General features: G+C 43.5%; 1 protein-coding gene and 1 long non-coding RNA gene across 26 annotated transcripts; both read right to left on the bottom strand.

Moving 5' to 3' along the window:
* Positions 11647-18157, bottom strand: LOC110261074. The gene is made up of 3 exons (XR_002344831.1): positions 17233-18157; positions 16919-17072; positions 11647-11806 (listed from the first exon to the last, which is right to left on the bottom strand). It is a non-coding gene; the product is annotated as an uncharacterized LOC110261074 (long non-coding RNA).
* On the bottom strand, positions 19193-45606 carry ZNF667 (zinc finger protein 667). 25 transcript variants are annotated; one of them, XR_002344829.1, is made up of 9 exons: positions 45349-45606; positions 40825-40908; positions 40017-40192; positions 34930-35048; positions 34554-34645; positions 32943-33069; positions 31336-31428; positions 30170-30344; positions 19193-22036 (listed from the first exon to the last, which is right to left on the bottom strand). XR_002344829.1 is itself a non-coding variant. In XM_021095077.1 (8 exons), the coding sequence occupies exons 5-8, from the start codon at positions 33020-33022 to the stop codon at positions 20457-20459; spliced, it is 1869 nt and encodes a 622-aa protein (XP_020950736.1). In that variant the 5' UTR covers positions 33023-33069; positions 34554-34645; positions 40017-40195; positions 40825-40908; positions 45349-45599; the 3' UTR covers positions 19193-20456. The 25 variants fall into 25 exon arrangements, 18 of the variants coding, with proteins under 18 accessions (XP_020950736.1, XP_020950739.1, XP_013854280.1 ...); XR_002344824.1 differs by lacking the exons at positions 34930-35048; positions 45349-45606 and adding an exon at positions 44728-44816 and having other exon boundaries at positions 30170-31060; positions 40017-40195; XR_002344825.1 differs by lacking the exons at positions 34930-35048; positions 45349-45606 and adding an exon at positions 44728-44816 and having other exon boundaries at positions 30170-31060.

Genomic DNA, 72089 nt, shown 5'->3' with positions numbered 1-72089 from the left:
TTGGTGTTGGACATATCTTCCTAAATCAGACAAAAATGAAAGCCATAAAGGGAAGATTAATGAACTTGGTTATATCAAAAGTTAGTGTGCTTTTAAAAAGTTAATAGATAAGCAACAGAAAGGGAAAAAATGACAAAGGGAAAGCTGTAAGAATATCTACAAATAGGGAGATATTCCTAGTTGTGGCTCAGCAGAAACAAATCTGACTAGCATCCATAAGGGTGCAGGTTCGATCCCTGGCCTCCACCCAGCACTGCTGTGAGCTGTGGTGTAGGACACAGACGCGGCTCGGATCTGATGTGGCTGTGGTATAGGCCAGTGGCTACAGCTCCGATTTGACCCCTAGCCTGGGAACCTCCATATGCCATGGGGTGCAGCCCTGAAAAGCAAAACAAAAACAAAATGCTACAGATAGGTAAAGGACAACCAAGCAAGAATGAAAATGAACAAAAGATAAGAATGGGCAAATCATAGAAGAAATGAAGATGACTAATGAATATGAGTCCCTACCTGGCTAGTACTGAGATGCAAATTTAAATAACGTATTATAAAAACTTGGCAACTGTGTGGAGAAATGGGTACTCCTTACTGGCACTCTGGAGGCACTGAAGTTTTTAAAATGTTCACTATAACCTCTGGCGGGCAGATTAGTTAGTATATGAAACTGGAAACAATCTAAATTTCAGTCTAAATCTAAATCAATAGAGGCATACATAGGCTACACGGAAATAGTAGCACCAGTTTAAAAGAAAGGACTGGTAGTAGTGATAGGGATTTGTCAATAAAAAACTGATTAAAAAGTGAAAAATGTGCTTAATAATAGAGTATCAGAGATTTTAAACCTATTTCTAAGACGTTTTCACAAGCATGCAAACATTCAGAAAAAGTCTTGGACACATCCAACGGATAAGTGTTTCTTTTGGAGAGAGAACTGGAAGTTCCTGGGGCTAGAGGTCAAACTGGAGTTGCAGCTGCTGGCCTATGCCGCAGCAGCACCAGATCCAAGCTGCATCTGCGACCCATGCCAGAGCCCATGGCAATGCTGGATCCTTTGTCCACTGAGTGAGGCCAGGGATTGAACCCGCATCCCCTGAATACTAGTCGGGGTAGTTACCACTGAGCCACAAGAGGACCTCCAAGAATGTTATCATTTAAAATTGCAAACCATTTAAAATTTCACACCATGGAAAAATTGAAGTTATGGAGAACTAGGTCAACTAGGGTGAGAGCTGGCAGCCTAAGGTGAAAACTTTTTTGGACTCTGGAGAATCTCACCAACTCACCAGCTCTTCCCTTGACTACAGAGAGTCTAGTAAACCTCATTCAGGTAAAGAGAGCTACAAGAACCTTTGCTATCTACCTAAGATAACTACACCATACCATTCTTAAGTGTGAACAGACAACTAAGGATCATCACAGATGAAGAAACGTATCAGCATAAGGACCAAGAGACAGCCGAAACTCAGAAGAGGAGAAGTTATATAATGAGAAGAAAATTAACATTTATGTTAGTCTGAGATTTATCAGATGATGCATTATTTTGTCTTTTGTCTTCTTAGGGCCTCACTCGCAGCATATGGAGGTTCCCAGGCTAGGGGTCTAATCAGAGCTACAGCTGCTGGCCTATGCCACAGCCACGTCAATGCCAGATCTGAGCCACATCTGAATCCTTAACCCACTGAGCAAGGCCAGGGATCGAACCCACAACCTCGTGGTTCCTAGTTGGATTCATTTTCCACTGCGCCACGATGGGAATTCCAGATGATGCATTTTTAAAGCAAGTATGAGAAGCTACCAAAAAGAATTAAGTAAGAACTCTTAAGAATGAAAAAGCATTCTTGGAGTTCCCTCTCTGGTGCAATGGGATCAGAGGCATCTCTGGAGTGCTGGAATAGAGGTTTGATCCCCAGGCCGGCAAAGTGGATTAAGGATCCAGCACTGCTGCAGCAACAACATAGGGTGCAACTGTGGCCCAGCTCTGATCCCTGGCCAGGAATTCCCTATGCCGTAGGGTGGAAGAAAAAAGAATGCATTACTACTGTAATAATAGAAGGTTTGAAAGAAAATTATGGAAACTCTTTTAAGTTCATGAATCTAAAAGAAAATGAGAGACAAAAGGGACTTGGAAGTTTACAAGGTCCAATGTCTAACTAATGCACGTTTCAGAGAAAAAAATTAATAGAGAAAATCTAAGAGCACTGTATTAAATAAGTGGTTAAGAATCTTTCTAAACTGAAAAAAGTTATGACTGTTCAATGTGGATTAATTCACTGAATGGTGAGCAAGCTGAAGTGCTCAACCATACTTATACAATCACAATTATATTATAAAAACAATTACAATAGGAAAAAAGGCACCAGAATTATGCTTGTGGAATTTCATAATACTACAGATGAGACTATCCTAAAAGTTTTCCAAAAAATGTTAATTCCTCCTAAAAGATAATAATAATCAAGACAGCATTAGCCTTCCCTCCCATGAGCAATATTATTTATTTACTTATTTGCTTTTTAGGGCCACACCTGGGGCATATGAAAGTTCCCAGGCTAGGGGTTGAATCAGAGCTGCAGCTGCCGGCCTACACCACAGCCACAGCAACGCAGATCTCAGCCGCATCTGTGTCCTATGTCACAGCTCACGGATCCTTAACCCACCAAGCAAGGCCCAGGTATCGAACCTGCAACCTCATGTTCCTAGTCAGATTCATTTCTGCTGCACCACAATGGGGACTCCATGAGCAATATTAGATTGTAGAATACAAAATAGCACTTGTCAACTCAAGAGGTAAAATTTCATGGAATCTAGAGGTCTATATCCAAACAGTAAAAAAAAAAAACATGAGGCTAAAATAAAATAAAACATGAGGTTGGGCCACAGATTGAATCATGCCACAGGAGCGGCAATGTCTGATCCTAAACCTGCCGAGCCACAAGGGAACTCCCAAATACTGGTATTTTGCATGTGTGGTTTACTTCAGTTTACTCCCCCTGTCCTTTATATAGGAGATTAAATGATTAGCAACATTTGGATGGAAAAGGAAAGAAACAAGAATGGCTTTATGCAGTGGACCTACCCTGGCACAGTAGGGTTGAGGATAACTAGCATGGTCATCCTGCAGCAATCAGACCAAATTACTGGTAGGCTAGAAATCCAGGGAGACAGGGAAGAAAAACTTGAGGAAGACTGGAAAGGGTTACATTACATAGAATTAACACGAAGCATGAGGATTTGTTTGTTCTTTTTGGCTGCATCCACAGCGTATGAAGTTCTGGGCCAGGGAAAGAACCTGCACCACAGCCGTGACGATGCCAGATCCGTAACCCGGTGTGCCCCAAAGGAACTCTTCAAGTTTGGGGATTCTAGTAATATAGTGAAGACAAAAGTTTGTTACAAGAAGAGAAAGGCAATTATTGGCTCTTGAAAAAAAAACAAAGGCAAAGCCATACCAAACAGCATGGTCCTATTAGAAGCCAAGCCCTCATAAAGTGTGTCAATTTTGGAAAATAGCTAAAATTTTAAAAAGAATCTGTATGACGGATATTAGAAATAGACTCCTTTGAGTGGGAACTGGGGTCACAATATTGGACTTAATAGGAGGAAATATCTTCGCATACTGCTTGGTTCTGGCCCTTCGGGGAATAACATTTACATGGTGATAAGGATCTAATGCTATTTTGTTTCCCACTTCAAAACAGAAAAATCCCTTAAGTCTTGTACGTGTATATATTGATCTACCTACTTAATAACGGAAAGGCAAAATACAGCTGATAGACGGACGGCGGAGTTTGCCAGGGAAATAAGAGACTGAAGCGAGGGGGCGATATGCTTCGGGTATGTAAAGGGCCATTTCTAAAACCGACATCTCCTCTATATATCTCGAGTAAGAAGTACAGGTCAGCTATATTTCAAGTTAAAAATACATCAGAGAGGCTCATTTAACTTACCTGATGGGATGAGTTAAGTCCTTGTTCTCTGATAAGAAAGACTCGTAAATGAGTGCATGAAGTTGATGAATTTACAAATAAGACTATAGCAGCTATAATCAGGATTCTGACAGAAACTCAATCCGAATTCATTTAGGGAAAAGGTTATTTATCAGCTCCTTAAGCTGAAAGATGCCGAGCGTGTATGGTCCAGCCTCAGGCAGGCGGGACCTAGGTGCTCCGATTCATCCGAGATGAGTAGCTCATCGTTCTTTCAGTTGTTTCATTCTCGGGCAGGCTGTCATTTGGTAGGAATAAAATGGTGCATGATATTAGACTTTAAAATCCTTAGAGTTTTTATGGAGTTCCCGTCGTGGCGCAGTGGTTAACGAATCCGACTAGGAACCATGAGGTTGCGGGTTTGATCCCTGCCCTTGCTCAGTGGGTTATGGATCCGGCGTTGCCGTGAGCTGTGGTGTAGGCTGCAAACACAGCTCCGATCCCACGTTGCTGTGGCCCTGGTGTAGGCCGGCGGCTACAGCTCCGATTTGACCCCTAGCTTGGGAACCTCCATATGCCACAGGAGTGGCCCAAGAAATGGCAAAAGACAAAAAAATAAAAATAAAAAATAAAATCCTTAGAGTTTTTAATCTCAAAAGCATGGTGATCTTCTCTCTCTCAGCCTTTCTGTCAGTCCCTGGGAGGAAAAACTAATTCATTTCAGTTCATGCTGTATGCACACTGTAGACCAGTCCCCTAATCCATGATATGGGTTATTTGGCCAGTCTGGGTCAAGTCCGTATGTGAGGGGACTGGATCACTGGATTGGCCAGAAAACAAAATGTCCCATGGAATGGGGGCGGGGTAGAGGGCAGTTGAGAATCGGTTCCCGTAAAGAAAATGCAGACGTGAACTGACAGGAGGGATCTACTGATTCACTAAGTGAGTAAATACTCATGTCTCTTGCTGCAGAAATACTGTGTTTAACGACAGGGCTCTGCCTGAGCCTCAAGAGCATATGGGTAAGTTGAATTTCCACGGGTCAAGTGACTCAGGATGCAGCAGCTTGTTATTACGCTACCTGGCTAGACTTCTTAGACAGCTATGTGGTGGACAAGGTAACTCCAACAGCAAGGGACTAGAGTGGGTGACAGGTGGTTGAAACTCACCTGGACCATTCGTGCCGGAGGTTTCAGGGGAGTTCCTTTTAAAGCACTTCGAAGAAGGCTTCCTGCACAGATGTCCGAGAGCGCTAACGGAGTGAAGCTGTTTCCATGAAGGGAAGCAGCTCTGCTCGACAAAGAGGACTGCCTTTAAAAAAGAAAACCTCATTTCCCCCTCGCTCTTCCTGGTCTCTAGAAAAGAGGGGGAGACTGGTACACTTCCTTAAGGAGGAAATTCGAAGGTATGGATGAGGAGGCTTCCAAAATAGTTACTAAATTCTGAACTTAAAGTGTGGAATCAAGACATCTATCCACTTCTCCTTTCTGAAAGCAAGTTAAAGCAACAGGAAGAAGCAGCAGCAGACATAGAAGCTCCGTCTTTGATGAAGTAAAGAAACAGCTATAATCCAAGTCTCAAAATCCACAAGGAAATGCTGCTAAATGTGGGGAGAACCCCGGGAGCAGAAACTGATGACGCACTGAGCACCACATTCCTCCCAAGCAGTGGCGTATCTGGAAGGGCAAAAGACAGGGCCCCCTGACTTTGGCTGGATGTGAAAGGGCTGGCTTCGGAAGTCTCCCTAGGAAAGCAGTGCCCCTGGGGCACAGCAGGTGAAAGAACCAGCATTGTCACTGCAGTGGTTTGGGTTGCTGCAGTGGCATGAGTTGGATCCCTGGCCTGGTACCTTCCTCATGCCATGGGCATGGCCAAAAAGAGAAAAGCTGTCTCCCTAAACTCTGTTTATAACAGGAAAAGCGAGGTAGGGGAGGAGCTGGAGTGTTCAAGGAGGAAACACAGGGGTTTTGAAAAGGTAATTTGTCACGTGACAGAGGAGCGGGAAGCTGCAAATGACATGCAGGACTGCAAGATAAATGCTAAGTCCTTGCTACTCAGCGAGTGGGCCATAGCCTAGCAGCATCAGCGTCACCTGAGAATCTGCCAGGATTCCAGAATCTTGGACCTTAATCCAGACCTAGTCATTCAGAATCTGTAGCTGTACAAAATGCCCAGGTGATCTGAATACACGGTAATATTTGAGACTCACTGGCGTTTGATAAATAGCTAGATCAGGAAGAGCTCTATTCATTCAAAAATGTAAACTCTAGGAGGTGCTGCTGTGGCACAACAGGACTGGTGGTACCTCTGCAGCGCCACAACACAAGTCCAATCCCCGGCTCGGCACAGTGGGTTAAAGGATCCAGTGTTGGCACAGCTGCGGCACAGGCTGCAATAGGAGCTTGGATCTGATCCCTGGTTGGGGCACTCCATATGCCATGGGGCAGCCAAGGAAGGAAAGGAAGGGAGGGAGGAGAAAAGGGAAAAAAAAGTTAACTCTAGACCCTGTGGAAAAATAGTAGACTCAGACTTAGAAAATGCTCTTGGAGTTCCCATCGTGGGGCAGTGGTTAACAAATCCGACTAGGAACCATGAGGTTGCGGGTTCGATCCCTGGCCTTGCTCAATGGGTTAAGGATCTGGCATTGCCGTAAGCTGTGGTGTAGGTCGCAGAGGCGGCTCGGATCTGGCATTGCTGTGGCTGTGGTGTAGGCTGGTGGCTACAATTAGACTAGGCTTCAATTAGACCCCTAGCCTGGGAACCTCCATATGCCACGGGAGCGGCTCTAGAAAAGGCAAAAAGGCAAAAGCAAAAAGGCAAAAAAAAAAAAGAAAGGAAGAAATTGCTCTTAACAAAACTGAACAACAACAAAATATGTCAGCATCACTGAAAGAGGAAAGTGATACCACCTTATATCACACACTATAAAAAGTATAATACAGAAACAACCGTCAGGGCCAAATTAAAAGAACATGCCAGTATGTTTGGCACTCTCTGCCCTCTAGCTAAAGTAGCACAGTGGAGAAAAAGTAGACAGAAGAAATTCTGAAAAACTTCACTAATATATCTCAAGGTGGGCAAGATGTAGGCAGTTTGAGACAAAGGTACATAAAATTCACCTAAGAACTCATCATGGCAAATGTTCCTGTTGTGAACAGGAAAGGCATGTTGCCAATATTTATTAAAATATGACTCTCGGGGTTCCATCGTGGCTCAGCGGTTAAAGAACCCGACTAGCATCCATGAGGACGTAGGTTCAATCCCTGGCCTTGCTCAGTGGGTGAAGGATCTGGCATTGCTGTGAGCTGTGATGTAGGTTGCAGACGCAGCTCAGATCTCAAGTTGCTGAGGCTCTGGTGTAGGCTGGAGGCTACAGCTCAGATTTGACCCCTAGCCTGAGAACTTCCATATGCTGTGGGTGTGGCCCTAAATAAATAAATAAAAATGTGACTCTCTTTTGATACAGCAATTTAATCCTCTAAAAATATTAGTAAAAAATTTCAAAAGCCTATGTAAAAGAATGTTAATTGCAAAGCTTTTTAAAAATAAAAATCCTAGATCTGTAGTGATTCCTACCCTCACTAAATGCTTATTTTGGATCTGCACTGCTGGGGAAGGTGGAAGTACAGGGAATTGTTTACCCTCCCATATGAAACAGTGGACAAAAATATATGAAACCTTGGAATTTAAGACACTGGATAGCAGGCAAAGAAACAGGGATCCTTGATAAATGGGAGATTAATGAGGTGAGGCCTCTGATTTCCCCAGAAACTGAAAGAAGTCTTTCCAGGCTGTGGTTTCCCTAAGCTGAGGAAATGCAGCTGGGAGTCAAGGAGACTGAGGTGGCTGGAATTCACCAGATGAAGTTTCTGAAAGTTCTTAAGAGGAAAAAATCCCTAGACATCTGCAGAATTTTTATCTGAGTTGACTCTGAATACTAATCAGAACATGCATGTGAAGAGATTACTTGAAGCTGGAGTTCCCATTGTGGTGCAGTGGAAATAATCTCACTAGGAACCATGAGGTTGCGGGTTCGATCCCTGGCCCTGCTCAGTGGGTTAAGGATCCGGCGTTGCCAGGAGCTGTGGTGTAGGTCGCAGATGCAGCTTGGATCCTGCATGGCTGTGGCTGTGGTGTAGGCCGGCAGCTGCAGCTCCGATTTGACCCCTAGCCTGGGAACCTCCATATGCCATGGGTGTGGCCCTAAAAAGAAAAGAAAAATTACTTGAATACGGGGAAAAACTGATAGAACTATGAAAAGAAACAGACAAATCCAAATCTTTAAAATAAAAACTGTCACCAGAAATAAAAAAGGACACTACATATTGATCAAGGGATCAGTACAAGAAGATAAAGCACCTGTAAATATATAAGCACCCAACAGAGGTCCACCTTGATATATACAGCAAATATTAACAGACATAAAAGGAGAAACTGACAGTAACACAGTAACAGCAGGGGGCAGTAACACTCACATCAATGGACAGACCGTGTAGATAGAAAACCAGCAAGGAAGCAGAGGGCTTAAATGGCACATTAGACAAAATGGACTTAATTGATGTTTACAGAGGATTCCACCTGAAAGCAGCAAAATATACATTCTTGTCACGTGCACATGGAACATACTACAGAGTACATACTAGGCCATAAAACATGCCTTGATAAATATAAGAAAACTGAAATCATGTTGAGTATCTTTTCTGACCACATTATCATGAGGCTAGAAATCAACTACAGAGAAAACTTCAAAACAAACACACATGTGGAGGATAAGCAGTATGCTACTAAACAACCAATGGATCACTGAAGAAATCCAAAAATACCTACAGACAGGAGTTCCCGTCGTGGCGCAGTGGTTAACGAATCCGACTAGGAACCATGAGGGTGCGGGTTCGGTCCCTGCCCTTGCTCAGTGAGTTAACGATCTGGCGTTGCCGTGAGCTGTGGTGTAGGTTGCAGACGCGGCTTGGATCCTGCATTGCTGTGGCCCTGGTGTAGGCCAGCGGCTACAGCTCCGATTCGACCCCTAGCCTGGGAACCTCCATATGTCGTGGAAGCGGCCCAAAAGAAATAGCAAAAAGACAAAAAAAAAAAAAAAAAAAAAAAAAAAAAAAAAAAAAAACCTATAGACAAATAAAAATGCAAACATGACAATCCAAACCTATCGGACATAGCAAAAGTAGATCTAAGAGGGAAATTTATAGCGACACAAGCATATCTCAGGAAACAAGAAAAATCTCAAATGAACAACTTTACACTTAAAGCAACCAGAGAAAGAAGAACAAACAAAACCCAAGGTTAGTAAAAGGAAAGAATTCATACAGATCAAGAACAGAAATAAATGGAGACTTAAAAAAATAGGAAAGATCAATGGAACTAAAAGCTGATCCCTTGAAAAAATAAAACTGAAAAACCTTTAGCCAGACTCAGCAATAAAAAAAGAGAGGGCCCAAATCAATAAAATCAGAAATGAAAAAGAAGTCACAACCAACACCACAGAAATACAAAGGATCATAAAAGACTATACGCCAAGAAAATGGACAGATTCTTAGAAAAGGAGATTCTCATGACTGAACAAGGAAAAAAATATAAAATATGAACAGATTACCAGTACTGAAACTGAATCAGTAATATAAAAATTCCCAACAAATAAAAGTCCAGGACCAGATAGCTTCACAGGTGAATTCTACCAAACATTCAGAGACAAGTTAATAGCTATCCTTCTAAAACCAAAAGCTTTTCACAAAATTCGACATCCGTTCATGATGAAAACTCTCCAGAAAGTGGGCACAGAGGGAACACAACACAATAAAGCCTATATATGGCAGACCCACGGCTAATGTGATATTCAATGGTGAAAAGGTGAAGCATTCCATCTAAGATCAGGAACAAGACAAGGATGCCCACTCTCACCACTCTTATTCAACATAGTTTTTGGAAGTCCTAGCCATGACAAGACTTTTTTCAGTGAAGAAAAAGAAAAGGAATCCAAATTAAAAAGGAAGTAGTAAAAGTGTCACTGTTTGCAGATGACATGATTCTATACATAGAAAATCCTATCAAAGAACATCAATGAATTTCATAAATTTACTGGATACAAAATCAATACACAGGGAGTTCTTGTTTTGGCACAGCGGAAACAAATCCAACGAGGAACCATGAAGTTGCAGGTTCAATCCCTGGCCTCACTCAGTGGGTTAAGGATCTGATGTTGCCATGAGCTGTGGTGTAGGTTGCAGACACGGCTCGGATCTGGCATTGCTGTGGCTCTGGTGTAGTTCAGCAGCCACAGTTCCGATTAGACCCCTAGCCTGGGAACCTCATATGCCTCAGGTGCAGCCCTAAAAACACACACACACACACATATCAATACACAGAAATCTCTTGTATTCCTATACACTAATGATGAAATATCAGAAAGAGAAATTAAGGAAACAATCCCATTTACTGTCACATCAAAGAGAATAAAATACCTACGCATAAAGCTACCTAAGGAGGCAAAAGACTTCTAAACCAAAAACTATGAGTTGCCAATGAAAGAAACTGAAGGTGACACAAAGAGATAGAAAGACATACTGTGTTCCTGGACTGGAAGAATCAGTACTATCAAAATGACCATACTACCCAAGAAAATCTACAGATTCAATGCAGATCCCTATCAAGTTACCAATAGCATTTTTCTTTTCTTTTTTTGTCTTTTGAGGGCCGCACCTGCAGTGTATGGAGGTTCCCAGGCTAGGGGTCGAATTGGAGCTGTTGCCTCCAGCCCATGCCAGAGCCTCAGCAATGCCACATCTAAGCCGCATCTGTGACCTACATCACAGCTCACAGCAATGCCAGATCCTTAACCCACTGAACGAGGCTAGGGATCAAACCTGCAACCTCATGGTTTCTAGTCAGATTTGTTTCTGCTGTGCCATAATGGGAACTCCCCCAATGGCATTTTTCAAAAAACTAGAACAGGAAACTTTAAAATTTTATGGAAATACAAAACACCCCAAATAGCAAAAGCAATCTGGAAAAAGAATAATGGAGCTGGAGGAATCAGATTGTAAGACTTCAGACTATACTACAAAGCTACAGTAATCAAAACGGTATGGTACTGGCAACCCAAAACCCAGAAATATAGATCAATGGAACAGGACAGACAGTCCCAAAATAAACCCACACACCTATGGTCAATCTAAGACAAAAGAACCAATAATATACAATGGAGAAAAGAAAGTCTCTTCCATAATTGGTGCTGGGAAAACTGGACAGCTACATGAAAAAGAATGAAATTAGAATAATAACACCATACACAAAAATAAATTAAAAATGAAATATAAACCTAAATATAAACTTAAACCTAAATATAAGACACTAAAACTCTTAGAGAAAACATAGCCAGTACACTGTCTGACGTAAATCTCAGCGATATCTTTTTTTTTCAAGCATAAACACATATTTATAAACTCATATTGAACACCAATGGCCATATACTCTGCTGCACCTTGATTTTTTTCCTTTATTACAGCTGAGAGATCATTTCGCATCAGTGAATACAGAATGGTTTCATTTTTTAAACTACTCAATGAATTTTATTACATTTATAGTTGTGCAACAGTCATCACAACCAAATTTTATAGCATTTCCATCCCAAACCCTCAGTGCATCCCCCCACCCCCAACCTGTCTCATTTGGAAACCGTAAGTTTTTCAAAGTCTGTGAGTCAGTATCTGTTCTGCAAAGAAGGTCATCGTGTCCTTTTTTCCGATTCCACATATAAGTGATAGCATTTGATGTTGGTGTCTCACTGTCTGATTGATTTCACTTAGCGTCATAATTTCTAGGTCCATCCATGTTCAGCAATATCTTTTTATTCACCTTTGAGAGTAATGAAACTAAAAGCAAAAATAAACAATGTGACTTAATTAAACCTTCGACTCCTTAGAAAACTAAATATACAACTACCATAACACCCAGTTATCCTACTCTTGGGCATATATCCAGACAAAACTTTTCCATGAAAAAGACAAACGCAGCCGTATGTTCACTGCAGCACTATTCACAATAGTCAAGACATGGAAACAACCTAAATGTGCATGGACAGATAAATGGATTAAGATGTGGTACATGTACACAATGGAATACTACTCAGCCAAAAAAAGAACAAAATAATGCCATTTGCAGCAACGTGGATGGAACTAGAGACTCTCATACTGAGCGAAGTAAGTCAGAAAGAGAAAGACAAATACCATATGATATCACTTATATCTGGAATTTACTATACGGCACAAATGAACCTTTCCACAGGAAAAAAACTCATAGACTTGGAGAAAAGACTTGTGGTTGCCAAGGGAAAGGGAGAGTGAGTGGGATGGACTGGAAATTTGGGGTTAATAAATACAAACTGTTGCCTTTGGAATAGATAAGCAATGAGGTCCTGCTGTATAGCACTGGGAACTATATCTAGTCACTTATGATGGAGCATGATAATGTGCAAAAAAGAATGTATCTATCTGTGACTGGGTCACCTTGTACAGTAGAAAACTAACAGAACACTGTAAACCAGCTATAATGGAAAAAATAAAAATTATTTAAAAAAAACTTAAAAGCTTTTGCACAGCAAAGGAATCCATCCAAAAAAAAAAAAAAAAAGAAAGAAAGAAAAGAAAAGAAAATCCATAGAATGGGAGAAGATATTTGTAAACACAGCAACCAACAAGGGGTTAATCTTCAAAAATATCCCATGCAGCTCAATATCAAAAAAAACGGGCAGAACATCAAAACAGACATTTCTCCAAAGAAGACATACAGATGGCCAAGAAGCACATTAAAAAAATGCTTGACATCACTAATTATTAGAAAAATACAAATCAAAACTACAATGATATATTACCTCAAACCAGTCACAGTGGCTACCATCAAAATATCTATAAACAACTGAAGTTCCCTTGTGGCTCAGCAGGTTAAGAACCCAACTAGCATCCATGAGCATGTGGATTCAATTTCTGGCCTTGCTCAGTGGGTTAAGAATCCAGCCCTTCCGCAAGCTGTGACAGTGGTCACAGGAGAAGCTTGGATCTGGCTTTGCTGTGGCTGTGGCATAGGCTGGCAGCTGCAGCTCCAATTTGACCCCTAGCCTGAGAACTTCCATATGCCCCTAATGTGGCCCTAAAAAGGAGGAAAAAAAAATCTACAAACAATAAATGCTAGAGAGGATGTGGAGAAAAAGGAATCCTCCTATACTGTTTGTGGGAATGTAAATTCATACAACCACTATGGAAAACAGTACGGAGGATCCTTAAAAAACTGAAAATAGAAGCTCTCTGGTGGCTCAGCAGGTTATGGCTCTGGTGTGGTCACAGCTGTAGCTTGGGTCACAGGTGTGGGGCAGGTTCAATCCCTGGCCCAGGAACTATACTGCATGTTTTGGGTTCAGTCAAAAACAAACCAACCAACAACGACTAATAACAGAACTACCATATGATCCAGCAATCCCATTCTTGGTAATATATCCAGAGAAAACCATAATTTGGAAAGATACCAGAACCCCAATGTTTATTGCAGCACCGTCTATAATAGCTAAGATGCTGAATCCAACTGTCCACTGACAGATGAATAAAGATGTGATATATGTATATATGTAAAATGGAATATTACTCAGCCATAAAAAGAATGAAATAATGCCACGTGCAGCAACATGGGTGGACCTGGAGACTATGATAGTAAGAGAAGTCAGACATAGAAATACAAGCATCATATGCTATCACTTCTGTGGAATCTAAAACAATGATACAAATGAACTTATTCACAAAACCGAATCAGACTCAAAGACTTTGAAAACAAACTTATGGTTACCTAAGGGGGAAGGTGGAAGAGGGATAAATTAGGATCTTGGGATTAACAGATACTACTGTAGGAGTTCCCATCATGGCAAAGCGGAAATGAATCCTACTAGGAACCATGAGGTTGAGGGTTCGATCCCTGGCGTTGCTCGGTGGGTTAAGGATCCGGCGTTGCCATGAGCTGTGGCATGGGTCGCAGACGTGGCTCAGATCTGGCGTTTCTGTGGCTGTGGTGTAGGCTGGTAGCTGTAGCTCTCAATGGACCCCTAGCCTGGGAACCTCCCTATGTCATGGGTGCAGCCCTCAAAAGACAAAAAAAAAGGAATAAAGATACTACTATAAACAAAATAAATAATCAACAAGGATCTACAGTATAGTACAGGGAACTCTACTCAATATTCTATAATAACCCATATGGGAAAAGAATCTGAAAAAGAATGGATGTATACATTACTGAATCACTTCACTCTACACCTAAAACTAATACAACGTTGTAAATCAACTGTACTTCAATAAAACAGACAAATCCACAACTATAACTGACTTTGACATCCATCTCTCAAAAGAACAAGTAGACTGGAAATCAGTAAGGATACTGAAGACTTGAACAATGCTATCAGCCTATCTGACCTGACACTTAAAAACACTCTCCACCCAGGAACAGAACACACGTTCTTTTCAAATGCACCCAGAACATTTACCAAGACAGATAACATTCCAGGCCTTAAAACATTAATTAATAAATTTAAAAAGATTCAATCCATATAAAATGTTTTCTGACCAGAATGGTACAAGTTATAAGTAAATAATAGAAGGATAATTGGAAAATCCCCAAATATTTGGGTCTAATAGTTAGTAACCTATGGATAAAAGAGAAAGCAAATGGGAAAACAAAGTATTTTGAACTAAATGAAGCTTGTAACATAGCACATCAAAATATGAGGCATGCAGCTAACTCCATACCTAGAAGGAAACATAACAGCACTAAGTTATAAAATAAAGCTCTCGAATCAATAACTTCAATTTACACCTTAATAAATTAGAAAATTAAGAGCAATGAAACCCAAAGTTAGAATAAGAATGGATAGAAATCAAGAGGAAACAGAAGAGCAAAAGCTGGTGAACTCAGACAATAGGAAGAAAAAGTGAAAATATACAAGTTACCAACATCTGGAATGGCAAAAGTGACATCATTACAAATTCTAGTTATTAGATGGATGATAAGAGAATGCTGTGAACTTTTTGCAAACAAATTTCACCATTTGGATAAAATACAAAAGTTTCTTGAATCAAACTGCCAACTTCACTCAAGAAGAAATGAGATAATCAGAACCGCTCTGAGATCTATTAAAATGGAATTTCTAATTTATACCTTCCAAATATTTTCAGATACCATGCTATTATTGCTCATTTAGTCCTTTATCATCAGGGAATATACTTTACATAATTTTAAAAAATTCATTAAGATTTGTTTTGTGGGAAAAAAAAAAAAAGGAGTTCCCATCTTGGCACAGCAGAAACGAATCCAACTAGGAACCATGAGGTTGCAGGTTTGCTCCCTGGCCTCGCTCAGTGGGTTAAGGGTCCAGCGTTGCTGTGAGCTGTGATGTAGGTCAGACGTGGTTTAGATCTGGCATTGCTCTGGCTGTGGTGTAGGCTGGCAGCTGTAGCTCCGATTCAACCCCTAGCCTGGCAACCTCCACAGCCCGCAGGTGCGGCCTTAAAAAGTGGAGGGGAAAAAAAAAAAAAAAAGATTTGTTTTATGATGTCTCAGTGAAATGTTTCATGTGTACTTGGAAAGCGTATTCTACTCTTGTGGAATGGAATGTTTTATAAATGCCAACTCGTTACACTGGTTGTGCTGTTCAATTCTTCTATAGCCTTACAGATTTTTTACTTGTTTTATCAATAACAAAGAGAGAAGTGGTGAAGTTTCCAATGGAGATCATAAGCTTTATCTCTACATACTCTTTTTTCCTTTATGTTCTTTGTACCCCTCTGATTTCATGCATATATATTTAGGATTGTTATGTTTACCTAGAAAATTTGTTATGTAGTGTTTCTCTTCATCCCTGATTATATTTCTCATTCTGAAATCTACTTCAGTGATTTCAGTTTTATTAGTGTTTGTCTAATCTTACCTCTCCCCGCTATTTAAGTTTTATATATTCCTTTAGAGTGAGTTTCTGCTATACAACATGGAGTTGGGTCCTGCTTTTTCATTCAATCTTACAATCGTTTTTTTTGGTTTTGAGGGCTACACCTGGACATATGGAAGTTCCCAGGCTAGGGGTCGAATCAGAGCTGCAGCTGCTGTCCTATGCCACAGCCACAGCAACTCGGGATCCGAGCTGAATCTGCGACCTACACCACAGCTCGTGGCAATGCCGGATCCCTGACCCCCCGAGCAAGGCCAGGGATTGAACCTGCATCCTCATGTATACTAGCTGGGTTTGTTACCTCTGAGCCATGACAGGAGCTCCTTACAATCTCTTTCATCTGGTATATTTAGACCATTTCCGTTTTTGTTTTTTGGTCTTTTCAGGGCCGCACCTGCTGCACATGTAAGTTTCCAGGCTAGAAGTCTAATCAGAGCTACAGCTGCCAGCCTGCACCACAGCCACAGGATCTGAGCCGTGTCCACGACCTACACCACAGCTCATGGCAACACTAGATCCTCAACCCACTGAGTGGGGCCAGTGATCAAACACACACCGTCAAGGATACCAACCAGGTTCGCTGCCACTGGGCCACAACTCTAGGGACCTCCTAGACCATTTCCTTTGAAGTAATTTTTTATGTATTTTGATTAAAAGCCATCTATCCTCTTAACTATTTTCTAATTGTTCTGCCTATTCTTTGGTTTTTGTTCACTATCTGCCTTCATACTGGGTTCCAGATCATTATTTCATTTTATTCTCTTAATTGCTTATATCTCTTTAAAATGTTTTTGTGGTTACTCTCCGGTTATGATATACCCATTAATCAGAATAGATCTTCAAATAGGCCATTAAAAAGCACAGCTTCTACACAAGATATTCCCACCTTCTCCCTCCCACCCTTTGTGCTTCTGTCACATGTTTACACATACATATGCCGCAACATAAAACATTTTACTGTTTTAGAGAGCTTTTAGATATTTAGATAAAAGAAAAATTAGCTTACCTTCATTTATTCCATTTCCAGATCTGTCCCTCTGTACACATCCAGGGATATGTTGTTTTTCACATCCCTTCTGTTAAAGTATTTCTTTTAATGCGGGGTCTCCTGGCAATGTATCTTCTCAGTTTTTCTTTTCCCTGAGAAAGTCTTCATTTCTCTATCAATTTTGAAAGACACTGTCATTAAACATTTCATAGAGACAGCTTTTTGCTTTCCTTTGTTCCTCTGTATGCAATGACTTTTTTTTTTTCCCGGTAATCTTTCCCGACAGCCTTTGGGCTTTACGTAGGTTTGTGTTCTGATGTCCTTTGACTTACCTTCAGGTTCACGTCGTCTTTCCGTGGCTGTGTCAGGTGTATCTGTGAGGCTGTTGAAGGTATTTTCCGTTTACGGAGTTCTTCATTTCTAGTGTCTCCATTTGATTCTTACAGTTCTCTCTCTGATCAAATGACCCGTCTGATTTGCCTGCTGTGCACTTTTTTCATATGACCTTTTAAAGTAGTCAGTTATTTAAGATTGTGTCAGATAGTCTGAATCTAGTTCTGCACTGCTTTGTCTCTTGGTGGGGGAAGATTTTTCTTGCTTTCTTGTGAAAAAAAAATTTTTTGGGGGGGAGGGCAAAAACTAAGGCAGCTTGTATAGCACAGTACAAACAGGTAAATAGATTTAATTCCTGGAAATGGTCAAGTCATTCCTCTGTTAAGCCTTTAACATAGGTTTCCACTAATACAAGATTTGGACCAGGTTAAGCTTGATTGTTGCAATGATTACCCTAAGTTCAACACAGCCTTCAGGACTCACAGTGATTTCTTAGAGCGAGGGCTTGCTCTCCAAGGGTTGATCTCAATGTCTGGGTGACTTTCAGATTCTGGTGTTCCCTTTGGATTATGCCTCAGAGACAGTCCCGCTAAGCTATTTTCACTCATTCATTCAACATTTGTTGAGTGCTTACCACTTCCTGTGTGCCAGTAACGTACTAAATGCTGGAACTTGTAATTCCTCTAATACTCCACAACCCTAAGCCAGTATTTTGTACATCTGTACTTTCTCTATTGCCTTCAATAGCGTCCCAACTTTTGTGTGCCTAGTACATACCAATTCTCCCTTTAACACTATCCACCATCTCCAGGAATTCCCATTGTGGCTCAGTAGTAATGAGCCCGACTAATACTCATGAGGATTTGGGTTCAACCCTTGGCCCCACTCAGTGGGTTAAGGATCCAGCGCTGCCGTTATGGTGTAGGTCGCAGACATGGCTTGGATCTGGCATGGCTGTGGCATAGGCTGGCAGCTGCAGCTTCAATTTGACCCCTAGCCTGGGAACTTCCATATGCCAAGCACGTGGACCTAAAAAAGAAAAAAGAAAGAAAAAAAAACTACACGTGTATATATACATGTACATCCACTATCACCAGCTCCATAAGTCATCTATCGCCATGGAGTTCATGATCCTCTGTGTTACCTGTGTACTTTATACGCTTCCATGTTTAAGTATCTTGTACTCTAGTAAAATGTAAGTGCCTGCAGGCAAGAACAATGTCTTTTTAGTATACATTATATGTTTTAGGTTTAGGATCATTGATCTGGAACCAACCTCTTGGTAGAAGACTTAAAGCAGAAAGGTGTGTGTATAGAAGGGCAGGGAGAAAACACATACCTACACAGGAGTCTTCTCTGTGTTATCTGCTCATCCGTTTGCTTGAAGTGTAGAATTTTTAGGCTGATTTTGGAGATTGAAAAATTAAATGAAAATTAATGGAAAATTAATTGGAAGTTTAAATGGAATTTTTTTTTTTTTTTTTTGTCTTTTTGCCTTTTCTAGGGCAGCTCCCATAGCATATGGAGGTTCCCAGGCTAGGGGTCTAATCAGAGCTATAGCCGCCGGCCTACACCTGAGCCACAATAACACCAGATCCAAGCCGTGTCTGTGACCTACACCACAGCTCATGGCAACGCCAGATCCTTAACCCACTGAGTGAGGCCAGTGATTGAACCCGCAAGCTCATGGTTCCTAGTCGGATTTGTTAGCCACTGAGCCATGACAGGAACTCCTGGAAAAGGAAATTTAATGGTAAGTTTAAATAGAAAATTAATTGTTCTATTATCCTGCATGCCTGTGCCCTTCACAAATTCAGGTGTTGTTTTCTTAGCTGTGGTCAGAGTTAGAGGAACCTAAACCATGTGGTCAAACATTCCACAAAGGTGTTTGAACAAGGTATGAGTGCTTTCAAAAGTAGTTTTTGCAACAAGAAAACTTACACAGAAGAGTCCAACTTCCTGTAACTCAATTACAAAAGAGAACTCTGACTTTATTTCTTACATATTTTGCACAAACTGGAACGAGGAACTGAAAACGATTATACATATGGTAAAAAACTGACAAGAAAAAAGCCTAGCACACCAAAGCAGGTTTTTTTCTCATGTATGAGTCTTGGGGTTGCCATAACAAAATACCATAGATGGGGTGACTTAAAAGCAATTTCTCACAGTTTTGCAGGCTGAAAGTCTGAGATGAGGAGGCCACAAGGTTGGATACTGGTGAGGGCCTAGTTTCCTGGCTGGTAGATAGCCACCTTCCTGCTGTGTCCTCACATGGCAGAGAGAGAATCAACAAGTTCTCTGATGTCTCTTCCTTTAAAAATATTAATCCTATCATGAGGGCTCCACCCTCATGACCTCATCCAACCCTTATCATCTCTCAAAGGCCTCAAATCCAAATACCATCACATTAGAGCTTAGGGTTTTAAACACACCAATTTTGGAAGGACATATTTGGTCCATGTCGTCCCATTCTCCGCTAATCACTTGTTGCACACCAGTGTTCTTATATGAAAATACCAATGTTTATTCATATAAATATAAATTCATTTCCAAGTAAAACAACAATTTTTCCCTGCTCTGAAGTTCCTCGTTCTTCTTGTTTTTTTCTCCCAATTAGCTTGTCCAGGCTCATTAGATTTTCACACCCTGAAGGTCATATATGTTCATATCCAGAGTATGTTAATGACTCTACTGCTCCACACAACTGAGTCCACACAATCTTTATTCTCATCCACGAGTATCTGTCAGCTCAAAGTAGTACCCTAGTTTGTGGAGGAAATCCATTCTGTGTGGTACTTTTGGTTCTAAGAGACAAACTCAAACTCTTTATGTGATCTTTAATTAGGCTCAAAGCTCCATCCAGAAAAAAACGATTTACAATTCACTTTGTTGTATCTGACCAATGAAATAGTTTAAAATTACACTGGAAATAAAGTGTTGGTGATGTTTATCAAATGAAGAATGCTCTTCATTAAAAATGACTGAGCCAATCATCTGAGCTTGCTACTTTAAAACTAAGACCTATGGTAAAGCCACTGCCTCAGCTGATTCAAATCCTCAGGTTAAAACTATTAATGTCTTTTTTTCTTTGGCTTTCAAACTGGAACACATCATTAAACTGTCCCATTTTTACACAATTTATGTTATGGACAAATGCATTTTTCCATGCTTGTCTCTGCTACTTTGCCAGCATCCCTCTTTGCTTTATTTAAAAATAATTTTATGCCTTTTCTTCAGAATGTGAATTCTGATGTCGAATCAAGGATGAGCTCCGACTATAAGCCTTCCCACATTTACTACATTCATAGGGTTTCTCTGAAGAATGACTTCTCTGATGCCGAATAAGATCTGAGCCACTGCTAAATGCCTTACCACATTCATTACATTCATAGGGTTTCTCTCCAGTATGACTTCTTTCATGTAGAATAAGGGATGTGCGTTGGCTAAAGGCTTTCCCACACGTTTTGCATGTATAAGGTTTCTCTCCAGTGTGAATTCTTTCGTGTTGGGCGAGGTGTGCACTCTGACTGAAGGCCTTCCCACACTGATCACATTCATAGGGTCTATCTTCAGTATGAATTCTCTTATGTCGGGTTAGAGATATTCGGTGACTGAAGGCTTTCCCACATTCTTCACACTGATAGGGTTTTTCTCCAGTATGAATTCTCTGATGTTCAATAAGAAATGACTGGCGGCCAAAAACTTTACTACATTTATTGCATTTGAAAGGTTTCTCTTCAGAATGAATATTCTGATGTATTTTAAGGTTGGCAGTTCCAGAAAACATCTTCCCACATTCCTTACATTCAAACAGTTTCTTTTTCCTTGCGTGAATTTTCTGATGCTGAATAAGGGATGAATGCCGATTGCAGACCTTCTCACATTTACTGCATCTGTACCGTTTCTCTCTATTATGAATTCTTAGATGTAGAATAAGAGTTGAAAGCCGCCTGAAGACCTTCTCACATTTATCACACTTGTAGGCTTTCTTTGATCTGTGAATTCTCTGATGAAGTATAATGGATGAAATCCTACTAAAGGATTTCTTACATTTTCTGCATTTATAAGGATTCCCTAAATGGTGACTTTTCTGCTGCAGACTCATACTTAAGGCCTTCTCATTTTCATGAGTTTTCTCTCCAGTATGAATTCTTTTATGTATAACAAGGACTGATTTCTTCCTGAAGCCTCGACCACATTTATTGCATTTGTGCATTTTCTTCCCATTGTGAATTTTCTTGTGAAGTAAAAAAGATGACATTCGAATGAAGGCTTTCTCACACTTTCTGCACTGGTACACATTTTTGACAAAGTGAATTTTTCGATGTATACTGAGAGGTGGGCATTGACTCAATTCCTTCCCACAGTCAAGGATTTCTTTTTCATCATGACTCTTCCCATGTAGAATAAGGCTCGTTCTTCGAATGAAACTTTCTCCACATTTATCACATTCATAGCTTTTCCTTCCACTGTGAATTTTCTGATGAAGAATGAGAGATGAGATCTGTCTGAAAGCTTTTCTACAATCACTGCATTCATAAGGCTTCTCTCCAGTATGGCAGTTCTGATGAAGTTTAAGAGATAAGCTTTGACTAAAGAATTTCCCACAGTCATTACACTTTAAAGATTTCTTCTTTGAATGAATCTTCTTGGGTTTTATTAGGACTGAATTTTTCTTGCAGCCTCTCTTTCCTGTGGGAACTTTTTGTGGTGCAGAAACTGGTTTCTGAGAGACGCTTTGCCCAGATTTGTTGCACTGATTTGGAGGTAACTTCTTGGTCTCACACTTAGACCCTAAGTCTGAAAGACATCAAGATATTCAATTTGTTTTCCTTTAGTAGAAAAATTAAGCTATGTGCAATCATTATCAATCATAACAACAATGATGACAACCAGAATAATAATTTTTTAGTGTATTATTATAGTTTTAACATGGTAAGGGTTTTACAGAAATATTTAATAACTGCATTTTAGGAAAGCTTGTAATTTGAAATGAATGAAGGTTTTATTTATAGAATAAATGTAAACCATATACATTAAACTCCATAAATTGTTTAATAGAGGAATGTGGTTTTATTATATGAAATGTCCAGAAAAGACAGAAGGCAAATTACAGAGAGTTAGTGGTTACCTAGAGCTGAAGGTGGGAACAAGGATTAACCGTAAATGGGCGTGAGGGATCTTGCTGAGGTAGCAAAAGTGTTCTAGAACTAGTTTGTGGTGATAGTGGTACAATTTGGTAAATCTTCAAAAACTACTGAATATACACTTAAAATGCGTGAATTTTACAATGTGTACTTCAATAAAGTTTTAAATTAAAAAAAAAGTGTTCTTAAAATTAAATTTTAGAAAAACAAAACAACGACAACAAAAAAACTGAGGTTTCTGGCTCTTCTTGTAAAAGTGTGGAAGTCACCATTTTGCCCTAACAAGTAAAAAGCTAAACAAACGGTAAAGCCAACAACTCTTCTTAGATCCATTATAGAGGGGAGAGCTCAGAAAAACCACTTCCTCCAAGGAGAGACAAAGAGAAGAATACAGGGAGTCACAACTTACCAGAGCAGAGACTCACAAGCAAAATCACCATGAGAACCTGTGCTGAAGTAGGAAAACCTGAACTATAATTAATGAATTGTCAGAAGCTCAGTGCCAACAAGCCTAAGAGTTAAAAAAACTCCAGGGGGACCCTGTCATAGGGGGCCCACACAATATTGTGAGATTTACCTTTAGGAGTTTAATCAGATTCTCATCTTAATATAGGAGAAAAATTCTCTCAGGCTGCCAACAGGGGGAGGAGAAAGGATTCATTTTTAAATTTGACCAAGCAGTCTGTTCCTCTTGTAAAGGCCTCCCCTCAAGGGACACTAGCTAACCAAAGCCCACCAGACTCAGGTATTATCAGAGCTTAACTGACATGGGGAAGGAAAATACCCAACTCCAGCTGGCTCTAGCCAGCTTGTCCCACCTAAGAGGTAGGAAAAAACGGAATCACTTGTGATGTTCACAATCCAGAGAAGTAGGCTCACTAAATGATTGAAAACCTAATCATAGGACTAGAGAGTTCTTTCCTCCTAACCTCACCCTCACATTACAGCAGTTCCTTTTAAATGGTACATCAGGGCAGGCTATCAGGAAAAAATTACATCACATATCAGAAGGCAAAAAACACAACCTGAAAAGACAGCAAATATCAAAACCAGATTCAAATACGGCAGAGATGTTTGACTTATTAGGATAAGTTTTAAATTTAAAAATTTTTTTCCTTCTTTTTAGGGCCATATTTGTGGTATATGGAAGTTTCCAGGCTAGACCTTGAAGTGGAGCTGCAGCTGCCAGCCTACACCACAGCTACAGCAACAGCAGATCCAAGCTGCATATGTGACCTACACCGCAGCTTGCAGCAATACCAGATCCTTAACCCATTGAGGTCAGGGATTGAACCCGCATCCTCACAGATGCTACATCAGGTTCTTAACCCATGGAGGCGCAATGGGAACTCCCAAATTTTAAATGAGTATGTTTAATATGCTAAGGACTCTAATGGATGAAATACAATAGCATATTAGAAGAAAAGTGCAATGTAAGCAAAAAGGTGGAAATCATAAGGAAGAACCAATATAAAATGTTAAGAGAGGGGGAGTTCCCATCATGGCGCAGTGGTTAACAAATCCGACTAGGAACCATGAGGTTGCGGGTTCAATCCCTGCCCTTGCTCAGTGGGTTAATGATCCGGCATTGCTGTGAGCTGTGGTGTAGGTTGCAGACGCAGCTTGGATCCCATGTTGCTGTGGCTCTGGCGTAGGCTGGTGGCTACAGCTCCGATTTGACCCCTAGCCTGGGAACCTCCATATGCCGTGGCAGCAGCCCAAGAAATAGCAAAAAAGACAAAAAAAAAAAAAAAAAAAGTTAAGAGAGGGAGTTCCCATTGTGGCACAATGGAAACGAATTGGACTAGTATCCATGAAGATGCAGGTTCAATCCCTGGCCTCACTCAGTGGGGTTGGGATCCATTGTTGCTGTGAGCTGTGGTGCAGGCTGCAGACGCAGCTTGGATCCAACATCCAAGCTGTGGCTGTGGCGTAGGCCTGCAGCTGCAGCTCCAATTCAACCCCTGGCCTGGGAACTCCCATATGCCATAGGTGCGGCCCTAAAAAGCAAAAATAAAAATAAAGATAAAAAAAATGTTAAGAGATCAAAAACACTACCGAAAATGAAGAATGCCCTTGACACACTTTTTGGTAGATTTAACAAAGCTGAGGAAAGATTCCGAAAGCTTAAAAATTTATCAATAAAATCCTCAAAACCTAGAAAGCAAAGAAAACAAAGACTGAAACAGCAGAACAGAACATCCAAAGACACGGACAACTTCAGAAGAAATAACACATGTGTAATGGAAATACCAGGAAGAGAAGAGAAAAAGGAAACATTTGAAATAATGACTGAGAATTTTCACAAATTAATGTCAGGCACCAAATCACAGATCCAAGATGCTCAAAGACCACTGAGCAGGATATACATGTTAGAGAACCTAGTCCTAGACATATCTTTTTTAAACTATAGAAAATCAAAGAAAAAAGTCCTGAAAGAAGCCAGAGGGAAGATCCCACGTGTAAAGGAACAAAGATTTTTTTTAACTTCTCGGAAACCATGCAAGCAACAAGAGAGTGGAATGAAATACTTAGAGTGCTAAGAGGTAAAACTCACTAACCTAGAATTCTATACCCTGTGAAAATTTCCTCCAAAGTAAGCAAATATTATGGGAATTTGTTGCCAGTACACCTGCCTTGCAAGAAATGTTAAAAGAGGTTTTTTGGAGAGGAGGATAATTAAGTCAGAAGCTCGGATCTACATATAGGAAGAACGTTGAAGAAAGAATAAATTGAGGCAAAAAACCAAAAAGAATCCTTTCTTTTCTGCTTTTTAGGGCCGCACTTGCAGCATAAGGAAGTTGCTAGGGCAGGGGTTAAATCAGAGTCACAGCCACAGCAATGCAGGATCTGAGCCGCATCTGAAACCTGTACCACAGCTCACCACAACACTGGATCTCCGACCCACTGAGTGAGGCCAGGGACTGAACCAGCGTCTTTGTAGATGCTAGTCAGATTTTTGCACCACAATGGGAACTCACCTATTATTTTCGTATTCTTTCCCACCCCCCTCTTTTTGGCTGTCCCATGCCATACGGAGTTCCCAGGCTAGGGATCAGGTCTGAGCCACAGTTGCAACCTATGCCACAGCTGCAGCAACACTGGATCCTTTAACCTGCTGTGCAGGGCCAGGGATTGAACATGCATCCTGTGTTGCAGAGATGCTGCTGATCCCATTGCACCACAGCGGGGAATTCCCTATTTTCCTATTCCTAATTGGTCAAATAGATCACAGCTTATTCAAAAATAACAGCAACAATGTATTTGATTATGTGTGCTTATGTATTTATCTTATGTTGTCTATATGTTAATGCATACTTATACATGTAAGTTAAGGAAATTATGGCAATAATACAGGGGACAGGAGGAAGGAGTCATTTTTTTGTTAGAAGGTACTCACACTATCCATGATGTGGTACAGTTTTATTTAAAAGTGGACATGGATTAACTGTAAATGTTTATTGTAGGGAATTCCTGTTGTGGTTCAGCAGGTTAAGAACACAACTCACTAGTATCCAGGAGGATATAGGTTCTATCCTTGCTCTTGCTCAGTGAGTTAAGGATCCGGCGTTGCCACAAGCTGTGGCCTATGTTGCAGATGTGGCCCGGATCTGGCATTGATGTGGCTGTGGTTTAGGCCTGCAGCTGCAGCGCCAATTCAACCCCTAGCCTGGGAACTTCTGTACTTCTATATGCCACAGGTATGCCACTAAAAAGAAAAAAAAAAAAAAATCACAAAAGGCAGGAAAAAAAAAAAAAGAGTAAAAGACAAAAATAGGAATAAAGAATAAAGATAACACATGGAAAACAGTAACAAATACGGTAGATATTAATTCAACTAACTACATCAAAAATCACTTTGGGAGTTCCCGTTGTGGCGCAGTCGTTAACGAATCCGACTAGGAACCATGAGGTTGCGGGTTCGGTCCCTGCCCTTGCTCAGTGGGTTAACGATCCGGCGTTGCCGTGAGCTGTGGTGTAGGTTGCAGACGCGGCTCGGATCCCGCGTTGCTGTGTCTCTGGCGTAGGCTGGCGGCTACAGCTCCGATTCGACCCCTAGCCTGGGAACCTCCACATGCCGCGGGAGCAGCCCTAGAAAAGGCAAAAAGACAAGAAAAAAAAGAAAAAAGAAAAAGGAAAAAAAAAAGAGTGGTATGACACAATGATAAAGCTGTCAACTCTTCAAGAAGACATAACGATTCCCTTTTCTTTCTCATTCATTTTTGGCCACCCTTGTGGCATTCATGAAGGTTCCTAGGCCAGGTATTAAATCTGAGCCAGAGCTAAAGCATAGCTGCAACAATGTCAGATCCTTAACCCACTATGCCAGGCTGGGCATCCAATGGGTGCCTCCACAGAGACAAGCTGGATCATTAACCCACTGTGCCAGAGCAGGAACGTCAAGACTTAGCAATTCTTAATGTGTATGTACTGAACAACAAAGCATCAAACTTCATGAGACAAAAACTGATATAAATGCAAGGAGAAACAGATGAGTCCACTATCATAGCTGGAGACTTCCAACACCCTCTCTCAGAAGTGGACAGAACAAGCAGAGAGAAAATCAGTAAGGACATACGGAACCCAACCACACCATCATCCAAAGGTATATAACTGACACCTACAGATTATTTCATCAAACAGAAGAATTCACATCATCCTCAAGCTCACAAGGAATATTCACCAAGACAGACCATATTCTAGGCCATACAATACACCTAGAACAAATTTAAAAGAACAGAAATCATACAAAGTCTGCTCTCAAACCACAATGAAATTAAAATCACTAACAAAAAGATCATTGGAAAAAATCCCCCAAATACTTGGTGATTAAACCACACACCTCTAAATAACACATGGGTCAAAGAAGACATCTCAAGAGAAATTTTATAATATTTTTAACTAAATGAAAATGAAAACACGCCCTATCAAAATGTGTGAGATGCACTCTAAGTAGTGCTTAGAGGGAAATTTACTGCACTGAATGCATGTATTAGAAAAGAACAAACATCTAAAGTCAGTAATCTAAGTTTCCCCCTTAAGAAACCAGAAAAAGAGGGGCAAATTAAATCCAAAGTAAGTAGAAAAAAAGAAAAAAGAATAAGAACTAGAGCAGATCACTGAACCCAAAAAGAGAAGATCAGTAGAAAAATACAATGAAATCAAAAGCTGGTTCTTTGAAAAATCAATAAAATTGATAAGTCTGTCGCTAGGCTAAAAGAGAGAAGACAAAATTACCACTATCAAAAACCAAAAAAAGGAAATCACTACATAATTCATGGGAATTAAAAGTATAATGAAGGAAAACTGAACTTTTTTTTTTTTTTTTTTTTGCCTTTTGTCCTTTTAGGGCTGCATCCGAGGCATATGGAGGTTCCCAGGCTAGGGGTCTAATCCGACCTGTTGCTGCCAGCCTACGCCAGAGCCACAGCAATGCCAGATCCGAGCTCCGTCTGCAACCTACACCACAGCTCACGGCAATGCCGGATCCCCAACCTACTGAGAGAGGCCAGGGATCGAATCCGCAACCTCATGATTCCCAGTCAGATTTGTTTCCGCTGCACCAGGATGGGAACTCTGAAAACTGAACAAATTCTATGTCCACAAATCTGATAACCTAGATGATTAAAAGACAATTTGCCAAAACTCACACAAGAAAAAGATGATCTGAAGAAGCATACATCTCTTTTAAAAACAGAACTAGGAGTTCTCTGGTGGTCTAGCAGTTAAAGATCCAGCATGTCACTGCTATGGCTCAGGTCTGATCCCTGGCGTGGGAACTTCCATATGTCATGGACGTGGCCAAAAAAAAATCCTGAATCATAATTAGTAATTTTCCAAAACAGAAAGTTCCAGGCCCATATGCGTTTGCTAGTAGATCCTACCAAACATTTACAGAAGAAATCATTCCAGTTCTCCATAATCTCTTTCAGAGAATACAGGCACAAGGAATAATCACTAACTCACTGTATGAGGCCATCATTACCTTAATACCAAAACCAGACACACCAGAAGAAAACTACAGACTAATATTGATACAACAATCCTATACAAAACACTAGCAAACCAATTTCAACAGCACATTAAAAGGATCATATACATGAGCCAGTGGGATTTATACCTGGAATGCAAGGACAGTTAAATATGGGAAAATCAATGTAACATATAACATTGAACAAATTCAAGGACAAAAACCACATGATTATCTCAAACGATGCAGAAAAAGCTTTTGACAAAATTCAATACTCTTTCGTGATAAAAATATTCAACAAACTAGGAACAGAAGGAACTACCTCAATTCCACACCAAAACCTCTTTGAACAAAGAGTAAACAAACTCAGTACAGTGGCAGGATACAAAAATGAACAGTGCTTCTATACACTAACAATGACTACTCCGTAAAGGAAACTAAGAATCCCATTACAGCATCAAAGAGGATAAAATATTTAGGAATAAGTTTAGCCAAAGAGATGAATGACTTGTACATGCAAAACTACAAACACTGCTAAAAGAAATCAAAGACAGAAATAAATGGAAAGACATCCTGTGCTTGGGGACTGGAAGACTTAATATTGGAAAACTGTCCCTACCACTCAAGGTTGTTTACAGATTCGATGCAATCTCTACCAAAATCCCAAGAGCAGTTTTGGCAGAAATAGAAAACAGTCCTAAAATTCATATGGAATCTCAAGGGACATTAAATAGGCAAAACAATCTTGAAAGAGAGGAACGAAATAGGAGGCCACAAACATCCTGATAATTAAGATGAGGGGTAGTGCAGTTCCTGCAGTGGCACAATGGTATCGGTGGTATCTCTGCAGTGCCAGCATGCAGGTCCGGTCTCCGGCCTGGCATAGTGTGTTCAAGGATCCAGTGTTGCCACATCTGTGCTGTAGGTTGTGACCGCAGCTCGGACTTGATCCCCGGCTTAAGAATTCCATATGCCGCAGGGCAGCCAAAAAAGAAAAATGTAAAAACAGTAATAAAAAAAAAGATGGTGGATAAGGGCACAAAGATAGATACATGGAACAATAAAAGAGAATAGAGAGCCCAGAAACGATTTTCAACGAGGCTGCCAAGAAAGGACAGTTTCTCCACGAATGGTGTTGGGAAAATAAGCTATCTACCTGCAAAATAACTTGGAACTTTATGTGATACCATATACAAAAATTAACTCAAAACTGATTCAAGACCTAAATATAAGACCTAAAATTATTAAACTCCTAGAAGAAAACACAGGGGAAAAGCTTCAGGATGCTGGATTTGGCACTTGATTTCTTCAATATGGCACAAAAAGGACAGGCAACAAAATTTTAAAACTAGACAAATGAGACTACATCGAACTTATCTTCTGCATGTCAAAGAAAACAAGTGAAAAGGCAATGTATGCGTATTGCAAATCATATTATCTGATAAGGATTAATATGCAGAATATATAAAGAACTTCTGTAACGTAAAAACAAAAGACAAATAACCTATTAAAAAATTGGCAAAGGACCTGAATAGACATTTCTACAAAGAAGATAGACAAATGGCCAATAAACACATAAAAAGATACTAAACATCACTAATCATTAGGGAAATGCAAATTGAACCCACAATATCACCTCACGCCATAAGGATGGCCACTATTAAAAAACAGAAAATAAGTGCTAGTGAGGATAAGAAGTTGGAACCCCTGTGTACTGTTGGTAGAAATGAAAAAAGGTGCAGCTGCTATGGAAAATGGTATAGAGGTTCCTTAGAAAATTAAAAACAGAACTACCATATGATCCAGCAATCCTACCTCTTGGTACATATCCAAAGGAATTGAAATCAGGATCTCGAAGAGATATCTGTACTCCCATGTTCACTGCAGCATGATTCACGGTAGCCAAGAGGTGGAAGCAACCCAAATGTCCACTGACAGATGAATGGATAAAGAAAATGTGGTATATACATACAATGGAATATTATGTAGCCTTAAAAAAAGAAGAAAATCCTGTCATATACTACAACATGGGTGAACTTTGCGGATATCATGCTTAGCGAAAAAAGCCAGTCACAAAAGGTCAAATACTGCATTTGAAGTATGAAGTATCCATAGTTGTCAAAATCATACAGGGTAGGGTGGAGGTATTGGAAGAATTAGTACTTTGTGGGTATAGTTTCAGGATTGCAATTGTAAAAACTTCTAGACATCTCTTGCTTGACAATATGAATTCTTAACTGCACATTTAAAAATGATTAAGATGGTAAATATGTTACCTGTTTTGTTTTGTTTTTTTACCACAGTTAAAAAAATAAACTCATAAAACTGTGAAAACAAAAAAATTACAAAAAATAAAAAAAACCTGTTAACTTCAGCAACCAAAGAGGACTCTACTAGAAAAGGGAGCAGGTACTTGAAAAGCAGACAAAATAAAAGTTATGGGAAAATACTTTTAATTTTTTTTAAAGGAACGGAGAAAATGATGCAAGTATGACCATTAGAAATGCTATCATGACAGAAGTCAGAATACACTTTCTCTAAAGGGAAGTATGAAAGCTAAGGCAGGAGACTTGATAGGTGGATGAGGCTATCCAAAGCTGAGCTTCTGAGACCAGAAACTGGAGTTCAAACCCAGCTCTGCTGCCACTTCCTAGCTGGATGATCTTAAGCAAGTCACTGAACCTCTCTGGTCTTCAGCTTCCTCATCTATAAAATAGGGATAAAAATACAGAGTACCTTTCAGGGTTGCTGGGAGGAACCTATACTTAAGAGTGTCAGATACCTAGTAAGGGGCTTATTAATCGTTGGTTATCCTCCCCCTGGGGACTCATACTGAAGACTGGAGTTTTCTGCATGAGCCTGGGGCCTTTGAGGTGGAAAAGAGTGGCTCCCACCTATTATGTCAGAGATGGTGCCCCTCACGATGGAGGGCACCCTCACATGCAATGCCAACTTCTAAGCCTTGGTTTTCCGTCACTCACCCAAGCCCCGGCGTCTTTTCACTGGCTCCACCATCCAGGGCGCTTTCCCCTTTTCCAATAAGGTGATCACATTCGGCCTCCGAAAGGAAAGTCCTGCACGGAGGAAAAACACCAGAACTGAGCAGGAGGTGAGAACCACGGCTGTTAGAGCTGAGCTCTGTATCAACAAAAATGGAGGTTTATCAGCACAAAAGGAGAGCAGAGGATGTGAAGGGCAGGTGGAAAGTAAGTTAGACAAAAGTTCAGGCACTGCCAGCAGAGCTATTCATTTCTAACTCTACAAAGCCAACTATTTTCCCGAAAAATTGAACCAAACTCCTGAGGCTGGTAATTTAGCTATCACCTTTCCGTTCCTAAGATCACTGTTGTCTAGTCTTCTGGAATCCACACCTCTATGCCAGTTGCTCCTGGGCAGCATCCACCAAACAGGGTACTGGTGGCTGCAATTTCTGCTTTTCTCTTTTTCTGTGCTCTGTCAGAACTAGCTTCCTCTCGCCTCTCAGGAGGTTACACCCACTTGGCAGTGCGCCCCTCTCCTTCAGAAGTCTGCTTCCCTTTCTCTAAAACCAGGAAACTTCCCTCCATCCTCCCAGCCCTGGGATGGTGGCTGTGTCCTGCAGTTACCATCTCTGTGTTACCTCAGTGTCCAGTACGCACCTTTTAATAGTACCTGCTAAGTAAATTCTCCTAAAACAACCCAGGTGTCCTCAAAAGAATACATATATAGTTATTACATGGCCAGCATATACCACTCCTAGGTATATACCCAAGAGAAAAGAAAATATGCATCCACACAAAAACTTGTATGCGAACATTCACAGCAGCAGATTCCTAATAGTCACAGAGCAAAGAGCCCAAATGCCCATCGACTGACGAACAGATAAACACAATGTGGAATATTATTTGGCCACGAGGTGCTAATACATGCTAAAATGCTGATCAACCTCAAAAATATTACATTAAGTGAAAGAAGCTGGATACAAAGGACAACACATCAGAGTTCCTGTTGTGGAGCAATGGAAATGAATCTGACTAGTAACCATGAGGATGTGGGTTCAATCCCTGGCCTCACTCAGTGGGTTAAGGATCCAGCGTTGCCGTGAGCTGTGGTGCAGGTCACAGATACAGCTCAGATCCCGTGTTGTTGTGGCTGAGGTGTAGGCTGGCAGCTGCAGCTCCAATTCAACCCCTAGCCTGGGAACTTTCATGTGCCACGGGTGCAGCCCTAAAAAAAAGGACAACGTATTTACGATTCCATTTCCATGGTAGGCCAAGAATAGGCAAATTATAGAGACAGAAAAGGTTGGCCTAATCAAGGGGTATTAGTGGGCAGGGCGAAATAAAAAATGATCACTAAGGGGTATGAGGTTGGTGGTCATGAAAATGTTCTAGAAGTGACTATGGCGATGGATGCGTAACACTGTGAATACACTAAGTGCCGCCGAACTGTAAACTCTGTATGGGTGAACTGTGTAATGTGTGAATTTTATCTCAATAAGGCTACTGTAAAAAGTCCACAAAACTGGAGTGGCTTCTATTTTCCTGACTGGCCTGACTCCTGTCCGCCAATGGGCCCGTTGTGAATTGTGGGAGCAGGAAAGCCTTACCAAGAGACACCAGGTTCTGGTAGTTTTCCAACATGACATCTTCGTATAGGTCTTTCTGAATGGGGCTCAGGCACTCCCATTCCTCCTGGGAGAAATAGATGGCCAAATCCCCAAACGTCACTGGTGCCTGAAACGGAAAGTCACACATCCTTTCACAGGGGCTTGTGCTTCCATGTGGCTGGAGAAAATGGGGGGCTTGCCCAAATCTGGGAGATACATGATGCTGGGACTCTACTAAGGAAACATGTGCGGTTCTGGGGCCAAAGGGGGCAGGGATATTGAATAAAGCATAATGCAATCACTGTTATTAAAAGACTGTATTGTATAAAAAAGCGTATCATCGTGAACTTACTGGGCACTGACAGAGACAAGGAAACTTTCTAAGTCCCCTCCTGTACTGCCTCATGTTTGCCAGTAAACTGGGCACTGACGAGAGGATCACAGCAATGTGCAGATGAGGAAATCAAGGCTCAGAGAGCTGAGGTGGCTTACTGAAGGTCTCACAGCTTGTAAATGAAGCTGGGATTCAATCTGGGCAGAGTGGCTTCTAACGCACATGTGAGTGCATTACACATGGAGAAACTTTATTTGCAGATGTAATCAAGATTCCTAAACAGGTGACTGTAACATAGGCCTGGTGGGCCTGATGTCATCACAGGAGCCCCTAAGAGGCAAGAACTTTCTACCAGCAAAGTAAAAGAGGAGAGCGGAAAGGCAAGTCAGGGAGATCTGAAGCTTAAGTGATATTTAACCCATTATTGCTGGTTTCAAGATGGGATGAAGGGAGCCACATGGGAATCAGGAGAACAAACTAAATTGTGCCAATCGCAAACGAGTTCGAAAAGGACCCTGAGCTTCAGATGAGACCACAGCTGGCTGACACCCTGATTTCACCCTGGTGAACCCAAAGCAGAGGACCCAGCTAAGCCAAGCTGTTCTCAACTCCCACCCGTGAACCATGTGGTAACAAATGCATGCTGTTTTGAATGCCAAGTCTGTGGCAACAGAGAATGAATACACATAACTTGGAGGGCAAAAGTGCTCATTATGAGAAAGAACATTCAAGAGGCTTATTGTAGAAAATCACTTGATCATCTAGAGTGATAAATGTGCTTATTACAGGAAGCTGCATCACTGGCCTGGCTGCAGCTACCTCAACTGGAATACAGGGTTATATGAAGAGTCTCTTCAAGTTAGAGAGACTTCCTCCCGGTACATGTGGGCTGCACAAGTAAAAGCAAAGCAACATTAAGAGGTTAACTCTGGAGCATAACATCCTCTGACCCAGCAGGACCACCTGGACACTCATGTCCACCTTGAGAAATCACGGTGGCCCCGGTCTTCTCTCTGGGGAGGGCGTTTCTCCCAAAACAGGCAGAGAGACCCTGGAGATGCTGAATGAGTAGGTGAATGGTCATGTGTACACTGAGAAAAAAGGAGAGGGGGGGTCACTGGAACCCTTCTCTTCCTCCCGCCCTCCGTGGTGAAGGAAGGAAAAACTGGGACCAGGTCCTGGTTGGGTCTCTATGGGGCAGGATATTCCCATGGAAGGAAAGCAAATGGTTTCTTACAAGATGGAACACTCCTGAAGAAAGAGCCATTGTTGCTTACCTTGGACTTGGATTTCCCACGTGCAGCAGGCATCCTTTCCTCCCCCTTGAGGGTTCAAATCTGGAGAGGGGCAGAGTGCTGAGAAGAAGGGGCTAGGAAAAACAAAAGTCATGAGGCTTACTGGACGTCTGGGGGGGGTCTCTAGGATAAGAATTCCAGGGCCCCGCACCATGGTCACACATACATGCACAGACATGCACACAGAGGGGTAGATGTTAGAACATCTTCTGAAGCATTCCCACCGCTTCTCAGAATCAGGGAGGTGCCACAGCACCTAAGAACTGTTCCTAAGATCATAGGAGGCTCTGGATTAGGAGGCAAATGAGACGTGCAAACACCTCTCCTTCCATTTGACAAGTGTTCCCTGAATGCCTACCAGGTGCCAGGCAGTGTCCCAGGTGAGAGTTAGGGCACAGAGGTACTGATTCTCAAGTGCCTTACATTCCAGAAGGGAAGATGAGTCCATATGGAACACAGCGTTAGCTGAGATCATTGCTATGAAGAAAAAAAGGACCAAAGCAGGGGATGGAGTGATGCTGTAGTAGGGAAAGGCCTCTCAGAGGAGGAATCACTGAGCCAAGGTGTGAATGTGGTCTAAGCATGGGCCATCTGGGCACTGGAAGACAGGTATTCTGGGTAAAGGTACCACAGGCGCAAGGGCGCTGCGTCAGGCTCACGCTTGGCGTGTGGCAGGAAGCTAAGAAGGTAGTGTGTGGAGGCAGCGTGAGCGAGGTGTGGAGTAGTGGGCTTCTTAAGACTGAGGTCAGGAGGGACCAGATCATAAAGGGGTGATAAACAGTTTGGAATTGATCCTGACTGAGTCTGATAAGGCATCACGGGAGTGGGGGTGCTGAGCTAGAGTGATGTGAATGATGTGACATTTAACAAAATTTGGGGGGGTGGATATGTGTCAAACTGGGTGTGTGCTAGTTGTGGGGAAAGGGGAAGCTAGAGCTGAAGGGGGGATTCATCAGGTAGCTGTGTGGAAATCTGGAAGGGAAACCTCAGTGGTATGCATCAGGTTAGAAGGAGAGGAAGGGAGGAGATGTCAAGTTTATGTAACTTCAATTCATTTACTATTAAAACTGTAATAAAATGATAAGTATTAAAAGTGCTGAATTAGGAGTTCTCCTGTGGGGCAGCAGATTAAGGATCCAGCATTGTCCCCACAGCAGCTTGGGTCAAGGCTGTAGTGTGTGTGTTCAATTCCTGGCCCAGGAACTTCCACATGCTGCAGATGCAGCCTAATAATAATAATAATAATAATAATGAGTTCCCGTCATGGCACAGTGGAAATGAATCTGACTAGGAACCATGAGGTGGCGGGTTCGATCCCTGACCTCGGTCAGCAGATTAAGGATCTGGCAGCCTGTGGTATAGGTTGCAGATGCAGTTCGGATCCTGTGTTGCTGTGGTATAGGCCAGCAGCTGTAGTTCTGATTCAACCCCTAGCCTGGGAACCTCCATATGCCATGGGTGTGGCCCCAAAAAGCAAAAAAATAAAATAATATAAAATAAAATAAAATCACTGAATTAAAATTTATTATTAATCTTGCTGTGCAGCCCAGGGAACTCTATCCAATCTCTTGAAGTAGAACATGATGGAAGATAGTATGAGAAAAAGAATGCATATATATGTATGACTGGGGAACACAGCTCTACAGCAGAAAAGTTGACAGAACACTGTAAATCAACTATAATAAAAAATTAAATTATTATAAATCTAAAATTAAAAACCAATCCTCAATTCAGTTACTATAAAGTTTTAAGGATGTTTGGCACTTACATCAATGGAAAGATCATCCAGACAGAAAATCAATAAGGAAACGCAGGGCTTAAGTTATACATTAGGGAGTTCCCCATCGGGGCCCAGGAGTTAATGAACTCAACTAGTATCCATGAAGACTCGGGTTCAATCCCTGGTCTCGCTCAGTGGGTTAAAGATCTGGCATTGCTGTGAGCTGTGGTGAGGTCAGAGAACGGCTCAGATCTCACATTGCTGTGGCTGCGGCATAGGCCAGTGGCTATAGCTCTGATTTGACCCCTAGCTTGAGAACCTCCATATGCCTCTGGTGCAGCCCTAAGGAAAAAAAGAAAATTACATACTAGAACAGAGGGACTTAACTGATATTTATAGAACATTCCATCTGAAAGCAGCAGAATATACACTCTTCTCAAGTGCACGTGGAACATTCTCCAGGATAGATCACATCCTGGGCCACAAATCAAGACTCAGTAAATTCAGGAAAAGTGACATTATATGAAGCATCTTTTCCAACCACAATGCTATGAGATTAGAAATCAATTACAAGAAAAGAACTATAAAAAACACAAACATGTGGAGACTAAAAAATGTTACTAAACAACCAATGTATCCCTAAAGAAACCAAAAAGGAAATCAAAAAATACCTAGAGACAAATGACAACAAAAACATGGTGATCCAAAACTATGAGGCATAGCAAAAATAGTTCTCAGAAGGAAGTCTGTAGCAATACAATCTTACCTCAGCAAACAGAACGCAAACAACTCAACCTTACGCCTAAAGCAAAAAAGAGAAAGAACAAAACTCAAAGTTAGCAGAAGGAAAGAAATCAAAGATCAGAACAGAAATAAATGAAATAGAGATGAAGAAAGTAATAGAAAGAATCAATGAAACTAAAATCTGGTTCTTAGAAAAGAGAAACAGAATTGATAAACCTTTAGCCAGACTTGGCAAGAAAAAAAGGCAGAGGAGCTCAAATCAATAATATTAAAAATGAAAAAGGAGACGTTACAACTGATACCACGGAATTAAAAAGGCTCTTAAGAGACTGCTGCAAATAACTATATGCCAATAAAAAGGACAACCTAGAAGAAACCGGAGAAATTCTCAGAAAGGTGCCATCTTCCAAGACAGAACCAAGAAGAAACAGAAAATATGAATAGACCAATCACAAATACCGAAACTGAACAGTGATTAAAAAACTTCTAACAAACAAAAGTCCAGGACAAGACAGCTTCACAGGTGAACTCTCTCAAACATTTAGAGAAGCATTAACACCTACCCTTCTGAAACTATTCCAATCATTGCAGAGGAAAAAACACTTCCAAGCTCATTCTATGACACCATCATTACACTGATACCAAAACCAAACAGTGCCACAAAAAAGAAAATTACAGGCCAATATCACTGATAAACACAGATGCAAAAATCCTCAACAAAATACTAGCAAATGAAATCCAACGGCATATTAAAAAGGTGATACATGCTAAAATGATCAAAGTGGCATTTATCTCAGGGATGCAAGGATGTTTCAACATCCACAAATCAGTGTGATGCACATTTACAACTTGAATAAAAATCATATGATCATCTCCATAGATTCAGAGAAAGCTTTTGACAAAATTGAACACCCATTTATGATAAAAATTCTCCAAAAATTGGTCATAAAAGGAACCTGCCTCACCATAAAAAAGGCCATGTATGACAAACCCACAGCTTACATCATAATCAGAGGTGAAAAGCTGAAAGCATTTCCTCCAAGATCAGGAACAAGTCAAGGATGTCCACTTTCACCACTTTTTTTTTTTTTTTTTTTGTCTTTTCAGGGCCGTACCTGCGGCATATATAAGTTCCCAGGCTAGGGGTCAAACAGGAGCTATAGCTGCCAGCCAAAGCCACGGTACAGCAATGCTAGATCTGAGCAGCGTCTGCGACCTACACCATAGCTCACCGTATTGCCAGATCCCCAACCCACTGAGCAAGGCCAGGGATCAACCCCACATCCTCATGGATACTAGTCGGTTCATTTCCACTGGGCCACAATGGTAACTCCCACTCTCACCAATTTCGTTCGACATAGTTTGAAGTCTTCCATTGTTCAAACTGGGCATACAACTGGAAAAGGCAAAAATCTAATATGAAGAGATGCATGCACACCCCCCACCAATGTTCACAGCAGCATTATTGACAACAGCCAAAGAATGGAAGTAACCGAAATGTCAACTGAGGAGGAACAGATAAAGAAGATGCGGTACCTATATGCAATGGAATGTTACTCGGCCATAAAAGGAATGAAATGCTGCCATTTGCAGCAACATGGATGGACCTCAAGATTGTCATGCTAAGTGAAGTAAATCACACAAATATCAAATGAAATCACTTATATGTGGAATCCTCAAAAAATGATACAAATGAACTTACTGATAAAACTGAAAGAATTACTGATATAGAAAAGAAAGTTACGGTTACCAAAGGGAATACAGTAGGGGAGGGATAAATGGGGAATTTGGGATTAACAGATACACACTACTACATTTAGAATAAACAAGGACTTACTGTATAGTACAGGGGACTAATTTAATATCTTATACTAACATAATCAGAAAGCATCTCAAAGATATACATATATATGCATAACTGAATCACTATGCTGCATATGTGAAACGCTGTAAATCAATTACAGTTTAAGTATTAAAAAAAGATAGTATCATGGTAGCTATATTTGTCATTGTTGTCATTAGCGTGGCTAGGGCTCTGAGTCTAGAAGAGAGGCAGAATTACCTTTCTTCTGTTCAGGTGCTCTGGGGAAGCACTGGGGTTGTGCGTGTTAGATGTGCTCAACCCCGGATGACAACACTGCTTCCCAGTTAATAGTAAGTATGAGAACGAGAGCTGGGTTAGATACTCATAATGCACTTTTCCTTTTGAGTATGAAAGAGAGAAGAAGTCCTACTGTTGTCCCAGAGCTTTAAGTGATGAAGCTCGGGTTTGAGCCCCTGGCCACAAGCAGCACAATCTGCCCTCTTGGTGCAAGACCGAGGTCTAGAGAGGAAATCGTCCTCTCTGGCAGGGTGTGGGAGGCATCAGTGTGGCTCCACGGTTCTGAGATGTTCACCTTTGTTATACTGGAGTGCCACAGGACTTAGGGAGATTTGGAGCAGACCATGTCAAGCTTGAGAAGTTGCAGCTCAGTGAAACACCAAGTGGCCTGACCTTCAATTCACTGACTGTGCTAAGCAAGGCTTCCCCTATAGAAAAATGGTGACAAAAACATCCTAGATGCCTAAACTCTCCCTGTATTCAATCCTGGGACAGTGGAATGCTGGATAATTTGTAGCATCTGCCAATTTCCATGGTGTAAATACTCCCACCAGGGCCCACTGTAAGCTATCAAACTGATGTCACTGAGCATGGAGCTGGGAGAAGTGTGCACAACGGGTTTATGTGAGCCAGGGCAAACCAGCTCCAACAATCCACTGCCACACGGCCTCTGAGAATTTTTGACTAATGTCCCTGAACAGTAGAGGAGGGTTAATGCCTGGCTTTATGAACTGGGACAACAGCCCAAAGCAGCTGCCCAACCACACACAACTCTTGAAATCTTCTGTTTTGTTCGGAAACATCCATAAAACTTTTGCATCCTACATTACAATAAATTTGAGTTTGTGTAAGTGTAAAAATCAGGTTTTAAATCATTTACCAGATAAGTACATTGCTTGGCGCTTCCCTTCTGATTCCTCAAGTAAAATGGATTGCTCCAGGAAGTGGCATCACGTCCATCCTGTGGTTTCCCATAGCTGTTTGTGTCTGTTACACACACTCCAAATTAAGCAGCACAATCCTGTCCACAAAATAATTCTTTCCAAGAACTCAGCACTGCTGGGGAGCAAAGAACAGCAATTTGATATTAGATAATTCTGGATTCTAAGCTTGCTTCTGCCAATTACTGGCTATATAAGAGCTACGCAAAGCCTATTCACTCATCTGTACAATGTGGTAAACAAAACCTGCCTCACTCTTAGCTGTTAAAAGTTTACCTGAGATATATTCGGCAACAGGCATATGACTATTTCCTGCCTTCCTTTTCCTTTATACACCAAGCATCATCGAGGAAGCCTGATACTAAGGGATGCAGTAAGAACTCTCAGTGCCGCTGGATAGAAACTGGCAATCTGTCAACATCTTTTAAGACTGAAGGTGCACATGCCCTTAAACCCAGTCATCTCATTTCTGGTATCTGTTTTCAGACATCCTTGCAGGTGTGTAAAATGACAAGGGCTGTAAGAAGCAGCAGCACAGTCCTTCAGCGAAGGTCATCTGTCTGGAGCTAGGCTACCTGGGTTCAGCTCCCAACTTTGCCGGCCCCTACCTGTGTGACCTTGGACTTGCTCCCTGTCCTCTCTGGGCCTCAGCTTCTTCAACAGTCAAAGGAGGTAAACACAATGCTGACTCCACTGGGCTGTTGTGAAAATTAAATTAATTTTAATTTTAACATGCAACACACTTACAGTCGTGCTGGTACTAAGCAAATGTTAGTTTCTTGCCGCCTGCAGTCCTTCACAGGTGGGCCTGATCAGGAGGTCTCCTGTGAGCTAAAGGAAAGTATTTTTAGTTTAATGCTCCTTACCTGGGAGGCAGGGTTCTGAGAGATGGGCTATTAGGTATAATTTAGGCTTAGAGAAACGTCCCTTTGGTGATTAACTTGTAAGAGAATACAAAGGTTCTTCCCTATTACAATTACTACTTCTACCTAGAGAATGGAAACAACTGCCTATCAATAAGAAAATGAGTGAATGCTACATGCACAAATGGGACACCATGTAGCCCTTAAAGGGAACAAGGCGGCACAACATCAGTGCCTCTTTATTGAGGGCAATTTTGCCCCAAAGAGGACACTTATAATGTCTGGGCCATGTGTGGTTGTCCTAACTTGGGGAGGGGTGCTCCTGGCATCTAATGGGTGAAGGCCACGGATGCTGTTAAACATACTACAATGCACGGGACAGTGCCCAGAGCAAAGAATGAGCAATCTGGCCCAAAATGTCAACTGTGCCAAGGTTTAGAAATCTGCTCTACATGTATTGTGTGAAATGATCTTCAAGACATGGTGTAATGGAGTTCCCGTTGCGGTGCAGCAGAAATGAATCTGACTAGGAACTACGAAGTTGCAGGTTTGATCCCATGCCCTGCTCAGTGGGTTAAGGATCCAGCGTTGCCGTAAGCTGTGGTGCAGGTCACAGATGCAGCTCGTATCTGGCGTTGCTATGGCTGTGATGCAGGCAAGCAGCTACAGCTCCAATTTGACCTCTAGACTAGGAACCTCCATATGCCGTGGGTGCAGCCCTAAAAAGCAAAAAAATTAAATTAAAATAAAGATATGGGAGTTCCCGTCATGGCGCAGCAGAAACGCATCTGACTAGGAACCATAAGGTTGAGGGTTCAATCCCTGGGCTCACTCAGTGGGTTAAAGATCTGGCGTTGCCATGAGCTGTGGTGTAGGCTGGCAGTTGTAGCTCCAATTAGACCCCTAGCCTGGGAACCTCCACATGCCACGGGTGTGGCCCTAAAAAGACAAAAAGGCAAAATAAATAAAGATATGGTGTAATGAGGAGAAAAAAAGATACAGAGAAAAAAATGCTTAGAAAAAAAACAAAACACATGATACGAATATATGAGTTTCAAAAGTTACAGACAAGTTCTGGAAGGGAAATAATGAAATTGGTAGCAGTGATTGTTCCTGAAGAAGTGAACTGGGTCACTAGGCTTGGAAACTCAAAACTCACTTTTCCCTATCTATGCTGTGGCATTTGGTATCATGCATACATAATTACCTCTTCAAAACAACACAAATAAAATAAAGAAGCTGGATCCCACACTACCTCAGCTCAGGGCTATAAACCTGGCCTGTCTTCCATGTCCCAGACCCTATGGTGGGAAAGGGCTTTACAGTTTAGCACAAAGTTAAATTCTTGCTCCTAAGGTGAGGATGGTTAGAACCTGGATGAGAACAGGCTTCAAAGAGTCACTAGACCACGGTCATGGTGGGCACAGAAACCCTGTGATCTTGGGGGGGTTCTCCTGGGTATTGAGTTGGGGGGTGGTTCCTGACATACCTGAAAGCCAGCCAATAATGCACCCACACAGTTACACTGCTTCTGTTCAGCCAGTTTTTGCTGTACACCTAATATTTTAAGACCATGCCTACCTAGAACCTGCCAGTTCTAGAGGCCAGGGATATAGGAAGCTACTTTCTCCAAAGACTCAAACCCATCTATAATAGAAAACACAGGCTTTGCATCTGAATGTCAGCCCTGCCATTTCTTTGCTATGCCATGGGAACAGATCCTCACTTGTAGGATAGAGCTAGGAGTGTCCCTATTGCAGGGAAATGCAGCTGTTGGGACTGCTTTGATAAGATATTAAAAGCAGTGGTCACTGGTATCCTCCTCTTCCCTCCCCTCCATTAAATTAATTTCATTCTGAGAAGCCCTGAGGAGCCCACACTCTCACAGGTGTAGCTCTCAACCTTGTTTGCACATGAGAATCTCCTAGGAAGTTTTTTAATAAATACTGATGGCTGGGCCCCATGCCAGAACAATTCAGTCAGAATCTCTGGGGACTGAGACCAGGCTTTTTTTTTTTTTTTTTAATCTTTTCAGAGTTCTAAACTATGTGAGACCATAGTTTAGAACTACTGCCCTAGTCTCTGAGCATCAGCGGTGGATTGGAGATCTGACCTCTCCCTGTTGAAGCCCATACCTCACCGTTGGGGAGGAGAAAAATCTTTGATAAGCTCAAAGCCAAACTCTCATTAGATTCCCTGACCAAAGGATTCCAAGGAGTCATTGAAGGTGGACATTCCTGGCTTGGGAGCTGACTGACTTGCCCATGGCTGGAGGAAAGCTGGTTTAGACAGACACAAAGATGTCACCAGACCCCTGTGTTATCATGAAATACCCCTTCTCTGTCCCTGACACTTCCCAGCTTGGGTCTTGAACCCATGGGTGCCCTTGTGATATCGCCATCCAGGAAAACCCTCTGTCCCTGACTTCCTAGGACGTTGACTAGAAAATTCCAAACCTAAGACTGACTCAGACTTTAGGGTTATTTCATCTCTTGACTGAAACCTTTTCTTTAGGGCTCCACTTTTTACTTTTATTCCTGTGGATTTTATTCTCTGGTGTGGAATCCTTGCAGTTATTTTGTTAATAATAAAGCAATTATCATTTATATACTGCTTGTATCTGGCGCTCTTCCTCTCAACACTCCCCACAAGCCTAAGACTGGTACTATTATTATCCTCATTTTGCAGGTGAAAAGAGGGGCAGCAATTTAAGTGACCTCTCCCAACGTCACTAGTAAGTGATGGAACCAGAAGTCCCAGAATCCCACAGGTTGCACAAATTAGGAAGCGGACACACACCCATATGCAGCCAAAGACTTAAGAGACCAGGGCCGACTCCGCCCTCCCTTCAAATGCACGCAGAAATAGCCAACTAGGAGCAGCTGGGCTGCCAGGGGCATCGCTCATCAGCTAGATGAGATCAGATCCTCAGTCTCTGGAGGCGGACCCCCCAATCGCAAAAGCTCAGAGATGCACATTCCCCCAGCATTCACCCCGGCGCTCCCACCCCCGCACCAGAACAAGGAAACACGACCACCAGCACGACGAACACACAGCACCTAGACGAGGCCTGGAGAGTGTCAAGCTCTGCCCTGGGTGCTTAACCCACGTTACGCAATTTAATCTTTCCAACATCGAGGCTGGTGCTGTTCTCATCCTATTTTACCGAGAGAGAGAGCCTCTCAGGATCGCAAGCATAATCCCTTTCCTGGAGCTGGTACACCTGTAGAGCCGCTCAGAATCCTCTCCAAGGGGACCTCCCCCCCGCCTTCCACGGTTAGGAGGAGAGACCTCGGGACAGCACAGTCACACGCTGCCACACACTCACAACCGCCCACTCGCAGTCGTACAGCACCTGGTCAAATTACGCAGCCACTGCAGCTGCGAGGCAAGACCACCTACGTCACTCTCTCCCCCTCACACACACACGCACGAACGCGCCCCAATAACACAAATTCAGAGCCACACTCACGCACCCACTCCCAGCCCCCAGCGCTTCTTCCCCCGCCCCACAGGCGCAGTCCCTTGTTCCTCACGCACCACAGACCTCGCGGTGGAAAGGTACGCGGTCCCGAGGCCCGCTCCCGTCACCACACGGGCCGGCTCCGTCACACACACACACACACAAAACGCGGAGACGCCGCCGCACGGTGCAGTCAGTCACTCACCTCACACCCTCAACACACAACCAGACGCAGCCCCACAGGCGGTCACGGGCGGAAAACGCCAGGCAGCTGCGGGCGCGGAGTCTCACCACCTCACACCCACACCCCACACCCACACTCACCCTTTCCCCGTCCTCCCGCGTCGTGTCCTCGCGGCACCCACCCGCTCAGCTCCGCGCGTCCCCCGCGCCTGCGCACTCGCCTCCGCGAGCCGGGAGTCGCGCTGGCTGGCCCCGCCCCCTCGCGCGCGGGACACGTCGGCGGGCCAAGGCCCCGCCCCTAAGGCGTCCCCGAGAGGGCGAGGCCCCGCCTCTAAACAAAGCCACGCGGCGCGCAGGCGCTCGCTCGCTTCTCCGGGGACCTTTCCACGGTCACGGGCCTGAGGCCCCACCCCTCTACACGCAACGGTGTACGCAGGCACGCTCATCCAGTCAGAGCCGCTCTTGGGGCGCCGCCGCACGCGCGCCGGCCCGAAGCCCCTTCCCTGCACCAAGTCACGCAGCTCTCCGGCCCTGCTATTCTGCTTGGGGCTGTCTGGGGGCCCCACCTGTAACTGTGCTTGTGAAATCACGTAGAAGTATGAAGCTGCTGGGGCCCTTCCTTGATCCCTTCAGCTAAACCCAGCTCCCCCAGCTCGCCGCCCTCGGCATTCAACACCTACACGTCTCCGTCCGGGAGCGTTTCTCCCCAAAACCCCTCCCCTTTTGTGCCCGGAGCTCAGAGGGATCTGGAGCAGGGCTCACCCGCGGGTGGTAATGCGCGCGCTCGTGCGTGTGCACTGCGAGTTCAGGCTGCAATTCCCAGAAGCCTCCGGGACGTGGCGCGGTTCTGGACCGCCGCGCCTGGATCGTGAAGTTGAGGCGTCCTGGCCCGCGCTGGCTCTGATTTGTCCCGTCTGGAGGAGAACTGACCGCGGAAAAAGGCAGAGGGATGTTCCCCTAGGCTAGGAGTGAGATTTCGCTTGCGCGTTCACTGAACGAACAGCCCCAGAATCCTTTGCGCGGCGCCTTTCTGGGCCCCAGACTACATCCCCCAGGAGCCTCTGCGGCTCGTTTCCGCCCCGGGCGAGGACGCGGGCGCCCTCCTGTGGCCGCTTAGGTGACCGCGAGTCTGTGGGAGGAGCCCGGAGGTGAGAGGCAGCCTCTATCCCCTGGGCTTTCGGGTTCTGGGTTGTGATTTTGCGTTTGTGTTTGTGAGGCTCAGGTTTTGTTATTGTGTATGTGTGTGAGCATGAATCATTGTTCGAGAACGTGTGTGTGTTGGAAACCAAAGACAGTGAATGTGGGTAGAAGTTACTGTTTCTGGAATTGTATGTTCGTATTTGTATGTGTGTGACCCGGTTTTTGTGGTTGTGTACCCTTGTATTTTGCGTGTGTGTGAGAAACCTAGCTTTTGTGGTTGGTACGTATGTGTGGAAACTTACTTTGAATGCGTGTGCTCACGCACCTTGATGTACTTTGCGCGGTGGCAGAGCTGAGCACTTGCAACAGAATTGGCTCACGGAGCTTAAAATACTGACTATAGATTCCACTTGCGTGTGTGTGTGTGTGTGTGTGTGTTGGAGACCAAAGATAATGAAGGCGTGTAGAGTAGCTACCGTTAGTGTAAATGTGTACTTGTATGTGTGTGGCTCAGTTTTTGCGGCTGTGCTTGCATTTGGAAAACCATCTGTGTGTGTGTATGTGAGTGCATGTGGAGAGACCCAGTTTTTGCGTTTTTATAGGTGCGTGTGAGTATATGTAATTCTTATTACACTTCCAGTGTGATGCTGCTATTTCAGTCCCCCCTCCCCACCATCAAGAAGTTTTCTGGTAGCAGCTGGGTGTCCTACAATTCAACAGAATTCTAACACTAGCTGGCAAGAGCATCAGAACCCTTAGGTTAAGGCCTGGGTCCCCAAGACTGCCCCCAACCCCCACATCAGAGGCCAGTCCCAAGTCTAGATATCACCTGTGCTTCTGACTGACCCCTCTAGGCCCAAGGACTCTTCTCTGGGTTTCATTAATTTGCTAGAGTGGCTCACAGAACTCAGAGAAATGTTTTACTCACTAGATCACCACTGGCTTTTTATAAAAGGATGTAACTCAGGAACTGCCAGATGGAAGAAGAGGACAAGCCACTTGGGAAGAGACGTGGAGCGTCCATGCTTGCCACTCTTGCTTCACCAACCGGGAAGCTCTCCCAACTCCATCTTTGGAGTTTTTAATGGAGGCTTCATTACTTTGGTCTGATTGCTTAAACCGATGGCTTTTTAGTGATGGAACTCAGTTTCCAGCCCCTCTTCCCTCCCTGGAGCTCTGGGGATGGGACCGAGGCTTCAGTTTTCTAATCCTTTGGTTCGTTCCCTTGGCAACCAGTTCCGAGCCCATTCATCTCACTAACATAACAAAAGGCACTTTGGCAGGACTCCTCAGGAGGGAAATTCCAAGGGATTGTGGGGCTCTGTGCCTGGAAATGACAAAGCACACGTACATATTTCTTCTTACAAATCACAATATCGTATGTGGTGGGGGATGGGGGCGGGATCCAGGGCTGCCTGCTTTGCCCACTTCTTAGGTCCCATTTTTTTGGCATGAATTAAATTTTTTGTCTTTCTCCTGTTAATGTCTTGTGTCAGTTTTATTAGTCCAGCCACAAGAACTTAAGCAGGATAGGAAGGAATTTCCCTCTTCCCAACAGTTTCCAGAGTCATGGAGAACACAGTCAAATAAATGACCCTTATATAGATAAGCCAATAGAAATTCAGTACAATGTTCATAAAATACAACACATTGTGATGTAAGAATATTCTGAGGCATTCCCAACGTGGCTCAGTGGTAACGAACCCGAGCAGGGCCCATGAGGTCTTGGGTTTGATCCTTGGCCTCACTCAGTGCGTCATGGATCCCGTGTTGCTCTGGCTGTGGTGTAGGCTGGCAGCTACAACTCCAATGCAACCCCTAGCCTGGGAACTTAACATATGCCTCGGGTGCAGCCATAAAAAGACCAAAAAAAGAATATTCTGATCATTCATCCACTACATCACATAAGATGGGTTGAGAGAGTTTCGCGCAGTTTAGATAAGGTGTCCTACATGATTTAAACTAAAATCTATGAAGGGTACCGATTCATAGTTATGGTCCTACGAATATTCACAGTTAGATCTTAGCGATAAATATCATATGATATCACGTATATGTGGAATCTACTAAAAAATTATGCAGGGGAGGTTATTTACAGAACAGAAGCAGACTCACAGATTTCAGAAGCAATCTTAGGGTTGCCACAGGGGAAGCATGGTGGGGAGGAAGGAATTTGAAGGATGGAAGTAACACACACACACACACCACTCTATAGAATAGATGATTAATGAGAACCTACTGTACAGCTCAGGGAAATCCACCATAGTTTGTATTGACCTATATGGGGGGGGGGAGAATGGCTGACTCACTGTGCTGTACACCTGAAGCTAATACACGATTGTAAGTCAACGATATTCCAATACAGTCAAAACGAAGAACCTTCCTTTCGCGCTCCTGAAATCACACGACGTCGGCGTGTGGCGCAGTCGATTGGGAAAGACATGCTCTACATAGACATCGTGATTAGAAGGACACCACTGGGTTTCCAAACTCAACACCCAATCCGTTATTTCCTCTGAATTGGAAGAAAATGATTTGTAACAGAACGTCTTTCCTCAAAGGCAACTCAATGTCGGACGCTTTACAGGCGGGGGCAGCAGAGATTTACCTGGCTACAAGGAAAACAAAGGCGTTCTCTGGAACAATCCCAAGGAGATGGTCTCATACACGAACCTGGGACTGAACAAAGTTCTGTAATAGCTCACTTAAATGAATCAAGTTTTCATCGGTCCCACAAGCACAGGCGTGGAGGACCACGAGAGGAGTGACCCAAACTGACATCGCATCTTTAGCCCACGGATGCAGGCATCTCATGCACCCAAGGGAAAAGTTATATTCCTCATGCTGCTTTTAGAAATGACTCGTTGAAAATGGAATAGCTTAGGGCCCTTCCTTGTGCTTCTCCCGGGCTTAATTTCACCCTAAACACAATCACCCGTGAGCTACAGATTAGGTACCCTGAGCACAACTGCCGATGGGTCAAAGGTGATAAGCACATGATATTTTTTTTAGGGACTTTCCTAGATTGCCCTCATCTCGGATCAATATGCCCTTTTTGCAAGTATTTTTTATTTTAGGAAAAAGAGATACAGTAACCCAGAAGACCACCAGATGATGCCGAGATCTCATGACACCAACATCAATAACTAAAGGTTCACCCAAAGAAAGAAGCATGCATATTTGTCCTCAACCCTGATTCTCATCTGGAACCATGAGAGGTTTATACAGTAAACCTTCCTGCACGTCTTCCCAAGGGAGGGCACAGTCTTTAAGGCATTAGCCTGCCGTGATCTCCTTTGCGTGGCAAAGCAGTAAGAGCCGTTTTCTTCTTTACCCAAAACTCTGCCTCCATGTTTCTATTCGGCACCAGGGGACTGAGGACTAATTTTGGCAACGTCATCTTGGCCTTGGAGGTGAAGGATGACCTAGGAAAGAACTGAATGGGGAGATGGGAGGTTTACAGACCTGAGTAGTTCTAATTCTTTGCTTGTCCCTGCCAAGGTTTAGTTCCTGTCTGTAGTGATTGATCCTGAAAGGCCAGTCGAGTGAAAATCCCCCTCGTCCGGACTCGGAAGAGGCGACACCCCAAATCACTCACGAGAAGCGGTCTTGATGCAAACAGCAAGAGGATTTTTATTCCAAGCGCGCTGGGGCCCACAGTCGTACGCCACGCAGGGGTAGAGGACTGCGGCCCTGAGTGCGGAGTCAGGACAGTTTTTATGGGATTCACAACAAAGCCCGTGCTTCACAAACCAATCATTTCAAAATATCACAAACCAATCATTTTAAAACTTCGCGAGCCCGTGCTTCGAGGACCAATTAGTTTTAAATTGTTCTGGAGTTACGTGTTTGGGCTTGTTCCTGGGCGGGGGAGACATATTGTCACCAAGATATGTTTACCAGGATTTTCAACATTTTATGGCGCAGCCGATCTTACTGGGGTCGGTTTAGCGATTAACTTCTCCTCCTTTTATCTTATGCAAGCAGCTTTACAGAAGCCAAACAAGCAGTTAGGGACCCTTTTCCCTGTTATCTCAAGCAGTTTCAAGAAGTTTTATGCCTAGAGGCATGTACTCAGGGGCCTGTTTTCTCTTTTTTTTTCTTTTTTTCACATAGTTTTGTACAGAACGGAAAGCAAGCCCTAAAACAGCAAGAAGTATGGTCTTTTACCTATAGGGAACAGGGTCTGGAATTCGAGGGCATTTAGAGCTTTTTATTAACTTCCTGGGTTCTGGGAGGGTTAGGTCGCATTTTCATCCTTTCAATCCCAGTTGATGACAGGTAGTTGCCACCTGGACTTGTTCACCATGAATAGGAAGCTCCAATTGGGAATGAACATCTGAAGACAGAAGGACCAGCACTTCAGCTCCCAGATCCCCCGCTCAAGTCTTTCACCCGTCATTCTTTACGTCCAAGGCCAAGGTAAGCTCATAACGCAGTGTCAGTATTGCTTGCTGACGGCCTTAGCTGTTGCACTGGGACAGCATGCCAGGGTCTGTCTATACGGCCCCCTCTGCTGGTACTGGCACCCTCATGGCTATCTGGCTAGTAAGTGGTCCAGTTCCAGAATCCCATCCTCAGCTTTAACTGATTCCGCAGATGGCTCCTGGAGTTTAGTTTCTTGTATTGGGCTTCCTAGAAACAGAGCTTGAAATGGGTGTTTTTGTATAAAAGATTCAGTGAATGAGTGTGCTCAGAAGACTGGCGGTGAGGACAGCCAGACAGAGTGAAGGTGGGTGGTGAGAACGAAGACAAACGCGGATGTGGTTTGGCCTGGAGGCCAGGTTCATTCTGGCCCTCAGAGAGCTTGACAACAATTCACACCACAGATGTCTCCTTTCACAGGTCAAGGTGTTGTTAGTCTTTGGTACTTAACTCTGCAAGTCATGCCTTGGGTGCTGTTTGCTTTTCAGGAAGCAGAATCTTCCAAGAAAGATGTCTCCTGCTTTGCTCAGAGCAATTTTTTTTTTTCTTTTTTGTCTTTTGCCTTTTCTAGGGCCGCTCCCATGGCATATGGAGCTCCCAGGCTAGGGGTCTAACTGGAGCTGTAGCCACTGGCCTACACCAGAGCCACAGCAATGTGGGATCTGAGCTGCGTCTGCGACCTACACCACAGCTCACAGCAACGCCAGCTCCTTAACCCACTGAGCAAGGCCAGGGATCAAACCTGCAACCTCATGGTTCCTAGTCAGATTCATTAACCACTGAGCCACGATGGAAGCTCCCTACCAGTGAGATTTATAATTTCATATGGTTTCCTGTTACTAATTAGTGTCTTTCATTTCAGCTTGAAGTCCCTTTAACAATTTTTTCTAAGTCCAGTCTAGTGGCGATGAATTCCTTTAGCTATTGCTTGTCTGGAATATTCTTTACCGACTTTGCTCGATGAAGTATTCTTTAAAATTGCACCTCCCAAAAAAAGTACTTAGGAATAAACCTGACTAAGGAGGTGAATGACTTTTATGCTGAAAACTATAAAACATTAATCAAGGAAATTAGAGACGATTCAAAGAAATGGAAAGATATCCCATGCTCTTGGATTAAAAGAATTAATATTGGTTTTGGGGTTTTTGTTTTTTTTTTTTTTTTTTTTTTTTGTCTTTTTAGGGCCATACCCCTGGCATATGAAGGTTCCCAGGCTAGGTCCAATCTAAGTTACAGCTGCTGGCCTACACCAGAGCCACAGCAACACAGGATCCAAACCACATCTTTGACCTACACCACAGCTCATGGCAATGACAGCTCCTTAACCCGCCGAGCGAGGCCAGGGTTCAAACCCGCGATGTCTTAAAGACTTAAATACAGGACATGACACCATAAAACTCCTAAAAAAGAACATAGGCAAAATATTTTCTGACACCATTCTCTTAAGGTAATTTAAAAAAACCCAACTAAACAGATTGGGCCTAACCAAACTTACAGGATTTTGCACAGCAAAGGAAACCATAAAAAAAAAAAAAAAAAACCTAGCGAGTGGGAGGAAAAAAATTGGCAAATGGTGGGACCGACAAGGGGTTAATTTCCAAAATATGCAAACAGTTCTTACAACTCGATAGCAAAAAACAAGACAACCCAATCTAAAAATGGGCGGAAGACCTAAATAGCATTTCTCCAAAGAGGACATAGGGATGACCAACAGGCACGTGAAAAAATGCTCAACATCACTAATTATAGGGAAATGCAAATCAAAACTGCAATGTGGTACCACCAGTCAGAATGGCTCTCATTAACAAGTCCACAAGTAACAAATGCTGGAGAGGGTGTGGAGAAAAGGGAACCCTCCTGCGCTGTTGGTGGGAATGTCGATTGGTACAACCACTATGGAGAACAGTATGGAGGTGCCTTAAACTTTCTCCTCCAAGGCTGAGACCTACAGGATCAATCAAGAACTTCCCTGGAGTTCCCTGATGGCCTGGCAGTTACGGTGTTGGTATTGTCACTGCTGTGGTGCAGGGTTCAACCCCCTGGATCTGGAAGTTCTGCAGCCGAAAAGGGGGGGAGAGGCATCTTTCCAACCACCATCCTGGGAGGAACCCCAGTTCTTGGAGGACGTGGTTACAAGTGACCCAGAACAGCTCTTTGGAGGGGGAGGCACCTCAGTGCAAAGGAAGCTGGTCATGCTTCCTGTGGGACATCCCACTTCTCTACTTGTTGAGTGTCCATGGGGTGAAGCCCAGGGTCAGGGGTGTGTGTGCTCCTAGCACAGGGGACCCATCATCAACCTCATCCTCAGGTGTCTCTCAGAGGCGACGGAGTAAGCGTGGGATGAAAACTGAGATTTCAGGCAGCATGAGCCCTTCCCCTAGAGTTCAAAGACGTGGCCCGTCTCCTTACGCTCCTCAAAGGAGAGATTCAGTAAGGAGCTCCTTTTGTATACAGAGGGACCAGCAACATGCTAGAGGGAATAAACAAGCATGGATGGCATGCACAATGCTATGTTTCTGACAGTGACAAGCACACAGAATTTGGTTCTAGCTGCTGGTCTAGTAATCCTGATATTTTATTCCATGTTCCCATCATGCTCTCGTCCTGGCACAGAGTGGCACCCAGCATCCAGGGCGTAGCGCGTGTCATTCTTTTACACCAGTGGTCCTTAGTGGTGAGGTCCCCACAAGGGCCCTGAGGTCAAGCACGGAGACATTTTTCTCCTTGACACAATTTTGGAAGGGGTTCTACCAGCATCTACTGGGTGGAGATCAGGAACACTGCAGCACGTCTTACAATGCACGTGCAGCTCCCCTTAAAGAATGACCCTGCCCGAATTTCAACAGCAACCATTGTGTGTATGCATGTCTGTATATCGCATGTGTATGTATATCATATTTTCTGTATTCATTCATCCATTGATGGACACTTGAGTTGTGTCCACACCTTAGCTACTATAAATAATGCTGCAATGAACATGAGGTGGCATTTCTTTCAGATAAATACCTAGAAGTGAAATTGCTAGATCATATGGTAGGTCTGTTTTTAATTTTGCTAGGGACTTCCATACAGTTTTGTCACAGTGGCTGCACCAGTTTACATTGCTATCAACAGAACATGAAGATTCTGTTTTCTCCACATCCTCTTCAACACTTGTCATTTCTTCTTCTTCTTCTTCTTCATCTTTTTGGGGTCCGCACCCAAGGTATATGGAAGTTCCCAGGCTAGAAGTGGAATCTGAGCTGCAGCTGCCCACGTAAGCCACAACCACAGCAACACCAGATCTAAACCTCATCAGTGACCTACACCACAGCTCACAGCAACACTGAATCCTTAACCCACTGAGCAAGGCCAGGGATTGAACCTGCATTCTCATGTAAGCTAGTTGGGTTCATTACCACTGAGCCAGGAAGGGAACTCCATTGTCTTCTTGATAATAACCATTCTCACGGGTGTGAGGCAATATCTCACTGTGATTTTGATTTGCACTCCCCTGATATTTAAGATGCTGAACATCTTTTCATGTGCCTGTTGGCCATCTATATGTCTTCTTAGGAAAAATGTCTATTCAGATCCTCTGCCCATTTTTAAACCAGATTTTTTCTATCAATTTCTATGTGTACTTCATATATTTTCTTTTATTTTATTTAGTTATTTATTTTGTCTTTTTGCCTTTTCTAGGGCCACTCCCGCAGAATATGGAGGTTCCCAGGCTAGGGGTCTACTCAGAGCTGTAGCCACTGGCCTAAGCCACAGACACAGCACCGAGGGATCCGAGCTTTGTCTGCAACCTACACCGCAGCTCACGGCAATGCCGGATCCTTAACCCACTGAGCAAGGCCAGGGATCGAACCCGCAACCTCATTGTTCCTAGTTGGATTTGTTAACCACTGAGCCACGATGGGAACTCTCTACGTGTACTTCGTATATTTTAGATATTAACCTCTTATCAGATATATGACTTGAAAATATTTTCTCCCATTCCATAGATTGCCTTTTCATTTTGTTGATTGTTTGCTTTGTCATGCAGAAGTTTTTTAATCTGATGGACTCCTGCTTGTCTATTCTTACTTTTGCTTTTGGTGTCAAATCCAAAAAATTATCACCAAGATTGATGTCAAGGAGCTTACATCTTTCTTTCAGGAGCTTTATGGTTTCAGGTCTTACATTCAAGTCTTTAACCCATTTTGAGTTGGTTTCCTGTACAGTGTAAGACAGAGGTCCCCTTTCTCTTTTTTTTTTGCATGTGACTATCAAGTTTTCCTACATCATTTATTGAAAAGACTGTCCTGGAGTTCCGTCATGGCGCAGTGGTTAACGAATCTGACTAGGAACCATGAGGTTGCAGGTTCGGTCCCTGCCCTTGCTCAGTGGGTTAATGATCTGGCGTTGCCATGAGCTGTGGTGTAGGTTGCAGATGTGGCTCGGATCCAGCGTTGCTGTTGCTCTGGCCTAGGCCGGTGGCTACAGCTCCGATTCAACCCCTAGCCTGGGAACCTCCATATGCTGTGGGAGCGGCCCAAGAAATAGCAAAAAAAAAAAAGACCAAAAAAAAAAAAAAAAAAAGAAAAAAAGAAAAGACTGTCCTTTCTCCACTGGATAGTCTGGGCTCCTTTGTCATAAATTAATTGACCATATATGTATGGGTTTATTTCTGGCCTCTCTCTTCTGTTCCATTGATTTATACCATATGGAGTATACTAGCACTGTACCAACAATATCATACTGTTTTGATCACTATAGATTTGTAATATAGTTTAACACCCAGATTTTTTTTTTTCTGGTCTTTTTTGGCCACACCTGTGGCATGTGGCAGTTTCCAGGCCAGGAATCAAACCTGAGCCACAGCAGTGATAATGTTGGACCCTTAACCCACTGAGACACCAGGGAACTCGCTTAAATCAGGCATTTTGATGCCCTGAGCTTTGCCCTCCTTTCTCTAGACTGCTTTGGCTGTTTTGTGTCTTTTGCCGTTCCACATAAATTTTAGGGTTTCTTGTTCTATTTCCATGAAAAATAGCATTGGAATCTTGCTAGGGATTGCATCGAATCTGTAGATTGCTTTGGATAGTGTGGACATTTTAACATTAGTTCTTATGATCCATGAGCAGGGATTATCTTCCCATTTCTCTGTGTCTTCAATCTCTTTTAACCATGTCTTAGAGATTTCGGTGTATGGGTCTTTCACCTCCTTGGTTAAATTTTATTCTTAGGTATTTTATTCTTTTTGAGGCAATTGTAAATGGGGTTATTGAATTTATCTAATAGCTCATTATCAGTGTATAGAGATGCAAATGATTTTTTCTTAAAATATATTTAAAAAATTTTTAATTATAGTCGATTTACAATGTTGTGCCAATTTCTTCTGTAAAGCATAGTGACCCCATCATATATATATAATATATAACACATATTATATAATATAGGTATAGCCTATATAATATAAAATATACATTATAATGACCCAGTCACATATATTGTATAATATATATATACAATATATACACACTTTTTCTCATACTATCTTCCATCATGTTCTGTTCCAAGAGGTTGGACATAGTTCCCAGTGCTGTACAGCAGGACCTCACTGCTTATCCATTCATTCTAAATGTCATAGTTTGCGCCTACTAACCCCAAACTCCCCGTCCATCACACTCCCTCTCCCCTCCCCCTTGGCAACTGCAAGTCTGTGCTCTATGTCTGTGAGTGTGTGTTTTTTTTTTTAAGATTTTTATTTTTTCTATTACACTTGATTTATAACGTTCTGTCAAATTTGCAGATAGGTTCACTTGTGGCCTATTTTAGACTTCACATATAAGTGATATCATATGGTATTTGTCTTTCTCTTTCTGATTTACTTCACTTTGTATGAGGATCTCTATTTGAGATGCAACTGATTTGGGGGAGTTGATTTCTGTATCCTGCAACCTTGCTGGATTTATTCTTCGAATAGGTTCTTGCCTGATTCTTGATATTTCTGGTTCAGATTTTCGGAGAGAAGCTTCCGAGGGGCCCGGCGCTTTGTGCTGACTGTGGAGGAGATCAGCAGAGATGCCCGTCTGCTTCCCACCCTCACCCTGGGTTTCTCCCTTCGGGACTTGAGGGACATGGTGTCCCTGGCCCTTCCGGAGACGGTGAATCTGCACTCGGGTGGAAAGGACCCCATTCCTAACTACAGCTGCCACAGCCGCCCTCCTTTGGCCTCTGTGGTCGGAGCCACAAGGTCAGCTCTTTCTATTCCAATGGTGAGATACCAGGGACGTTACAAAATCCCCCAGGTGAGTGGCCCGGAGACCCTCATGTTTATGCAGCACCACCTCTCTGTTCCACGCATCATGGGCTTTCTAACTGAGGTGTAACCAGTCAAATTCTTTTTGAAACTCCTTTTCCTAAATGACAGAAATGAGCAAGTCCTTGGTCGCCTCCCAAGAGGCTGACAGGAGGTTTGAGGGACAGACGTAAATGGTGGTATCATTTTTATTCTTACCCTCCTGTTCCTCCTTAATTTTTTTTATTTAATTAGTTACTTATCTATCTATCTATTTTTGGCAGCATCCACAGCATACAGTAGTTCCCCGGCCAGGAATCGAACCCATGCCACAGCAGCAACCTGAGCTGCAACAGTGACAATGCCAGATCCTTAACCCACCAGACCATCAGGGAACTCCACATGCCTCCTTCTTAATAATGCTGCTGCTGTTTTTCTTCCTCCTCCCCCCTTCCACTCTGCCTTCTTCATCTTGTCATCATCACTGGCAGTTTTGTTACCACACACTAAAAGATCAAGGCATCATATCGAGGTCTCACATCCTGTGGTCAGCAAGTACACCAACTTTTCCAATTCTTGGAGGATGGCTGAGTCTCCTCGAAGTGATATTATCTATACGCCACCACCCTAACAAAAATAGTCACAACAGCGGCATCTCTTTAAGACGAAACTCTGACGGTCCTAGACTTTCCACAAGAAATGCTCGTTTTGGAGAATCTGCAGTAGAGGGGGTTGAGACTTCCTTCCTGCCTGGGCATTTCAGAGGCTATGAGCTCCACTCTTCGCCACGGGCCAGGAGAGTAGGACAGAATGGTTCACTGGGAATTCCGAGAGGAAAGCCTGACAGGGATCTCCATTCCCTTATGTGTGTGTGTCTGTCAGGCAGGGCTGCGTACTCATGGTGTTGCCACGCTTTGGGATCAAGGGCAGCTTTTTAAAAGAAAGGTGTACAGTAAATCAACTATCCTTCAATAAAAGGTTGAGATTCAAAATAAAGAAATAAAAGAAAGATATACAAGGGAACCCCCAAAAATAGTTGCCCATGTTTTGGAAGCAGGAAGGACATTCAGTTACTTATCAAGTTAAGAAGAGGGAATTTTATTCCAGCCAGGCTAAGGATTGTAACTCAGGAGACTCCCAGATGCTCTGAGAACTTTCCATCTTTTGGATGTTGAAGGCATAGTCATACCCATTTTTGAGACAAAGGATCATGCACCAGAATGACATCCTGGTATTTTACGTAAAGTTCACCAATGATACATCGTCCAGGTAAGCAGGTACCAAGAGAGCAGCAAGTCACTGTGACCCGGCATTCCCGCTGCAGCTCATCGGAAACTAATCTGACAAGCATCCAAGAGGACACAGGTTTGACCCCTGGCTTTGCTCAGTGGGTGAAGGATCTGGTGTTACTGTGAGCGGTGGTGTAGGTCGCAGACGCAGCTTGGATCCCATGTTGCTGTGGTTGTGGCTGTGACTGGCAGCTACAGATCCAATTCAACCCCCTAGCCTAGGAACCTCCATATACCGTGGGTGTGGTCCTAAAAAGACAAAAAAAAAAAAAAAAAAAAAAAAAAAAAGTCACCATGATCCCCTGCAGAGCTGGGAGAGAACACTATTTTTTCTAAATTAATTTTTACTGTTTAAATTTCTATGCAATTTTAAAAGTGTTTTTGTGTCCTGGTGGTGTTTGTCTTAAGAGAGGTATTGAAGTATGGTTGATTTACACACAATTTCAAAGGTTACAGGACACTTAGAACAAAATGTGGGCTATCTTCCCCATTGTACAATACATCCCTGCAGCCCTCACTACACTCAATAGTTTGTATCTCCCACTTCCCCCCCATCACCCTCCTCCCACTGGTAACCACTAGTTTGCTCTCTCTGTGAGTCTGCCTCTTTTTTGTTATATTCACCAGTTCCTTGTCTTTTTTCGATTTCACACATAAGTGATATCATACAGTATTTGTCTTTGACTTATTTCACTTAGCATAACACCCTCCAAGTCCATCCACGTTGCTGCAGATGGCATTATTTTAGTCTTTTTTGTGGGTGAGTAATATTCCATTGTGTCCATGAACCACAGCTTCTTAATCCAGTCCTCTGTCAATGGACATGTACGTTGCTTCCATGTCTTGGCTATTGTGATTAGTGGTGCCATGAGGATACGGGTGTATGTATGTTTTCAAATTAGTGTTTTTGATTTTTTTCAAATAGAGGGGTGGACTTGCTGGGTCATGTGATAGTTCTATTTTTAGTTTTTGAGAAACATCCATACTGTTTTCCACAGTGGCTGCACCAATTTGCAGTCCTACTCACGGTGCAGGAGGGTTCCCTTTCCTCTGCATCTTCTGCAACGACTATTACTTGTGTTCCTTTAAGAATGCCATTCCTGGAGTTCCCGTTGTGGCGCAGTGGTTAACGAATCCAACTAGGAACCATGAGGTTGCGGGTTCGGTCCCTGCCCTTGCTCAGTGGGTTAACGATCTGGCGTTGCCGAGAGCTGTGGTGTAGGTTGCAGACACGGCTCGGATCCTGCGTTGCTGTGGCTCTGGCGTAGGACAGTGGCTGCAGCTCCGATTCGACCCCTAGCCTGGGAACCTCCATATGCCGCGGGAGCGGCCCAAGAAATAGCAAAAAAAGACAAAAAAAAAAAAAAAAGAATGCCATTCCTTTTTTTTTTTTTTTTTTTTGCTTTGCTTTTTAGGGCTGCACCTGCAGCATATGGAAGCCCCCAGGCTAGGGATTGAAATGAAGCTACAGCTTCTGGCCTATACCACAGCCACAGCAACGCAAGATCTGAGCTGCATCTGTGATGTACACCACAGCTCATGGCAATGTTGGATCCTTAACCCACTGATCGGGGCCAGGGATCGAACCAGAATCTGCATGGATCCTTGTCGGGTTGGTTAACTACTGAACCATGAGGGGAACTCCAAGAATGCTGTTCTTTTAAGAAGTTGCATGGCTAGCATCAGAAAAAAGGTGAAAAATAGATTGATTGCTACAACGCAGCAGGCACCCCCAACCTGGAAGAGCTCTGGATGATGTGTAATGCAGATGCACCCTGCACATTAGCGAAGGGGAGAGAAGGCCCACAGATCGAGATTTTTGTTTTTTTGTTTTTTGGCCATGCCCAAGGCGTGTGGAAGTTCCTAGTCCAGGGATCAAACCCACATCACAACAACAACCCCAGCCCCTGCAGTGACAATGCTGGATCCTTAACCCCCTGCCCCACAAGAGAACTCCAGGCCAAGAATCTTATATGTAATTTTTTTCTTGTCCTGCCTTAACATATAAATTTTATTTCATCAGAAGGATAGTCTCACAGAGTTCCCTGGTGGCTCAGTGGTTAAGGATCAGGCATTGTCACTGATGTAGCTCAGGTCGCTGCTACAGTTTGGGTTCAATCCCTGACCCAGAAACTTTTGCATGCTTCAATTGAGGCCAAAAAACAAAAAACAAAAATAAGGATATTCCCTCTTCCTACTTAACCTAGCTTGTGTTCGTTCGGTGCAAGAAAAACCTGGCTAGCCAGTTGAGGGGAGAGCTGATTTGCTGATTTTCCATTAGTGCAGAGTGGCAGAAGCTGGGATGGATGCATAGTGGTTTGGGTGGTAGGAATAGTGGTGAGTCATGAGGAGTCTGGAGGCACATTTCAGGTAAGTAGCTTTCTCAGTTTCACACGCAGAAAAGGAGGAAATGAGATTTGAACTGTAACTTCAGAGATGAGCTCCTGAACCACCATGGTGAGCCCAGGATGTGACACCCTTCACACAAGGAGCGTGGGGCACCCTAAGAGGATCTTTTGCAGGGGTGTCCAGGCTTGCAAAAAGTTTCATTACCCACCTCCCCTGGCATCCGGGAGTTCCTCCCCTCCTCCTCCCACACCAAACTGCCCATCCCTCTTACTACAAAGACATGTTGATCCTACTATAAATTTAAAAATAATATCTGGATATAAATTTTAGGGGATTTTAAAATTCCGCTTGATTCTCTCACAGAAAACTCTGGGTTTCAGATTTATATCAGAAAAGCATATAGATTAGAGAAATGCAAATCAATACTACAGTGAGGTATCATCTCACACCCATCAGAATAGTCATTGTCAAAAATAAATCTACAGATGACAAATGCTGGAGAGGGTGTGGAGAAAAGGGTACCCTCTTACACTGTTGGTAGGAAGGTAAATTGGTACAACCAGTATGGAAAACTGTGGAGTGTCCTCAAAAAGCTAAAGGTAGAAGTACCTTAATTCAAAAAGATACTTGTACCTAGATGTTCATTGCAGCACTATTCGCAATAGCCAAGACATGGAAGCAAATGTCCATCAACAGAGGGACGGATTAAGATGTGGTACAGATACACAATGGAATATTACTCAGCCATAGAATATGATGAAATAACGCCATTTGCCCCAATGTGGATGGACCTAGAGATTATTACTAGAGATAAGCGGACAAAGACAAATTCCATATGATATCGCTTATATACCGAATCTGAAAAAAGATACAAATGAACTTATGTACAAAACAGAAAGAGACCCACAGACATAGAAAACAAACTTACAGTTACTGAAAGGGAACGGGGTGTTAATGAGGAGTTTGGTATTAGCACAGGCACGCTGCTACGATATATAAAATAGATAACCAATAAGGACCTGCTGTATAGCACAGGGAACTCTAGTCAATATTCTGTAATCACCTATAAGGGAAACGAATCTGAGAAAGGAAAAAAAAAGCTCTATATAATCGAATCACTAAGACAGCATTGTAAATCAGCGACCCTCCAATAAAAACAAAAACAGAACCGGAAGAACCTATGATTTGCCCAATTCTTTTGACGGCCATCACCCAAGAGCAAGGATGATGGCGAGGCGGCTCATCTCCGGAGGACAAGCCATTGTTTCAGAGCGTGGTGCATCCTGGAGGCTGAGTTTGTGTTTTCTGGATCTTGAGGGCAAGGACGAAGGAAGATATTTTCATCCAGTGCTACAGAAAGAGCGGCAGGTTTGTCCCCAGACTGATCTACATCAAAACGATTGTTAGACATATGCTCGCTGAAAGAACGCGGAATCACTTAACCTCTCTGCACCAAAATGTTCCTAGGTGTCCACGACAGCAAAACCAACCTGAAAGCGATCATGAGGGAGTTAAAAACCCACCCGTGTCCTCCTTGGCACATAATCAATGTTGCCAAATTCAATCTTTGTTCGTAATTATATTCCCCACTGAATATATGAACTCCATTTTGGGGGCGGGGTGCTGTATTGGGGCAGGTGGAAGTTCCCAGGTCCGAGACCCCAGCTGCTGCGGGGACAATGCCGGATCCTTAACCTGCTGCGCCATCAGGGAACTCCAAACTCCAAACTTTATTATGATATCTGTCTCGGGGTGGGGGGAGTAAAATATATGGCAAAATGCATGCACCCACCATTTTCCCAAAAGACCACTGGCTATTTTAAGGCACTGATTCTTTGCTCTTTTAAAAAACATTTCTATGGGAGTCTAGTCGGTTGACAGTTTGTGTTAGTTGCAGGTGTGTAGCACAGTGACTTAGTTATACATACACACACGTCCAACCTTTCTCAGATTCTGCCCCCATTTAGGTTGCTACAGAATATTCAGCAGAGCTCCCTGTGCCATACGGTGGGTCCTTGTTGGTTATTTTATATACAGCAGTGTGTATATAATTACCCTCCCCACAGTATTTCCCTTTCATAACTGGAAGTTTGCTTTGTTTTCAAGATCAATATGCGTTATCTTTTCTTTTCCTTTTTTTCTTCTTAAGGCTGCACCGGTGGCACATGGACATTCCCGGGCTAGGGGTCAAATCTGAGCTGCAGCTGCCAACCTGTACCACAGCCAGAGCCACACCAGAGACTTACACTGCAGCTTGCAGCAACGCTCGATCCTTAACCCACTGAGCGAGGCCAGGGATGGCACCTGCATCCTCATGGATGCCAGTCAGATTCATTTTCCCTTAGCCTCAGCGGGAACTCCTGCACTGTCGTGCCTATGGAATACATGGTCAGAACCTATCTCCCCTGTTCTCACACTGTCAGAGGTTTGTCACCGGCTCTGACTGTCCCCGCCCCGCTCTTTCTCTCTCATCCTGTGAAAATCATCTCTCCCTCCAGGTGTGTTTCGCCTCCAGCGCCGTCATCCTCAGTGACAAGGCCCAGTTCCCCTCCTGCCTCTGGACGATTGCCAGCGACCAGGCATGTTCCCCAAGCCTGACCAAGCTGCTGACCCACTTTGCGTGGGCATGGGTGGGCCTGGCATCCCAAGACGACGATGGTCGCCAGCGGGGCAGTCAGCTGATCAGTGCCGAGCTGTCAAACACTGGGGTGTGCCTTGAGTTCGGTGCAATGATCCCTGCCTACCTGCCCAGTGCAAAGATGGTGCAGGCGGCCAAGGCACTGAGGGGATCCACCACCAAGGTCGTGTTGGTCTTTATAAGCAATGGCATCTTCTGCCTGGTGTTATGGAGCCTCTCTGGGGACGTGGCAGGGAGGCTATGGATCTGCCTGTTCGCCGTGCAGAGTGACCACACCGTGACCACACCGGACACTGCCCAGATCCTGCACAGGCCCTTCTGCTTCACGGAGCCCAAGATGACAGAGGTCATCTCAGCATCCTTCAGCCAGAGGACCAGGACTCGAGAAGAGCCCTCCTGGGGCTGGCTGTGGAACAGGAATTTTATTATTATTATTATTATTATTATTATTATTATTATTATTATTTTGGTCTTTTTCTAGGGCCGCTTCCCACAGCATATGGAGTTTCCCAGGCTAGGGGTCTAATCAGAGCTGTAGCCGCCGGCCTTCCCCACAGCCACAGCCACACAGGATCCGAGCCGCATCTGCAACCCACACCACAGCTCACGGCAACACCGGATCCTTAACCCACTGAGCGAGGCCAGGGATCAAACCCGAAACCTCATAGTTCCTAGTCGGATTCGTTAACCACTGCGCCACAACGGGAACTCCAGGAGCAGCAATTTTAAATGTGAGTGGTCCACATGGCCAATAGAACCAAAGACTGGAAAAATCCAGTTTTGTGCAGGAGCAGGTCAGCTGAGCCAGAACCAGCCATTCCTGACCTTGGGTGATCTGGGCACGCTCTGCAACAGCGACACGGCTGTGTACGGTGTCGCACACGCGCTCCAGGCCATGAGCATGGACGAGCATCTCAGGGAGACCCTGGCTGAGACCCGGGGCCCCCCTGGCCCTGGCAGGTGAGAGACAGGCCTGTCTTACCAGCAGGAAAGTGTGCTGGGGCATTGAGTCCCAGGCGAGAGAGGTCTCGCTTCTACCCTCGAAGTGAGGTGGGGAGGGTAACAGTGGATTCTTTCTCATTCATTTGATTCAATTCCAGGTTTGTAACACAGGTCAGCATAGCGGAGGGTTGTCGACACACAGAGCTGCGTAAGGGAGTTCCCCTCATGGCTCTGTGGAAACAAATCTGACTAGGATCCATGAGGATGGGGGTTCAATCCCTGGCCTTGCTCAGTGGGTTAAGGATCCAGTGTTGCCTCGAGCTATGGTGTAGGTCACAGATGTGGCTCAGATCTGGTGTTGCTGTGGCTGTGGTGTAGGCCAGCAGCTGCAGCTCCAATTCGACCTCTAGCCTGGGAACTTCCGTATGCCATGGGTGCAGCCCTAAAAATACAGGGAAAAAAAAAAAGCTGTATAAATCATGTTTTAACTAGAGGGTCACAGTGGTGGATGGAAAGGGACAGAGATCATGAGGTTTCGATTTGTTTTCATTTCAAGTATTTTAGGTAAAACATTAGCAAATAAACCTCAACGGAGCATGAAAAGGACAAATAACACGACAAATTGAAGTACATTCTACCTAGAAATTTATGTCTCATATGGCTCAGTACAAGGAAATCTATATGTATAAATACAAAAAAAATCTATAAATCACCACATTTATATGTCAATGGTAGACAGAAAAATTATTTCAATAGTTTGAAAAAAATAAGAAATTTTCTAAATTGAAGTATGGTTGATTTCCAATGTCCTGTTTCAGGTGTACAGCGCAGTGATTCAGCCATATCTTAATTATTGGCTGAATAATATGTATTATATATACATATATATAATTATATATTATATAATCATATTTATATATTATATTATAGTATTATACTAATGTAATTATATATACACATATATTATATATTGTATATATTATATATATTCAGTTATATCTTAATTGTTGGCTGAATAATATGTATTATATATACATATATATAAATATATAGTGTATTTTTTTTCAGATTCTTTTCCCTTATAGGTTAGTATAAAATAACATAATGTATGACTTCAGTGTGCAGTTGGTAATATAAAATCCTGAATGGAGTTCCCGTCGTGGTGCAGTGGTTAACGAATCCGACCAGGAACCATGAGGTTGCGGGTTCGATCCCTGCCCTTGCTTAGTGGGTTAACGATCCGGTGTTGCTGTGAGCTGCGGTGTAGGTCGCAGACGGGGCTCGGATCCTGCATTGCTGTGGCTCTGGTGTAGGCTGGCAGGTACAGCTCCGATTGGACCCCTAGCCTGGGAACCTCCATATGCCGCGGGAGCGGCCCAAGAAATGGCAAAAAGACAAAAAAAAAAAAAAAAAAATCCTGAATGATTACATAATTAATATACAAAAATCTCTTTTCCAATGTCATAGGGAAGGGTTCTTTAAGCACAATGTAAACACAGAAGTTAAAGGAAAAATATAATAAACTGGACTGCACAAAATATTTTAAAATATTTCTGCAGTAAAAAAAAAAAGCCTTTAGGAGTTCCTGTTGTGGCTGAGCAGTAACAAATCCGACTTGTATCCATGAGGATGCAGGTTGGCTCACTGGGTTAAGGATCCAGCATTGCTGTGAGCTGTGGTGTAGGTTGCAGATGCAGCTCAGATCCAGCATTTCTGTGGTTGTGGTGTTAGGCCAGCAACGGCAGCTCTGATATGACCCCTAGCCCGGGAACCTCCATATGCTATGGGTGTGGCCCTAAAAAGCAAAACAAAACAAAACAAAAAAAGAGAGAGAGAGTCATTAAACAAGCTCAAAAGACAATTTAAAAACCCTGTTACACAATATTTGTGACATACAAAAACTCGTTTCTCTAATTTTCAATAAATTACCAAAAAAAAAAGATAATTCAATATGTCTCTCTCATGAAAATTAGAAAAAGGATTTCCTCCCTCAAGGTGAGTAAGGTTTTTCCTTACTTTTGAGAAAAACATTCACACTCTGATAATTTTGTTAAGACAAAATACTTCACTGCCATCGGCCAGAAAATTACATACATATTGGAAACTTTTTTTTTTATACTTTTTTAAATTTACTTTTTTTTTTTTGCTTTTTTAGGGCCACACACGTGGCATATGGAGATTCCCAGGCTAGGGGTCGAATCAGAGCTACAACTGTCGGCCTACACCACAGCCACAGCAATGCAGGATCCGAGCTGCATCTGTGACCTACACCACAGCTCACGGTTGTGCCAGATCCTTAACCCACTGAGAAAGGCCAGGGATCGAGCCGGCAACCTCATTGTTCCTAGTTGGATTTGTTCCCCCTGCACCATGACAGGAACTCCTAAATTTACATTTTAATTAATTAATTTCTTTTTTCTTTTCATGGCTGCGCCTGCGGCATGTGGAAGTTCCCAGGCTAGGGGTGGAATAGGAGCTGTAGCTGCCAGCCTACACCACAGCCTCAGCAACACCTGATCAGAGCCACGTTTGCGACCAATGCCACAGCTCGCAGCAACGCTGGATCCTTAACCTATCGACGGAGGCCAGGGATGAAACCCACGTCTTTATGGATGCTGTGTCAGGTTCTCAACCCACTAAGCCACAGTGGGGACTCCTATTTTAATTTTTATTGATGTTTAGTTGATTTACATGTTGTGTTCGCTTTGCATTTTGGATGGTGTAGAGGAGTCAGAGAACGGAAGGAACTGAATGATTCATTTTATCTGCAGATTTTTTTTTTCGAGCGTTTCTTTTGTGTCCAGCACAGCTTAGGAGCCTAAGAAGGCCCATTCTTGTTCTCAAGGACCATAAAATCCCAGCTGTTAATATAATTACACTACAATTCTAGCAGCGGAGAGCAGCGGGCAGAGCTGGTGTGATGGAGAGAGGGAGATGGGCAGGTGGGGTAAGACGCTCCAAGAGCCGCTTTTTGAATACACACACCTGCGTGATCACTTGAGGATGTGAGCTTGGGACTTTCCAGAAAGGTCTCCATGAGCGACAATTCTAAGGCAGGAAGAAGATGAGGAGCATGGAAAAGAGAGCCCCGTGAGGTTAGAGTCAGAAGGGCCAAGGAAGAGAGAAGCCGGTTTAATTAGATGCTGAAACGCTCCCCTGATGAAGAGAAAGCATCCTTTTGAGATGAACAGTTAAATTTATTTTACCACACTTGCGAGGAGAAAAAGAAGAGAGAGATCCATCAGCCAAATACTCATTTGTGGAGAAAAAAAGGTATATTTATGTTCCTTTCAACAACTGGGTTTACTTTCGGAATCAAGAAATGACTGGGGGGGGGGGCAGAAGGATGGTTTGGAGTTTGGGGTTGGTAGATGGAAACTATTATACATGCAATAGTTAAACCACAAGGTCCTACAAGGTACAGCACAGGGAACTACATCCAATATCCTGTGATAAACCACAACAGAAAAGACTCTGAAAAACTATATGTATATAAAGAACTATGTCACTTTGCCACCGGTCAGAAGGCACACAGAACCAGGAATGATCCTACAGATAAAAAGATGCATCACAGACAAAAGTGTGAACATAGAAGAAAGATTTGGGGGGGGGGGTCGGGAAACAGCCTGTGATCCAAACCCAGGGTGCTGGGTTTATTTCTGCAAGTCAAATTCTACGCAACTACAGCCACGCCCACTCATGTATGTCTGTCAGTGGCTGCTTTTACACAACAAGGATAGAGTTAAATAGAGGTGACCCGGACTCCGTGGGCAGCCGGGCCAAAAATACTTACTGTCTGGGCTTTTGGCAAAAAGGTGTAACCTTCTGTGTGGCTACATCGAACTGGGAACTAGTTATCCTTGGGAGGGAGGATAGAATTTGGAGGTAGATGGAGAGCTTCCGGTTTGTATTCCAAAAGCACATGTGTGTGTCTACGTTTCTCTCCTGTTTAAAATAGCGCCCCTCCTGAAGAACTAAGGAAAAACAGGCTGGACGGGGCTGCCCCAGACCCAGCAACTCACAAGCCCTGGTACCCACAGCTCCTGCCTTACTTTAGGAAACTATTATACATGCAATAGTTAAACCACAAGGTCCTACAAGGTACAACACAGGGAACTATATCCAATATCACAAGCCCCCGCGAAAAAGAAATTTCCTTTGATGCCAATGGAGATATCCCTGCTACGTTCGAGATTATTTATGGAAAAAAGCTTCCGGAAGGTTCCTTCCGCCTGGTGAATATTGGCCGTCTTTATGCCAGCAGCTCGTCACAAGCAAGGATCTTCCTCAATGAGAGTGCCCTCTGGTGGCCGGAAGGGGCCGCACAGGTAAGCAGGTGCCGCCCTTGCATGCAGGTTCCTGGTCTGTGGACTGTCTCACCCCTCTTCCCCATAAACCGCAACCACGAAGCCCAAATAACACTAAAATCAGTCCTTGGCTCAACATCTGTCTGTCAGGACATTATTTCAAGTAATAGACTCTACGCTCCTATTTTGAAAAAATTTCCTAGAATGCCCAGTGAATGGAGTGCCCATCTAAGAGGATTTTAAAATCTTTTTTTACGTGATGCCTCTATGAACAGCTGGGTTACGACCTTTTAAGCCGTAGCTCTTGCGGAGGAATTTCAGACTATTTGGGGAGTGAACACTGAACTCCGAGAATTGTGTTCACGCCGGCCGTGTCAACCACGCGGACATCTGTTCACGGCACCCAGAGCCCAGGCGGGAGTAGAGAAGCCCATCACGGAATGAATTCACAGCGGATTTTTTCACTTCCTTCTTGTGCTACAAACAAAGACTTTCAGTGACCTAAATTTAGGTGCAGAGGTTGTCTCATTGTCAGCTCTCCTAAAAGGACACATAAAGCCTTTCTTTCTCTGGCGCGTCCAGTAAAAGCCGAAATCCAGTTTACAGAAACCTGAAACCACAGCTAAAAGGATTCATGGGTCAGAGCAGTTATCCTTCCCCACGTTTCTCTTTATTATAACCCCGGGAGGATTTGTTTTTCTTTCAAGGAGATCTTTTAGGCGTTTCAGCGCTGACTATTATATTTCTTTTCTTTTCTTTTTAGGGCTGCACCCACGGCATATGGAGGTTCCCACGGTAGGGCTGGAATCAGAGCTACACCACAGCCACAGCGACGCCTGATCCGAGCTGTGTCTGTGACCTACTCCACCCCTCACCGCGTCACCAGATCCTTAACCCACTGATCGAGGCCAGGGATTGAACCCGCACCCTCATGGTTCCTAGTCAGATTCATTTCTGCTTCAAGATGATGGGAACTCCTGACTATTGTATTTCATATACCACCCAGAATTTGAAATCAACAGTTGCCAGGAAACCTTGGGTTAACCTGTGCTGCTAAGTGGATAGAAAGAGGAATTTCTCTCATCCATTCTTTTTTAAAAAAAAAATTTGTATTGACATGTAGCTGATTTACAAAGTTTCACATGTACAACGAATTGTGATCAGTTTTATATATATATATATATATATATATATAGAGAGAGAGAGAGAGAGAGAGAGAGCATATTTCTCTGTGCTATACAATAATAGGTCCTTGTTTTTTATCTATTTTATGCATAGTGGTGTGTAGCTGCTCCTTCCAAACTCCTCATTTATCCCTCCCCACCCTCTTTCCCTCTTGGTAATCACAAATCTGTTCTCTCTGTGAGTCTGTTCCTGTTTTGTAGATCAGTTCATTTGTACCATATTTTAGATTCCCCACGTCAGGGATAGCATATGGTATTTGTCTTTTTCTTTCTAACTTACTTTACTTAGTATGATATCTCTAGGTCCACCCATGTTGCTTCAAATGGCATATTTAAATTTTAGTTAAAGTATAGCAATATTATACAAGTTGCAGTGTACAATCCAGTGAGTCACAATTTTTTCAGTTATAATGTAATTCATAGTCACATTTATAGTTACTTTAAAATATTGTCTATATTTCCCATGTTGTACAATATATCCTTATAGCTTATTTTATACCTCATAGTTTATACCTCTTACTCCTCTAGCCCTATTTTTCTGCTCCCCCTTCCCTCTCCCCATTGGTAACCATCAGCTTGTTCTCTGTGTCTGTGAGTCTGCTTCTTTTTGTTATATTCACTAGTTTGTTGTATTTCTTAGATTCCACATACAAGTGATATCACGTAGTATTTGTCTTTCTCTGTATGAATCACATGATTAAGCGTAATACGCTCTAAGTCCATCCGTGTTGTTGCAAATGGCCATCCTTTCATTCTTTTTCATGGCTGAGTAGTATTCCTTGTGTATATGTACCGCTTGTTTAGGCTGCTTCCATGTCTTGACGATGGCAAATAGTGCTGCCGTGATCATTGGGGTGTGTCTATTTTTTCAAATTAGTGTGTTCCTTTTCTCCAGCTAGATGCCCAGCAGTGGACTTGCTGGGCCATGTGATGATTATATTTTCAGTTTTTTGAGACATCTCCCTGGTGTTTTCCACAGGGGCTGCACCAACTTAGATCCCCACCAGCAGCACACAAGGGTCCCCTTTTCTCCACAGCCTAGCATGTGTCATTTGTGTTCTTATGGATGACGGCCGCTCTGACAGGGAAGAGGGGATAGGTTACCACGTTTTGGTGTGCATTTCCTTGTTCACCAGTGCTCTGCAAAGATTTCGAGGTGCCCACCGCAAAGGAGTCTCTGCCTTCATGGAGTTAACGTGAGGGGGGGGCAGATACACGGAGAATAGATGGTTATCAGGTCAGCTTCAGCTTTGTTTGTGGAAGGATCTCAACCCCTTGCGACGGTGCCTAGGTCACAGTGGGTGCTTCACTGTTTGAAGCCTGGACTTGTGCAGCCCCCTAGCGTCTCCTCATCCTCAAGTCTTCAGCGGTTCCAGGGTTCGCGGTGGGGGGCGGGGGCGGACCAGAGACAGGACAGACCGGAAACGTGTCTCTCTGCACCTCCTTCCTCCGCAGAGCCCCCGTTCCTCCCCTCAGGGCAATCCTGTGGGGCTCATTTTAGTGGCAAGGGACGAGGGACATTCTGAGACCCATCAAGAGTCACGCCCAATGCAAGGGAGAGTCTTTCTTCCCTGGAGGCACAGGGATGCCTAACCCTGGATTTGTGGGGCAGACGGGCAGCAGAACACTAACTAGGGTCCGCCAGGAAGGAAGAGAAGGGGTGATGGACACTCGTGGGCGAGCGCGAGTCCACACTGAGGTCACACCCTTCCAGCTGTCTCTCCAGCAGCTGCTCCACAACCACAAAGAATGGATAATCCCTGCTGAGGGGAAGGGATTTAGGACTCTCTGCCTGGGGACCACGTGATCCCTGACGTCCACACCACCTCTCAGGGGATTCCTGGGGAGAAGCGGGCATTGCATGTCCAGGATGGAAAATGGACAGCCCCCCTCCATCTGTGGTGTGCTGCCCAGGGCTGCTTTCAGATCTGCTGGGCAGGTGGGCTCTGGGGACGGGGAATCATTTGCGGGCTGAAAATGTTACCGGACCAAGCGTCCATCCGCGTTCCCTCACTGAGTAAGGCCCATCTACTGGTAGGGGTGGTGGTGAAGGAATGGGCAGCGCTTATTAGGCACCAAGGAGTCCCCAGAGGGTTTCAGGGGGGCCTTTTTAAAGACCAGCTGAGGAAGGGGTGTCCCAGGGAGTGTGGTCAGCTTGTGCACAGTTCTGATTGGTTGATGGTGAGGTCAGGAGGCAGTGTCCCAGGGGTTAACATTATCCATTCTCAGGCTCCAGTGGGTCTGGGGGCTACACACTCATGGCCATCAGGCAGCTAACTTCTTCCCTTTGGTGGGGGTTTGAGCATCCGTAAAACAACTCAGGATGGGTGCACCGGATACTGTTATCTAGGTGCTTAGAGAGAGGACGTGGGGTCCCCGGGGTCCTAGGTTACCAAAAAGCCCCTTCCTCAGAGCTTCCCGCTGTGCTACGAACTTCCCTCTTCTCATCCCAGGAGAGGAAAGAGGCACTCCTTGCACGAACAGATCTTCCGTGTCTACACTTCAAACCCCCACCTTTCCACGTGCAATCTGATTCCTTCGGGATAAATCCATCTCTCACGTGCTTCTGAAGGCACTGATGATGTCTCACGCCCGACTCCAACCCTGTGATTCTGTTTGCTGACCCCAGCGCTGAGTTCAAGCAAGGCATAAGGAAAATCGCCCACCCGTGGGACCAGATAGCGTGTTTATCAGGGTGCTCTGGACCAGAAGCGTCCATACCGCACACGAGTATTTTCCGAGAGCTCTCCTCTTTCTCCTGTGGCCCTCGTGGCTCATGGATGGACATCGCAACAGCTGATGACAATCTTGCCACCGTGAGAAAAGCCCCTGAGGACATGAGAACGGGATCCTTTTCAGATGTGCCCGGCTGGGGGGGAAACGCAAAGCGTCTGACGCTTGTCTCATCGCTGACGCCTCTTTGTGTTGGAACTTCTCTTAGGTGTAGCCCAAACACCCTGA

The sequence above is a fragment of the Sus scrofa genome, chromosome 6 (assembly GCF_000003025.6).
Source record: "Sus scrofa isolate TJ Tabasco breed Duroc chromosome 6, Sscrofa11.1, whole genome shotgun sequence".
NCBI lineage: Eukaryota > Metazoa > Chordata > Mammalia > Artiodactyla > Suidae > Sus > Sus scrofa.
Note: the sequence above shows the minus strand (reverse complement) of the source record. Positions and strands in the feature narration are given on the sequence as shown.

Coding starts and splice junctions, on each gene's coding strand:
- ZNF667 (XM_021095074.1), bottom strand. CDS start 45,032: ATGAGCGTGCCTGCGTACACCGTTGCGTGTAGAGGGGTGGGGCCTCAG. Junction 30,286..31,335: donor GAAAAGACGCCGGGGCTTGG/GTGAGTGACGGA, acceptor TTCATCTGTCAG/TGGACATTTGGGTTGCTTCC. Junction 22,037..30,169: donor CTTTGGATATGTACCAAGAG/GTAGGATTGCTG, acceptor GATGTCTTTCAG/ACTTAGGGTCTAAGTGTGAG.